Below are 72089 nucleotides of genomic sequence, written 5' to 3'. Positions count from 1 at the left end.
CTCCTTCCATCAGGCTCCACGGCAGAGGCCGCCCGTATAATCTACCCCCCTAATGCCCAGACCATCATCGTCACCAAGGGGCAGAGCCTGATCCTGGAATGCGTTGCCAGCGGGATGCCGCCCCCCAGGATTACGTGGGCCAAGGATGGCGCGGAGGTTTCGGGGCACAATAAAACCCGCTTCCTGCTCAGTAACCTGCTGATAGACGCCACCAGCGAGGAAGACTCCGGCACCTACACCTGCACCGCCGGCAACGGTATCGGCGAGGGAGGCTCCACTTTTATATTTTACAACGTGCAAGTGTTCGGTGAGTGCCAGGGGGCAGACCCATCTCTTGTTGCCCATCTGGTGTCCCTGCAGCATTTCCATTGGCTGGATGGGCTGTCAGTCTATAAGTAGCGGGTCACTGACATTTTGCTTTTCTCTCCCATCAGAGCCACCAGAGGTCAGTATGGAGCTGTCTCAGCCAATAGTCACCTGGGGTCAGAGTGCAAAGTTCACGTGTGAGATCAAGGGTAACCCCCAGCCCTCGGTGATATGGCTGAGAAACGCCACCCCCCTGATCCCCAGCGCCAAACACAAAATGTCTCGGAAAGTTCTGCGTGTGATTAATGTGGGGCCGGAGGATGGGGGCGTCTACCAGTGTATGGCCGAGAATGAGGTGGGCAGTGCCCAGGCCTTGGCCCTCCTCATAACCACTAGGGCAGGTATGTACCCAGGGTATCACTCATGTATTATATAGGGATAATGTACCCCCTACTGTAAATGATAAGGATATTAGCAGTCACTGAGGGGTTCTGTGCCCCCCATATAAAGGCACAAGGCTGCAGGCTGAGTTATACAGGGAACTCTGAGTATCACTCATGTATTATAAGGGATAATGTACCCCCTACTGTAAATGATAAGGATATTAGCAGTCACTGAGGGGTTCTGTGCCCCCCATATAAAGGCACAAGGCTGCAGGCTGAGTTATACAGGGAACTCTGAGTATCACTCATGTATTATAAGGGATAATGTACCCCCTACTGTAAATGATAAGGATATTAGCAGTCACTGAGGGGTTCTGTGCCCCCCATATAAAGGCACAAGGCTGCAGGCTGAGTTATACAGGGAACTCTGAGTATCACTCATGTATTATAAGGAATAATGTACCCCCTACTGTAAATGATAAGGATATTAGCAGTCACTGAGGGGCTCTGTGCCCCCCATATAAAGGCACAAGGCTGCAGGCTGAGTTATACAGGGAACTCTGAGTATCACTCATGTATTATAAGGGATACTGTACCCCCTACTGTAAATGATAAGGATATTAGCAGTCACTGAGGGGTTCTGTGCCCCCCATATAAAGGCACAAGGCTGCAGGCTGAGTTATACAGGGAACTCTGAGTATCACTCATGTATTATAAGGGATACTGTACCCCCTACTGTAAATGATAAGGATATTAGCAGTCACTGAGGGGTTCTGTGCCCCCCATATAAAGGCACAAGGCTGCAGGCTGAGTTATACAGGGAACTCTGAGTATCACTCATGTATTATAAGGGATACTGTACCCCCTACTGTAAATGATAAGGATATTAGCAGTCACTGAGGGGTTCTGTGCCCCCCATATAAAGGCACAAGGCTGCAGGCTGAGTTATACAGGAAACTCTGAGTATCACTCATGTATTATAAGGGATAATGTACCCCCTACTGTAAATGATAAGGATATTAGCAGTCACTGAGGGGTTCTGTGCCCCCCATATAAAGGCACAAGGGTCCAATTCCAGGTTCTGATTCTGTTCTGACCCCCAGGGAGCTTTCTAAATCCGGAGAAGGACGCCCCAACATCATCCCCATTGGCTGAGGACAGGCAGCTGCTGCTGAAGGCCCAGTACAAGCCGCGGCCCCCGACTCCCCTGCTGCCGGCCCAGTGCCCCAACAGCAAAGAAACTGCGCTCCCCCCCGAGGCCCCCGTTATACTGAGCTCCCCCCGTACCTCTAAGACGGATTTCTACGAGTTGGTCTGGAGGCCCAGAAATGTGGGCGGAGCCCCAGTCTTGTTCTACATCATCAAACATCGCAAGGTGCTTATATTATTATTTTGTTTTTTATATATTTTTGCATTAATTATAGCCCACTGCTTAAATTAGACTCCCGGCCCCTCCCCCTGTAAGCTTCCATTAGTCTTCTAGTCCCTCCCACTGCTTAAATTAGACTCCCTGCCCCTCCCCCTGTAAGCTTCCATTAGTGTTTTAGTCCCTCCCACTGCTTAAATTAGACTCCCTGCCCCTCCCCCTGTAAGCTTCCATTAGTGTTTTAGTCCCTCCCACTGCTTAAATTAGACTCCTGGCCCCTCCCCCTGTAAGCTTCCATTAGTGTTTTAGTCCCTCCCACTGCTTAAATTAGACTCCTGGCCCCTCCCCCTGTAAGCTTCCATTAGTGTTTTAGTCCCCCCCACTGCTTAAATTAGACTCCTGGCCCCTCCCCCTGTAAGCTTCCATTAGTGTTTTAGTCCCTCCCACTGCTTAAATTAGACTCCCGGCCCCTCCCCCTGTAAGCTTCCATTAGTGTTTTAGTCCCTCCCACTGCTTAAATTAGACTCCCTGCCCCTCCCCCTGTAAGCTTCCATTAGTGTTCTAGTCCCTCCCACTATTAAATTACAGACTCCTGGCCCCTCCCCCTGTAAGCTTCCATTAGTGTTTTAGTCCCCCCCACTGCTTAAATTAGACTCCCTGCCCCTCCCCCTGTAAGCTTCCATTAGTGTTCTAGTCCCTCCCACTGCTTAAATATTGACTCTCTGCCCCTCCCCCTGTAAGCTTCCATTAGTGTTCTAGTCCCTCCCACTGCTTAAATTAGACTCCCTGCCCCTCCCCCTGTACGCTTCCATTAGTGTTCTAGTCCCGCCCACTGCTTAAATACTGACTCCCTGCCCCTCCCCCTGTAAGCTTCCATTAGTGTTCTAGTCCCTCCCACTGTTAAATTTCAGACTCCCCTCCCTCTGTAAGCTTCCACTAGAAAGTTCTAGTCCCACCCATGCCTTGAGTCACAGGCCCCCTGCCCCTCCCCCTGTAATCTACCATTAGTATTCTAGTCCCTCCCACTACTTAAATTACAGGCTCCCTGCCCCTCCCCCTGTAAGCTTCCATTAGTATCCTAGTCCCTCCCACTACTTAAATTACAGACTCCCGGCCCCTCCTCCTGTAAGCTTCCATTAGAAAGTTCTAGTCCCACCCACGGCTTGAGTCACAGACTTCTGCTCCTCCCCCCATAATCTGTCCTCAGGAATGAGCCAGTCCAGACCCACCGGGCCGAGTATCTGCCTCCGACCCCCCAGTAGAACCTGTTACAGGTTCAGTGTTTGGGGGATAGAATATTTTGCCCTAGCCCCAGCAGCCCTTCTAATTGCCCCCCTCTCCCGCCCCTTCAGCAGGTAGCCAATTCCTCGGATGAGTGGACCGTTTCTCGTGTTCCGGGGCCACAGCACCGCCTGACCCTGACCAAACTGGACCCCGGCAGCCTGTATGAAGTGGAGATGGCGGCCTACAACTGCGCGGGGGAGGGCCAAACCGCCATGGTAACCTTCCGCACGGGGCGCCGCCCTAAACCCGACATAGTAGCCAGCAAAGAGATTCAGATCCAGAAGGACGACCCCGGGACCAGCACGCAGAGCAGCAACCAATCGGATAACAATCGCCTTTCCCGTAAGCACTTGTGCCACTCCCCCTAACCGCACTGAATTAAAGGGTAACTTCAAGTAAAATACAGCAAGTGATTGGTGCAATGGGACTTTGCTTCCCCCTACTGGTGCAATTATATAAATAGCATATCAGTATCCACCCATTATATGGGGGCCTATTTATTCTAAAGGCCCATACGTCTCTCCCGCAGCCCCAGAAGCCCCCGACCGCCCCACCATCTCAATGGCTTCCGAGACGTCCGTGTACGTGACCTGGATCCCGCGAGGAAACGGCGGATTCCCCATCCAGTCCTTCCGGGTGGAGTACAAAAAGCTGAAGCAGCCGGGGGACTGGATTTTGGCGACTAGGGACATCCCCCCCTCCCGCCTGTCCGTGGAGATAACGGAATTGGAGAAAGGTAAAGAGCGGCTTCGAGAGGGAAAGATTCCATTTATTCCATAGGCAATATGTCTATTTACAAACGGCAGCCAATCAGGTGTCTTGCTTTCAAACAGAAACCTGCTGATTGGTTGCTGTGAGTAACTACACCTGGACCTGGACCCATTGGGTCAAATCTGGTCATTCCATATGTCCCAAAGGCTTGACGGGATCTCGAGTGTATGGGCAGTTACTGGGCCTGATTGGCCAACTGGTTTCATTTAATACTTTGACGCTCATAACCAGTTTATGTTTTTCCCGCTAGGCACCTCCTACAAATTCCGCGTGCGGGCCCTGAACATCCTGGGCGAGAGTCAGCCCAGCGCAGCCTCCAAGCCGTACGTGGTATCGGGCTACAGTAACCGCGTGTACGAGCGCCCGGTGACGGGACCCTACATCACGTTTACGGAAGCCATCAACGAGACCACCATTATGCTCAAGTGGATGGTAAGGGGGCAACAGGCAAATGTTACAGGACGGGGGGGGGGGGTATATGAGAATATTATTGCCAGGGGCTCAGGGGGCCACCAGCAGAAATCTTAGGGCCCCATAACACGTAATGTTTAGCTCTTTCTCCATGACCAGCCTTACAGGGGCAGAATTGATGGCTCGATGGTCTGTTTGCTCGCTGGATTGGACTAACCGGCCCTATGGGGGGGGGGGGTAACTGTCTGATCCTGGCACTTAATCCCCTCTCTACATATTCCTCCCTTTGCAGTACACCCCAGCCAGCAATAACAACACCCCCATCCATGGCTTCTACATCTACTACCGGCCCACCGACAGCGACAACGACAGCGATTACAAGAAGGACGTGGTGGAAGGTGAGTGGGGGCCGAGTCCCTTTGTGGTACATAAATATAAATATATCTGAGCGCCCAGAGCATTCCATCCGTTATTTATACATATGGACGAGAGCCGCCATATTGTTTCCTGGAGCAGTAGGATAGGGAAGGGGAGGAGGAACCTGCCGATCCAGTTACTCTAATCTCTAAAGTGGATTTTCCTTCTTCCAGGCGACCGCTACTGGCACTCGATCAGCCACCTCCAGCCCGAAACCTCCTACGACATCAAAATGCAGTGTTTTAACGAGGGCGGGGAGAGCGAATACAGCAACGTTATGATCTGCGAGACTAAAGGTGAGGCCCTCGGGGTATGGAGTCCATGGTTAAGTCGACTTTACATGATCAAAATAGGTACCGACCAACTGCAAATCGTCTGCATTGTAATGAAAAGAGGGTTAGCTTCCCCTTTAAAGCACTGTTGACTTCCCAGATTTTCCCCTGGAACAGCAGCTGATTTGGGGCTTTTGTTCTGTATTCGCCCCAACCAATCATGTGACCAGTTTTGAAAAGCAAAACCTTAATCCTCTGGACCCAACTTGTTTTGTCTCTTGTAGCTCGGAAGTCTCCCCGCTCCCAGACACCCGCGGTGCCCTCACCCCAGCCTTCTCACAGCAGCGGGAAAGGCGCCGTCGGAACGGCTACTGTGGCGCGTTCTAGTGATGTTCCGTACATGATCGTCGGGGTTCTTGGCTCCATTGTTCTTATACTCGTGGCCTTCATCCCTGTGTGTTTGTGGAGAGCCTGGTCCAAGCAGAGTAAGTACCAAGTCTCTCAATGTAGCTGTTCAGGCCAGAATGTAGAAGAGCAGTTGGGGGCGGGGCTGTTCAACAATTTATATTTTATTTTCACTCTGGTCTTCGAACGGAGTTGAACCCAGGAACCACCACACTAGGGTCATGGGTTTGATTCCAGAGGAAGTCAAGGAACCTCTTTTTTGGACTCAGGTTCCCTAACAGTCATTTCTCCCAACAGAACAAACCACGGATATCGCGTTCCCCAGCGCCGGCATCCTGACCTCCTCCTGCCAGTACACCATGGTGCCCCTGAGGGGGGTCTCTACCATCAGTAACTTCCCCTATGCTAATGGCAGTGTTGTGAATGGCACTTGTCCGTCTGCAAACCCCAATGGGACGAAGCCAAGAGAGTATGACCCAGAGACGGAGCATCAGGTACGGAACGTTGTTACTGTGGCACAGTTGGACCATAATTGGGGTGATGCCACAGATTCAAGATGGCTCCCTTTAAAGAGACAATATTAATTAACTGTGGCCTTATTTTACTTATTTTTACTAAGTGGCACCATGTTGCTGGGTGTGGGTGAGGCATTTGGAAAGTCATGTGTTCTCCTCTCTGATAACAGCCCATGATTGGCTCTTCACTCAACACCCTTCTGCTCATACTTTGTAGAATTATTGCCAGCAAACTATAGTGAAGGCCAGGCCTCGGGTTTCCTTGTGATTAAAGGCATGGGGCTCGGTCACCAAGTTGACTTAAGTTTTAATTTTTTTGCTCAAAATCAGGATGAAGCTAACAGTTTGCTGGAGGAGATGATTCCTGGGCACAAGGACCTAACAGAATGTCCCAAGCCTGGGGGGTAAGTCCTAGTGAGCTAATGAGGTCACTCATTTTGCCCGGCTGTCCTTATGTACTTAATAAACAGACCACACCCACTTGCAACACATCAGTCTGTCTGAATGTGTCTCATGGAATAAGTTCATGGATGAAGGGAAACCCCCCTAGATATGAGGAACATCCCTAGATATGAGGAACATCCCTAGATATGAGGCACATCCCTAGATATGAGGCACATCCCAAGATATGAGGCACATCCCAAGATATGAGGAACATCTCTAGATATGAGGCACATCCCTAGATATGAGGCACATCCCTAGATATGAGGAACATCTCTAGATATGAGGCACGTCCCTAGATATGAGGCACGTCCCTAGATATGAGGAACATCTCTAGATATGAGGCACGTCCCTAGATATGAGGCACATCCCTAGATATGAGGAACATCTCTAGATATGAGGCACGTCCCTAGATATGAGGCACATCTCTAGATATGAGGCACATCCCTAGATATGAGGAACATCTCTAGATATGAGGCACATCCCTAGATATGAGGAACATCTCTAGATATGAGGCACATCCCTAGATATGAGGCACATCCCTAGATATGAGGCACGTCCCTAGATATGAGGAACATCTCTAGATATGAGGCACGTCCCTAGATATGAGGCACATCCCTAGATATGAGGCACGTCCCTAGATATGAGGCACGTCCCTAGATATGAGGAATATCTCTAGATATGAGGCACATCCCTAGATATGAGGAACATCTCTAGATATGAGGCACGTCCCTAGAAATGAGGAACATCTCTAGATATGAGGCACGTCCCTAGATATGAGGCACATCCCTAGATATGAGGCACATCCCTAGATATGAGGAACGTCCCTAGATATGAGGCACATCCCAAGATATGAGGCACATCCCAAGATATGAGGCACATCCCAAGATATGAGGAACGTCCCTAGATATGAGGCACATCCCTAGATATGAGGCACATCCCAAGATATGAGGCACATCCCAAGATATGAGGAACGTCCCTAGATATGAGGCACATCCCTAGATATGAGGCACATCCCTAGATATGAGGCACATCCCAAGATATGAGGCACATCCCTAGATATGAGGCACATCCCTAGATATGAGGCACATCCCTAGATATGAGGCACATCCCAAGATATGAGGCACATCCCTAGATATGAGGCACATCCCTAGATATGAGGCACATCCCTAGATATGAGGCACATCCCAAGATATGAGGCACATCCCTAGATATGTGGCACATCCCTAGATATGAGGCACCAAGCAATGTACCATTCATCTTTTTTATACTTTTAAGCCTTTCTGATAAAATGTTTTCCCAATTGCAGGTTGTGCCACCCACCCGGCGAGGGCATCACAGTGGACCGGCCAAGTGAGATTGATACATGTGAAATAAAGGAACTTCCTCCTGATGGGCTTCAATTGGAGGATGAGAACTTGGTTGGGCACTCCCTATCAAAAAGCAACAAGGAGTGCCCCATCCTCTCGCTGCCCATAGAGCCAGGTGTGTGCCAAGGTATGAGGTTAATATGTTCTCACTCTAATGTGCCCATTGTAAACCTGCTGGTACCAAAAGCTACTAGCACTTAGTCTACAGCACTTTGTACTTGGCATACTTGACTTGCCTATTTACTGGAGTTAGGCTGGACTCCCTAAAACATAGGCCTTAGAGTAGTGGATGTTGGACTTTTTAAGGTCAAGCCACCCCTTGGAGGTCCGTTCTTGTTCCAGGCCCCTACTTAGCTCATACCAAGGTTAGAGATCTAGAAAAACATTGGATGATCAGTAAATTAACCATAGTTCCAAGAATATGTAGCATAGTGTGCATCATAGATCTCTCCTAAACTGGCCATCAAGCTGGGCTTTCAGGTGTATCGAAAAGAACAAATAAGCTTTCTCCTAACATCTCACCATAACTGGCCTTTACACTGGACTTTCAGGTGTATTGATAAAAGCATATAGGTTTTCTCCCAACACCTCCCCATAAATGGCCTTCAAGCTGGGCTTTCAGGTGTACTGAGAAGAACAAATAGGCTTCCTCCAAGCATCTCTCCATAAATGGCCTTCAAGCTAGGCTTTCAGGTGTGTTGAGAAGAGTAAATAGGTTTTCTCCCAACATCTCCCCATGAATGGCCTTCAAGCTGGGCTTTCAGGTGTGTTGAGAAGAACAAATAGACTTTCTCTCGACATCTCACCATAAATGGCCTTCAAGCTTGGCTTTCAGGTGTGTTGAGAAGAACAAATAGGCTTTCTCTTGACATTTCACCATAAATGGCTTTCAAGATGGCCTTACAGGTGTGTTGAGAAGAACAAATAGGTTTTCTCCTAACATCTCACCATAACTGGTCTTTGAGAAAAGTAAATAGGTTTTCTCCCAACATCTCACCATAAATGGCCTTCAAGCTGGGCTTTCAGGTGTACTGAGAAGAACAGGCTATCTCCCAACATCTCCCCATCAATGGCCTTTAAGCTGGGCTTTCAGGTGTATTGAGAAGGACAAATAGGCTAAGTCTTAACATCTCCCCATCAATGGCCTTCAAGCTGGGCTTTCAGGTGTACTAAGAAGAACAAATAGGCTTTCTCCCAACATCTCACCATAAATGGCCTTCAAGCTGGGCTTTCAGGTGTATTGAGAAGAGCAAATAGGCTTTCTCCCAACATCTCACCATAAATGGCCTTCAAGCTGGGCTTTCAGGTGTATTGAGAAGAGCAAATAGGCTTTCTCCCAACATCTCACCATGAATGGCCTTCAAGCTGGGCTTTCAGGTGTATCAAGAAGGACAACTTTCTCCTAACATCTCACCATAGCTGGGCTTTGGACTGAGCCAACTGGCAGTCCTCCAACCACTGCCTCCTCACCCCAATTTAAAACCACCTCTCGTTTTAGAAAGCTTCTATGGAAAAAGCTACTTATTAGAAATATTTATTGGTTGATCGAGGAGCCTTAGTATTTATTTATTATCCCGGAGTGAGGGGGGGCGGGGGGTCATAGGAATTAAATATAAGGTCGTATTGTGATGTGTTTTGTAACAAACTCGCTTGTTGCAGGTTGTATATGTGCCTTGCCACCGGTGGAAAACGCAGAGGATCCAGTCCGCCCAACATTGAGTGAAGGATCCAATGAAATCCCAGTTTGGACCTGTAATGTAGAAGGGAACAGTTGGGAGAGCAGCGCTAATCAGCCTCACACACGCTCGGAAGGAGCCGCCACTTAACAGATGACAGACTGTAAGAAAGGACTGGGGATGGTCTTGTTGCAATACATATCAGCACTGAGTATCTCTACTAAACCTTGTGCAGATACACAGGCTGAAGATTCTAGAAGAAGTCCATTTATTCCAGCACCGGCTTCCCTGCACAGCGGCTCTTGCAACACGGTCACGTTTTAGGGTCCCGGACCACCCTGCGTTTGAAAGGAGTTTATTTTTCTATGACAGCGATATTTATATATTTATGCACTTGTACATAAAGTTTATTTTCTTTATCATGAAATATATATATATATATATATAGAAATATGGAACACAAAAGGGACCAAACTATTCTTTGGCGTTGGCACGGCAACGGAACAAGAGCTTTGGATTGGCTGCCATCATACTGGGGGGGGGGCTATAGCGGAATGGGGCGCAGGAAGGAGACTGGAGGAATCTTCTGATTTGTTGCGTAAATTTTGGATCCAGAAACGGTTCCGGCTTCTATTCTCGTCAGGCGCGGGATGTTCCCACGCGGGTTGCATGTTTGGCCCCAGCTAAATATATATGCGCCATAAACACAATATGCGATGCGGCTGCAATGACTTCTATGTGTAACTGAATAGGAACCGTACGGCTTGTAATAAATACGTAAATAGTGATTATTGGCCCCCGAGCCGCTCATTTCATTGGGACTGACGCTCAGTGTTTCCCACCCCGGGACCCTCCAGCTGTAGGGTTAATGGGGGCTGCTGAACTGGTGCTACACGTGACTGCACCCCCAGTATGGCTATTATGACATGTGACTGGACCCCCTGTATGGCTAGTAGGACATGTGACCGGACCCCCTGTATGGCTGGTAGGACGTGACTGTATCCCTAGTATGGCTGGTAGGACGTGACCGTACCCCTAGTATGGCTGGTTGGACATGACTGTATCCCTAGTATGGCTGGTTGGACATGACTGTATCCCTAGTATGGCTGGTTGGACGTGACTGTACCCCTAGTATGGCTGGTAGGACATGACTGTATCCCTAGTATGGCTGGTTGGACATGACTGTATCCCTAGTATGGCTGGTTGGACGTGACTGTACCCCTAGTATGGCTGGTAGGACATGACTGTACCCCCTGTATGGCTGGTAGGACGTGACTGTATCCCTAGTATGGCTGGTTGGACATGACTGTATCCCTAGTATGGCTGGTAGGACATGACCGTACCCCTAGTATGGCTGGTAGGACGTGACTGTATCCCTAGTATGGCTGGTAGGACATGACTGTACCCCTAGTATGGCTGGTAGGACATGACCGTACCCCTAGTATGGCTGGTTGGACATGACTGTATCCCTAGTATGGCTGGTTGGACGTGACTGTACCCCTAGTATGGCTGGTAGGACATGACTGTACCCCTAGTATGGCTGGTTGGACGTGACCGTACCCCTAGTATGGCTGGTAGGACATGACCGTACCCCTAGTATGGCTGGTTGGACATGACTGTATCCCTAGTATGGCTGGTTGGACGTGACTGTACCCCTAGTATGGCTGGTAGGACGTGACTGTACCCCTAGTATGGCTGGTAGGACATGACCGTACCCCTAGTATGGCTGGTTGGACATGACTGTATCCCTAGTATGGCTGGTTGGACGTGACTGTACCCCTAGTATGGCTGGTTGGACGTGACTGTACCCCTAGTATGGCTGGTAGGACATGACCGTACCCCTAGTATGGCTGGTTGGACATGACTGTATCCCTAGTATGGCTGGTTGGACGTGACTGTACCCCTAGTATGGCTGGTAGGACATGACTGTACCCCCTGTATGGCTGGTAGGACGTGACTGTATCCCTAGTATGGCTGGTTGGACATGACTGTATCCCTAGTATGGCTGGTTGGACGTGACCGTACCCCTAGTATGGCTGGTAGGACGTGACCGTACCCCTAGTATGGCTGGTAGGACGTGACCGTACCCCTAGTATGGCTGGTAGGACGTGACCGTACCCCTAGTATGGCTGGTAGGACGTGACCGTACCCCTAGTATGGCTGGTAGGACGTGACTGTACCCCTAGTATGGATGGTACAACATCACTTCTCACAAGGAGCAGGGACAGCCTTCCCCCTTGGTTGCTATTAGGTAACTAACCTAGCAACCAGGCAGCAGAATGGAAGATGAATAGGCGTGGGCCTGAAGAGAAAGGTAAGCACTAAAGAACCCACATAATCGGCCCTTTGCTATTTCCTTTTGTCATCTCTGGAATAAAACTTCTACCTACCTTGTTACTCACCCCGTATGTATTGGGGGTGCTGCAGGGGGGTGGGGTGCTGCAGGGGGGTGAGGGTGCTGCAGGTGAATGGGGGTGCTGCAGGTGGATGAGGGTGCTGCAGGTGGATGAGGGTGCTGCAGGTGGATGAGGGTGCTGCAGGTTGATGAGGGTGCTGCAGGGGGGTGGGGGTGCTGCAGGTGGATGAGGGTGCTGCAGGTGGATGAGGGTGCTGCAGGGGGGTGGGGGTGCTGCAGGGGGATAGGGGTGCTGCAGGTGGGTGGGAGTGCTGCAGGGGGGTGGGACTGTTGCACGGGGGTGGGGGTGCTGCAGGTGGATGAGGGTGCTGCAGGGGGGTGGGGGTGCTGCAGGTGGATGAGGGTGCTGCAGTGGGGTGGGGGTGCTGCAGGGGGGTGGGGGTGCTGCAGGTGGATGAGGGTGCTGCAGGGGGGTGGGAGTGCTGCAGGGGGGTGGGGGTCCTGCAGGTGGATGAGGGTGCTGCAGGGGGGTGGGGGTGCTGCAGGGGGGTGGGGGTGCTGCAGGTGGGTGCAGGCTGCTGCAGGTGGGTGCAGGGTGCTGCAGGTGGATGGGGGTGCTGCAGGTGGATGGGGGTGCTGCAGGTGGGTGCAGGCTGCTGCAGGTGGGTGCAGGGTGCTGCAGGTGGATGGGGGTGCTGCAGGTGGATGGGGGTGCTGCAGGGGGGTGGGGGTGCTGCAGGTGGGTGCAGGCTGCTGCAGGTGGGTGCAGGGTGCTGCAGGTGGATGGGGGGTGCTGCAGGTGGATGGGGGTGCTGCAGGTGGGTGGGGGGTGCTGCAGGTGGATGGGGGTGCTGCAGGTGGGTGGGGGGTGCTGCAGGTGGGTGGGGGGTGCTGCAGGTGGATAAGGGTGCTGTTGGTGTTGTGGGGCTGATGCAGTTGCTCGCAGACACATTAAGGAAAGTTAAAGGGGATGTTCACCTCTACGTTAACTTCTATTATGATGTACAAAATGATATCCTGGGACAATTTGCACTTGGTCTTTATTTTTTTTTGTAGTGTTTTTTTTTTTATCATTTTAGTTTTTGTTCAGCAGCTCGGCAGGTTGGAGTTTCAGCAGCTATCTGGTTGCTAGGGTTCAAATTACCTTAGCAACTAGGGAGTGGTTTGGATGAGAGACAGGTATATGAATAGGGGAGGGGCTGAATAGAAAGATAAGGAATAAAAAGTAACAATAACAATAAAACTGGAGTCTCACAGAGCAATAGGGTTTGGCTGCCGGGGTCAGTGACCCCCATTTGATAGTTAGAAAGAGGCAGAAGAAGAAGGGAAATAATTCAAAAACTATAAAAGATAAAAAATACAGTTGAAAAGATGCTTAGAATTGGCAATTCTATAACATATAAAAGCTAACTTTAACCCTTTTTTAACCCCCTAAAAGAGAATGAAAGAGTCACATGACGCAGACCCGCACACACACACTATATACTGTATATATATACTGTGAGAGAGGCGATGGAAAAGATCGTTATTTGGTGTCTTTCCACCAGGGAATCAGTGTCCGAACCCACCGGCTCGAATAGAGGGGGGAGGTATGTGCCAAAAAGGCTTGTCTTGGTGAGACTTGTCTGTTGGATGGCAGGTATATATGGCAGGTATATATGGCAGGTATATATGGCAGGTATATATGGCAGGTATATATGGCAGGTATATAGCACCCAGGCTCAGGTACGGGCTCCTTTAAATCTCCAGGGCAGGAGAGGCTGGGACCCTGCAGTATGGCTAGAGAATGCTGGAGCCAATAAGGGAATGCTGGAGCCAATAAGGGAATGCTGGAGCCAATAAGGGAATGCTGGAGCCAATAAGGGAATGCTGGAGCCAATAAGGGAATGCTGGAGCCAATAAGGGAATGCTGGAGCCAATAAGGGAATGCTGGAGCCAATAAGGGAATGCTGGAGCCAATAAGGGAATGCTGGAGCCAATTAGGGAATGCTGGAGCCAATAAGGGAATGCTGGAGCCAATAAGGGAATGCTGGAGCCAATAAGGGAATGCTGGAGCCAATAAGGAATGCTGGAGCCAATTAGGGAATGCTGGAGCCAATAAGGGAATGCTGGAGCCAATTAGGGAATGCTGGAGCCAATAAGGGAATGCTGGAGCCAATAAGGGAATGCTGGAGCCAATAAGGGAATGCTGGAGCCAATTAGGGAATTGCTGGAGCCAATAAGGGAATGCTGGAGCCAATTAGGGAATGCTGGAGCCAATAAGGGAATGCTGGAGCCAATAGGGAATGCTGGAGCCAATTAGGGAATGCTGGAGCCAATAAGGGAATGCTGAGCCAATTAGGGAATGCTGGAGCCAATAAGGGAATGCTGGAGCCAATTAGGGAATGCTGGAGCCAATAAGGGAATGCTGGAGCCAATAAGGGAATGCTGGAGCCAATTAGGGAATGCTGGAGCCAATAAGGGAATGCTGGAGCCAATTAGGGAATGCTGGAGCCAATAAGGGAATGCTGGAGCCAATTAGGGAATGCTGGAGCCAATTAGGCAACACCTGAAGCATTTAAGGTGAGCCTGGGTGTGCAGCAAAGAGGTCAGTTTGTGAGAGACTTGGAGGTTGGTCCTTGTCGGAGTGAAGGTCACTCACAGAGCAGGGCACAGGGCAGGGCACAGAGCAGGGCACAGGGCAGGGCACAGGGCAGGGCACAGAGCAGGGCACAGAGCAGGGCACAGGGCAGGGCACAGAGCAGGGCACAGGGCAGGGCACAGAGCAGGGCACAGGGCAGGGCACAGAGCAGGGCACAGGGCAGGGCACAGGGCAGGGCACAGAGCAGGGCACAGGGCAGGGCACAGGGCAGGGCACAGAGCAGGGCACAGGGCAGGGCACTGGGCAGGGCACAGGGCAGGGCACGGCACAGAGCAGGGCACAGAGCAGGGCACAGGGCAGGGCACAGGGCAGGGCACAGAGCAGGGCACAGGGCAGGGCACAGGGCAGGGCACAGGGCAGGAGGGCTGCCTGTGTTGGGAACCCCCAGAGGAGCAGTGGGAGTACCCAAGGCTGAGACAAGGCCAAGTACAACAGTACCCGAGGCTGAGACATGGCCAAGTACAACAGTACCCAAGGCTGAGACAAGGCCAAGCCCAACAGTACCCAAGGCTGAGACAAGGCCAAGTACAACAGTACCCAAGGCTGAGACAAGGCCAAGGCCAACAGTACCCAAGGCTGAGACAAGGCCAAGGCCCACAGTACCCAAGGCTGAGACAAGGCCAAGTACAACAGTACCCAAGGCTGAGACATGGCCAAGTACAACAGTACCCAAGGCTGAGACAAGGCCAAGTACAACAGTACCCAAGGCTGAGACATGGCCAAGCCCAACAGTACCCAAGGCTGAGACAAGGCCAAGCCCAACAGTACCCAAGGCTGAGACAAGGCCAAGTACAACAGTACCCAAGGCTGAGACAAGGCCAAGGCCCACAGTACCCAAGGCTGAGACATGGCCAAGTACAACAGTACCCAAGGCTGAGACATGGCCAAGCCCAACAGTACCCAAGGCTGAGACAAGGCCAAGCCCAACAGTACCCAAGGCTGAGACAAGGCCAAGTACAACAGTACCCAAGGCTGAGACAAGGCCAAGGCCCACAGTACCCAAGGCTGAGACAAGGCCAAGGCCAACAGTACCCAAGGCTGAGACAAGGCCAAGGCCCACAGTACCCAAGGCTGAGACATGGCCAAGGCCCACAGTACACAAATGGTGGAGTTTACCTGGATATTGTTGGGGTTTGAGGAGGATGAGGGTATGGGCACCGGCTGGTTGCTGGCGGATATGGTCTGAATCTCCCATTTGTACAATGAAAATGAGGAAAGGTGCAGTTCAGCACCCACTGGATGGCTGCCAGTTGTACAACCCATATATATATATTTGGGGTACTGATGCCCCTCATTAACCCCTCCAGGTCTCTGCTTACCTGTCCCGCTGCATTGCTCTGATTGGCTTGTGGGCAGCACCCCCTTGCATGGTGCATGGATAATGAGGCAACGGTCGCATGTTTCAGTGCTCACCCCCGGGGGGCCCCAGCTGGGCTCCTACTCACTATTCTGGCCCAGGTTTGTTCCATTACAGGGCTCCTTGGAGCAAAACACACAATATTTTCTCATTAAATCAAACACTAATAAAATATATAAACTTTTATTGAATCTCACAGAGCGGCTTAAGGTGGAAGGTGGGGGTCTTTGCCAGCACATTGCAGGAATTTTCCATGCTCCCCCCCACCCTCAGTTTAATGTGTCACTCTGATATATAAGGGGCACTGTAATATTTTCCCTGATGGAAATGCTGCGCAGGAATGGTTTCTTGGTGCAGGAATTGCCCTGTGAGACCGGCCCTGGGCCTTGCGGGGCTGTATGGAAATACTGTGGCAGCAGCCGCCCCTGGTTTGGGGTTGGATTCACTGAAAAGGGGCAAAAAGTGCTGGGCTCCCTTCCATATGAGCCTACAGTGGTACAAAGGAGCTCATCATTGTATGCCCATTGCCGTGCCCAAGTGATAGTGCCCATTGCCGTGCCCAAGTGATAGTGCCCATTGCCGTGCCCAAGTGATAGTGCCCATTGCCCAAGTGATAGTGCCCATTGTCGTGCCCAAGTGATAGTGCCCATTGCCGTGCCCAAGTGATAGTGCCCATTGCCCAAGTGATAGTGCCCATTGCCCAAGTGATAGTGCCCATTGCCGTGCCCAAGTGATAGTGCCCATTGCCGTGCCCAAGTGATAGTGCCCATTGCCGTGCCCAAGTGATAGTGCCCATTGCCGTGCCCAAGTGATAGTGCCCATTGCCGTGCCCAAGTAATAGTGCCCATTGCCGTGCCCAAGTGATAGTGCCCATTGCCATGCCCAAGTGATAGTGCCCATTGCCCAAGTGATAGTGCCCATTGTCGTGCCCAAGTGAAAGTGCCCATTGCCCAAGTGAAAGTGCCTACCAGTCCTTATAGGGGTGGTTTGTCTTAACTATTAATATGTTACAGCAGTGCTGTCAAACTTCTACGGTGCCGAGGGCCGGAATTTCTCTAGCATACATGGTGGAGGGCCGCTAATGGAAGCCAGTTTTGACCACTCCCCTTTTTGAAACCACACCCACTTCAAACCACACCTATTTTATCACAATGGTGGTAGCACAGCAAAATCCCAAATGCTTGGTCCTTACTGTGGGGATATCAACCATCATTCATATGTGAAAGAATTATGTCATATTAAGATATACCCTTAAATTCCATATGCCTCCTCCTCCCCTGTGGATAGCAGAGCAACCCCCAGTACATAATTACACACCTTTGGGACCATTTAAAGGACAACTAAAGCCTAAAAAAGAATATGGCTAGAAATGTTTAGCTGTGTGTTTGAGCCCCTGTACCAGCCCAAAGTCACCAAAGCTCTATAGAAATAAAGCCCCATGCCCCTGAAGATGCCCCCAGTAGCTCTCCATCTTTTGCCCAACTACTGCACATGCTCAGTCTGCTCTTGGCTGATGTCACTGAGCTTAGGGAGCGACTCACAATATTCTCCTTCCCCCTGCCTGCTTGGTCTGGTCACTATTAAACATGCATACTAGCCAACCAATCACAGGCCTGTCTGGCTGCTCTCTAAAAAACTGAAGTCCTTCTGAGCTTGGGTGTGACTTTTCTTTCCCCCTTGTAATGATCCCAAATACTGAGCTGTGTAACAAATATAAGTTACAGAGGTTGGAAACAGAGGCAGAAGCTGTGACAAAAGTTCCAGTCACTTTGCTGTTACAAACAGCCCCTCTGGGAATAAACTGCCCCATTGGGAAGGTTTCTCTGTATGTAACACAGTGACTGTATCTGCCCCTTACACAATGGGATCATTTGTAGGTTCCACCCAGTTCTCTATGGGGGTTGAAGAAAAACTTATACACGCAGGAGCATTGGCCAATGAGAATGCTGATTCCCAGCACTGTGTCAGGCCCCTTGCTGGTACCTTACATATAGAGATAATGATGGCATTTTCCCGTCATTATATGGCACAGGAATCAGACATGGGGATAAAGGGACAGACTTGTTCAGTGCTGGGAAACTGTGCTTATTGCTCCCAACTCCAATTGCAGGAACAGAGAACAGGGAGCCGGATTTACTCACACCAGCTGGGATTCTCATTGGGGGAATACTGTGCATAGTAATGCAGCCGCTGGCTTTGTGCTGTTGTTTTGATAATTTACTACGTTCCCTAAGCTCCGCCTCCCAACAGCCGCCCAGAGCCCACTGAGCATGTGCAGGAGCCAGATCTTATAGAAGATGGTATAACAAAGTAACAAGATGGCGGCCCCCTGTGGGCAACTTTGAAAGCATAAATCATTACTGTAATTAGGCTTCTCACCCCCTGGGCTTGGGCAGTAAGTTCATAATGTTTATATTTATGTTCAGTATATAAAATACAGCATTTCTATTGATTTTCTATTTTAGGGTTTAGTTCTCCTTTAATGGCTATTTCCAACTGCTAACAAACTCCCACAACAAACCCCTGCCAGGTTCACCTCCCACAGGCAGCATAAGGCAGGCAGAGTATGGCACACACAGGCAGGGTAGGACAGGCAGAGTATGGCACACACAGGCAGCACTCTGCCTGCCCTATGCTGCCTGTGTGTACCATACTCTGCCTGTCCTACCCTGCCTGTGTGTGCCATACTCTGCCTTCCCTATGCTGCCTCTGTGTGTGCCATACTCTGCCTGCCCTACCCTGACTGTGTGTGCCATACCCTCCCTGACCTATGCTGCCTGTGTGTGCCATACTCTGCCTGCCCTATGCTGGCTGTGTGTGCCATACTCTGCCTGCACTACCCTTCCTGTGTGTGCCATACCCTCCCTGACCTATGCTGCCTGTGTGTGCCATACTCTACCTGACCTATGCTGCCTGTGTGTGCCATACTCTACCTGCCCTATGCTGCCTGTGTGTGCCATACTATACCTGCCCTATGCTGGCTGTATGTGCCATACTCTACCTGCCCTATGCTGGCTGTATGTGCCATACTCTACCTGCCCTATGCTGCCTGTGTGTGCCATACTCTACCTGCCCTATGCTGCCTGTGTGTGCCATACTCTACCTGCCCTATGCTGCCTGTGTGTGCCATACTCTGCCTGACCTATGCTGGCTGTATGTGCCATACTCTACCTGCCCTATGCTGCCTGTGTGTGCCATACTCTACCTGCCCTATGCTGCCTGTGTGTGCCATACTCTACCTGCCCTATGCTGGCTGTATGTGCCATACTCTACCTGCCCTATGCTGGCTGTATGTGCCATACTCTACCTGCCCTATGCTGCCTGTGTGTGCCATACTCTACCTGCCCTATGCTGCCTGTGTGTGCCATACTCTACCTGCCCTATGCTGCCTGTGTGTGCCATACTCTACCTGCCCTATGCTGCCTGTGTGTGCCATACTCTACCTGCCCTATGCTGCCTGTGTGTGCCATACTCTACCTGCCCTATGCTGCCTGTGTGTGCCATACTCTGCCTGACCTATGCTGGCTGTATGTGCCATACTCTACCTGCCCTATGCTGGCTGTATGTGCCATACCCTCCCTGACCTATGCTGGCTGTATGTGCCATACTCTGCCTGCCCTGTGCTGCCTGTGTGTGCCATACCCTCCCTGCCCTATGCTGGCTGTATGTGCCATACTCTGCCTGCCCTGTGCTGCCTGTGTGTGCCATACTCTGCCTGCCCTATGCTGCCTGTGTGTGCCATACTCTGCCTGTGTGTGCCATACTCTGCCTGCCCTATGCTGGCTGTATGTGCCATACTCTGCCTGCTCTACCCTGCCTGTGTGTGCCATACCCTCCCTGCCCTATGCTGGCTGTATGTGCCATACCCTCCCTGCCCTATGCTGCCTGTGTGTGCCATACTCTACCTGCCCTATGCTGCCTGTGTGTGCCATACTCTACCTGCCCTATGCTGCCTGTGTGTGCCATACTCTGCCTGACCTATGCTGGCTGTATGTGCCATACTCTACCTGCCCTATGCTGCCTGTGTGTGCCATACTCTACCTGCCCTATGCTGCCTGTGTGTGCCATACTCTACCTGCCCTATGCTGCCTGTGTGTGCCATACTCTGCCTGCCCTATGCTGGCTGTATGTGCCATACCCTCCCTGACCTATGCTGGCTGTATGTGCCATACTCTGCCTGCCCTGTGCTGCCTGTGTGTGCCATACCCTCCCTGCCCTATGCTGGCTGTATGTGCCATACTCTGCCTGCCCTGTGCTGCCTGTATGTGCCATACTCTGCCTGCCCTGTGCTGCCTGTGTGTGCCATACCCTCCCTGACCTATGCTGGCTGTATGTGCCATACTCTGCCTGCCCTGTGCTGCCTGTGTGTGCCATACTCTGCCTGCCCTATGCTGCCTGTGTGTGCCATACTCTGCCTGTGTGTGCCATACTCTGCCTGCCCTATGCTGGCTGTATGTGCCATACTCTGCCTGCTCTACCCTGCCTGTGTGTGCCATACCCTCCCTGCCCTATGCTGGCTGTATGTGCCATACCCTCCCTGCCCTATGCTGGCTGTATGTGCCATACTCTACCTGCCCTATGCTGCCTGTGTGTGCCATACTCTGCCTACAGTACCTATGCCTGAGGTATGAACAGGGGAACAATGTGGGTGATTACAGTCTGAGCCTGAGGTGGGAACACTGCAGGGGGGAACAATGCAGAGATTAAAAGGCAGAACAACACAGGGGATTACATATTTAAACAATACAGGGGGGTTACAGCCTGAATCTGAGGTGAGAACCATGCAGGGGGGCAGTAAATCTCAGTACTGATACCATTTAATGCTTACTCAAAGGTAAGCCATCAAAGCAGCCAGACAGGTGGGGGGCCACACAGAGGGGGGTCGCGGCCCGCGGGCCGCCAGTTGGACAGCACTGTGTTATAGAATACCCTACTCTTAGAAACTTTGCAATTGGTCTTCATTAATTATTTTTTATAGTTTTTGAAATCTTTTTTACATCTTTCCAGCTTTCATATGGGGGGTCACTGACCCCGGCAGCCAAACCCTATTGCTCTGCGCATTTACAGTTTTATTGTTATTGTTACTTTTTATTCCTTATCTTTCTATTCCGGTCCCCTCCTGATCCTATCCCAGTCTCTCATTCAAACCGCTGCATGGTTGCTAAGGTAAACAAGACCCTAACAACCAGATAGCGGCTTAATTTCCAAACTGGAGAGCTGCTGAACAAAAAGCTGAATAACTGAAAAGCTGCAAATAATAAAAAATGAAGACCAATTGCAAATTGTCTCTTAATATCATTGCCTACATCATACTGTAAGTTAACCCTTTATGTACCTATCTCGTTCAGACTCTCTGAAGCCTGCGGTACTTTCCGGGCCCAGGTGCGTCTGTATGGGGCTATAACATGTGTATTCTGCACACAAACATTCACTCAGGGGAAGATTAATCTCCGGGGAAGATTTCCCAAGCGGAGCTAAGTGGCCGGGGGGGGGGGGGGGGGAATATTGGATATAATGAGGCTCTTTACATTGCCCATATTTCATACTCTCGGCACATTTCATATATACAAAGCCGTGCATCTGCGCTGCCTCTCCATATCCATTTATACATAGCAGCCAAATGTTTATACAAGGGGGGGGGGATCTATTTCTGTTCAGCGCTCCCTCGCCCCCCCATACTAAAGGCCGGACACACAAAGGTTACATGGAAAGCCCCTACAATGGGGCCCGAGTATCTACATAAGGGAAAGTGGGCTTTTAAGGGCAACTCTTAGGGCTATAAATATACCCCACTGCTCTCCAGCTCCCCCACCAGATTAAAGCCCTTTTAGGGGTATTTAGGGCCTTCTTTTTTTTTAAATGCCTTCTGATAGCTGCAATGATTTCTATCTCCAGTAGAGGGCGCCAGGTAATGGTGTTTTTTATAATAGGAAGTTCAGACAAACTGCCCCCGCCTGCCCTGGCTGTACTGCCCACTCACAGGATATAGGGCAGATACAGAGCTTTATATAAATACTGACATTGCTGATTAAAGAAAATACAATTGTTGCTGCCGGGGGGGCCAGACGCCATGACCACTGGGGGCCCAGGTTATACAGAAGGTCACAGTGGGACACTGACTGATAAGCAGTTTTACTGTGTTTAGGAATATTTTCATTGGGGGGTCCCAGTAAGTTCTATTAACCCCATTGCCCTCAGCCAACCAGTGATTGAGACTTCCCTGCTGGTCTATGGAGTGTAAATAGGCTCCTCCCTCCCACACAATGGCAATGCTTTCTGGGGAAGTAAATGCTGAATTTCCCCTCCCAGTCAGAGAGCACAACAGGGCGTCTTGTTTATTCTAAACCCAGAAGGAAATAAACACAGTGACACGAAGTAGGGAAGGGACCGGCTGTATCTGTATCGGCTGTTTCCTTTATAAACATACAAACAAGAGAGGGGGAATGAGTGATTCATTGGTGGGGAGGAAAGGGGATCTCACCATCAGCATAGGAAGGGGTTCCTTACTGTAAGGGCAGTCAGGTTATGGGGTTCCCTACCAAGAGAGGGGGAATGAGTGATACATTGGGGGTGGGGAGGAAAGGGGATCTCACCATCAGCATAGGAAGGGGTTCCTTACTGTAAGGGCAGTCAGGTTATGGGATTCCCTACCAAGAGAGGGGGAATGAGTGATACATTGGTGGGGAGGAAAGGGGATCTCACCATCAGCATAGGAAGGGGTTCCTTACTGTAAGGGCAGTCAGGTTATGGGGTTCCCTACCCAGAGAGGGGGAATGAGTGATACATTGGGGGTGGGGAGGAAAGGGGATCTCACCATCAGCATAGGAAGGGGTTCCTTACTGTAAGGGCAGTCAGGTTATGGGATTCCCTACCCAGAGAGGGGGAATGAGTGATACATTGGTGGGGAGGAAAGGGGATCTCACCATCAGCATAGGAAGGGGTTCCTTACTGTAAGGGCAGTCAGGTTATGGGATTCCCTACCCAGAGAGGGGGAATGAGTGATACATTGGGGTGGGGAGGAAAGGGGATCTCACCATCAGCATAGGAAGGGGTTCCTTACTGTAAGGGCAGTCAGGTTATGGGGTTCCCTACCCAGAGAGGGGGAATGAGTGATACATTGGTGGGAGGAAAGGGGATCTCACCATCAGCATAGGAAGGGGTTCCTTACTGTAAGGGCAGTCAGGTTATGGGATTCCCTACCCAGAGAGGGGGAATGAGTGATACATTGGGGTGGGGAGGAAAGGGGATCTCACCATCAGCATAGGAAGGGGTTCCTTACTGTAAGGGCAGTCAGGTTATGGGGTTCCCTACCCAGAGAGGGGGAATGAGTGATACATTGTGGGGGTGGGGAGGAAAGGGGATCTCACCATCAGCATAGGAAGGGGTTCCTTACTGTAAGGGCAGTCAGGTTATGGGGTTCCCTACCCAGAGAGGGGGAATGAGTGATACATTGTGGGGGTGGGGAGGAAAGGGGATCTCACCATCAGAGAAGGGTACGGGATGTGCATGACACACAGGTGCCAAGTAGCCGAGATACTGGAATTCCCAGGCTCAGCCCTATAGGAATGTTAGAAAGCTTTTGCTGCCCCCTAGTGGGGATACAGTGATGCTGCAGGCAGACAGCGGGATATTCTGGGAAGACTTAGTGGGATGCAGAAGAGGAGACTGGGAGATTTGGGCCCTTGTTTGCTGGGGTGGGACACAGTGACCCCCCCACACAATTTACAGGATCGTGGACCCCACTACCCCCTATGGACACATCAGTCACGGGAGCAGCCATCCAAAGGGGATTTTTACCGCCCCCCCCCCCCACAGCTATTTGGTAATTCTGCTATCATTAGCCAAGACCAAGCGTGGGCACAAATTAACCCCCGTTTCCCCTTATCTGTAGATTCTTTGGAAAGAAGCCGACCCGCCCATGCCATTGCCAGTTCCCCTCATGGGATTTCCTGTGAAAACCACATTTCTGTATTTCCAGCCGTAGCCGCAGCTCTGTGCCCGGCCCCACTGTCGGCCGTGTGTTGGCCGGGGGATCTACAGCAATTCAACCGCATCTGCTGCCAGAATGATACAAGCCGGACAGGCGACAAAGTCTATTTTTATATGTGGGTAACCAACGGGGGTGTGTAATGCCACCCTGACAGTGTGTGTGTAATGGGGTGAAACTGGCGCCCGTGGCAGTGCCCACAGAAATCTAATCTGCACCCTATGCCCTTACCCAACGGTAACATGCATCTAAATTAATTACAGGTATAGGGCCCATTATCCAGAATGCTCGGGACCAAGGGTATTCCAGATAAGGGGTCTTTCCGTAATTTGGATCTCTGTACCTTAAGTCTCCTAAAAAAATCAATAAATTATTAAATAAACCCAATAGGGCTGTTCTGCCCCAATAAGGGGTAATTATATCTTAGTTGGGATCAAGTACAGGTACTGTTTTATTATTACAGAGAAAAGGGAATCATTTAACCATGAAATAAACCCAATAGGGCTGTTCTGCCCCAATAAGGGGTAATTATATCTTAGTTGGGATCAAGTACAGGTACTGTTTTATTATTACAGAGAAAAGGGAATCATTTAACCATTAAATAAACCCAATAGGGCTGTTCTGCCCCAATAAGGGGTAATTATATCTTAGTTGGGATCAAGTACAGGTACTGTTTTATTATTACAGAGAAAAGGGAATCATTTAACCATTAAATAAACCCAATAGGGCTGTTCTGCCCCAATAAGGGGTAATTATATCTTAGTTGGGATCAAGTACAGGTACTGTTTTATTATTACAGAGAAAAGGGAATCATTTAACCATTAAATAAACCCAATAGGGCTGTTCTGCCCCAATAAGGGGTAATTATATCTTAGTTGGGATCAAGTACAGGTACTGTTTTATTATTACAGAGAAAAGGGAAATCCGTTTTAAAATTCTGAATTATTTGATTAAAATGGAGTCTATGGGAGACAGGCTTTCCGTAATTTGGAGCTTTCTGGGAGGGGAACGGTAATAAAGACCCAAATAGAATGGATATTTCTCTGATGAGGATTAGCTCACAAGGGGTTAATAACGGCTCTTGTCTGGCCAATCGATGGATGAGCTCTTGGGGGGGGGTATTAATTAATTATGACCCCCACTAAGTTTGCCCAGGTGCAGTAACCCATAGGAACCAGTCAGTGGGTAGAAATTATGGGTCACCTGTTTAAAAGCAAACATCTTATTGGCTGCAATCTGCTACTGGGCGTAGTCCCTTTTATTACATATGGGGGTAAATATTTTATTCCCTACTGGGGTATAAAGGGCTTTACACCCCAATAGAACTAAAGGCATGTAGAGTGTAAGCTCTTTGGGGCAGGGCTCCCTTCCCCTCTTGTATCGGTTACTGATTGCTTTATATGTTACTCCTTGTAGAGTGTAAGCTCTTTGGGGCAGGGCTCCCTTCCCCTCTTGTATCGGTTACTGATTGCTTTATATGTTACTCCTTGTAGAGTGTAAGCTCTTTTGGGCAGGGCTCCCTTCCCCTCCTGTATCGGTTACTGATTGCTTTATATGTTACTCCTTGTAGAGTGTAAGCTCTTTGGGGCAGGGCTCCCTTCCCCTCTTGTATCGGTTACTGATTGCTTTATATGTTACTCCTTGTAGAGTGTAAGCTCTTTTGGGCAGGGCTCCCTTCCCCTCCTGTATCGGTTATTGATTGCTTTATATGTTACTCCTTGTAGAGTGTAAGCTCTTTTGGGCAGGGCTCCCTTCCCCTCCTGTATCGGTTACTGATTGCTTTATATGTTACTCCTTGTAGAGTGTAAGCTCTTTTGGGCAGGGCTCCCTTCCCCTCCTGTATCGGTTACTGATTGCTTTATATGTTACTCCTTGTAGAGTGTAAGCTCTTTGGGGCAGGGCTCCCTTCCCCTCTTGTATCGGTTACTGATTGCTTTATATGTTACTCCTTGTAGAGTGTAAGCTCTTTGGGGCAGGGCTCCCTTCCCCTCCTGTATCGGTTACTGATTGCTTTATATGTTACTCCTTGTAGAGTGTAAGCTCTTTTGGGCAGGGCTCCCTTCCCCTCTTGTATCGGTTACTGATTGCTTTATATGTTACTCCTTGTAGAGTGTAAGCTCTTTTGGGCAGGGCTCTCTTCCCCTCCTGTATCGGTTACTGATTGCTTTATATGTTACTCCTTGTAGAGTGTAAGCTCTTTTGGGCAGGGCTCTCTTCCCCTCCTGTATCGGTTACTGATTGCTTTATATGTTACTCCTTGTAGAGTGTAAGCTCTTTTGGGCAGGGCTCCCTTCCCCTCCTGTATTGGTTACTGATTGCTTTATATGTTACTCCTTGTAGAGTGTAAGCTCTTTTGGGCAGGGCTCCCTTCCCCTCCTGTATCGGTTACTGATTGCTTTATATGTTACTCCTTGTAGAGTGTAAGCTCTTTTGGGCAGGGCTCCCTTCCCCTCTTGTATCGGTTATTGATTGCTTTGTTACTCAGCGCTGCGGGGTATGTTGGCGCTTTATAAATAAATGTTGATAATAATAATAAACTGGCAAGTATGGAGGAGCCTGGGGCACATACAAAGGGAATAACATGTAAGGGATCAATGTACCGGGTCTGACTGACAGAATGGATCTGGGCCACAGTAATACCCCCCATGGGGCCCCTGGGGAGCCAGGCTTTTGTCCTATTGGGCAGAACATTAGGGTGCCACTGTGTGTAAATGTAGATGCATTGTGCATCACTTCTGTAAATATTGGTTTTTCAGGAAATTTCACATGATGGGAGACTGAGACAGTATTTGTGCTACAGACTGGGGGTCGTTATCACTGTCTCAGCTCAGAGCCCCCCGGGACAGAGGTTGTTGGGGGCTTAGGGGAGTCATGAGTCAGAACAAGTGTCCCTTGGCTGATGGGGAGGTTGGTAGTTGGGCCGGTCGGACTAAGCGGGGCCCCGGGAGGCAGAAAGGAAGTTCTCATTTATGCAATAGAATTGGGTTCTGGGCCTGAGAGACGGAAAGAGAAACTCCCACAGAGCTGAGACAGTCGAGGTGCATAAAAGCAGCGAGAGAGCGTTCAGCGCAGTCACTTCCTCTCACTCCTACAGGTAGTGGCCCCGCCGGTGGGGCCCGGACATGAGAAACCATGCAGCTGGGGCCCCCCGGTCTGCTCTGCACCCTCCTGCATCTGCTACTTCTCTCAGGTAGGGGGGCAACTGCTGTGTGGGGGGGGGCAGCTTGGGGGGCAAAGGAGGCAGAACAGGACTGGGCTTTATGTGCAAATGACCCATCATTCATGTGTGTAATAATGCTTTGTAGCAGGGATACTCAGCCTTCACCCCCAGCTAATTGCATGCCAGGAGAAAAACAGCTGGTCCATCTGTGTCACCCACCTTGGGGCTCATAAACTCATAAAATCATAGCTGGCACCTCTGCTGGGAGTCTGTTCCCTGTATCTACCCCTTCTTGTGTAAAGTAGCACTTCCTTATGTTCCCTTTCAGCCTCCCCCCCATCCCTTTACTGTGTTAGTCCCACTGGCCCTGCTGGGAGGCTGTTCCCTGTACCTACCCCCCTTTCTGTACAGTAGCACCTCCTTATGTTCCCTTTCAGCCCCCCCCCCCATCCCTTTACTGTATTAGTCCCACCGGCCCTGCTGGGAGGCAGTTCCCTGTACCTACCCCCCTTTCTGTAAAGTAGCACTTCCTTATGTTCCCTTTCAGCCCCCCCCCCCCCTATTCCTTTACTGTATTAGTCCCACCGGCCCTGCTGGGAGGCAGTTCCCTGTACCTACCCCCCTTTCTGTAAAGTAGCACTTCCTTATGTTCCCTTTCTGCCCCCCCCATCCCTTTACTGTATTAGTCCCACCGGCCCTGCTGGGAGGCTGCTCCCTGTACCCACCCCAGATTTCCAGCATATTTACAGGTTCTTGCAATATGATTTACCAATGCCGACACAAATTATATTCCACGTTGGTAAATCAAGTGCGCATTGCTATCATCGCTGTGGCCCCCTAATTGCAGCATTTCCAGAAATTACTGAATGAACGGAAGCAATGGAGGCAACCTGCGCCAGGTCCAAGTGAGGTTAAGACTTTAGATTGAATTCTGGGAAGAGGGACACAGTCTATTTAGTATAATGTCAGGCCGTGTAGGTGCAATGCATTATGGGAGCTCAGTGGTTCTGCAAAGTACAGAGCTCATTGCACCTCTGCTCCCTGCATTCTGAGCCTCAACGATATAAACAGCTTTGGCACCGGCGCTGGGTGTGAGACATTATGGGTGCCAGACCCTTGTGCTCAGCACGTTAAGGCACCCAGACTTTGGGGGACACTGTTACACAGCAAATAATTCCCTCTGCCATTTAACCTTTTATTCTTCAACCAACAAATGTATTTGTAGCTGTAATATTGGTGTGTAGGCGCCATCTCAGTGCCTTGTGCCTGAGTCTGAGCTTTCAGCCAGCGCTACTCATTAGAACTGCTTTCAGCTAACCTATTGTTTCTCCTACTCCCATGTAACTGGAGGAGTCCCAAGCCGGACTTGGATTTCTTACTATTGAGTGCTATTCTGATACCTACTGGGAGCTGCTATCTTGCTCCCTTCCCATTGTTCTGCTGATCGGCTGCTGGGGGTGAGGGGGGGGGGATATCACTCCAACTTGCAGCGCAGCAGTAAAGTGTGCCTGAGTCTGAGCTTTCAGCCAGCGCTACACATTAGAACTGCTTTCAGCTAACCTATTGTTTCTCCTACTCCCATGTAACTGGAGGAGTCCCAAGCCGGACTTGGATTTCTTACTATTGAGTGCTATTCTGATACCTACTGGGAGCTGCTATCTTGCTCCCTTCCCATTGTTCTGCTGATCGGCTGCTGGGGGTGAGGGGGGGGGGATATCATTCCAACTTGCAGCGCAGCAGTAAAGTGTGCCTGAGTCTGAGCTTTCAGCCAGCACTACACATTAGAACTGCTTTCAGCTAACCTATTGTTTCTCCTACTCCCATGTAACTGGAGGAGTCCCAAGCCGGACTTGGATTTCTTACTATTGAGTGCTATTCTGATACCTACTGGGAGCTGCTATCTTGCTCCCTTCCCATTGTTCTGCTGATTGGCTGCTGGGGGTGAGGGGGGGGGGAGGGGATATCACTCCAACTTGCAGCGCAGCAGTAAAGTGTGAGTGAAGTTTATCAGAGCACAGGTCACATGGCTGTGGCACCCTGGGAAATGAAGAATATGGCTAGCCCCATGGGAAAAACAGATTACAATGCAGGATTCTGCTGGAGAAGCTCTATTAACTGATGGGTTCAGCGCTGCAGAATATGTTGGCGCTTTATAATTAAATGTTAATAATAACTAATAATAATAATAATAATAATAATAATAATGGGTTTGTAACAAACAGGTTTCCCATGACAGGATCCCTGTAACCAGGAGTTCAGCAAATGATTTCTGTATCAATTACATTTACAAATCACTACAAATGTTTATTAAATTCATATTGGAAAGTTACTTAGAATGATCTTGTCTCTGCTGCGGCGGCTGCACCAAGGGAACCCACCAAGTCCCAGCCTGACTCCTCTGTTTGTATATCTTCCCACTGATTGGCAGCTTCATTCCTGTTTGCCAGTTCTGCATCTAAACGATCTCAACCAGTTTCTCAATATAATAATTTATTAATTAGGATTATTAAAAGGGCCGGTGGGAAGGTACATTGGGCATTACTGTATCCGTTAGGGATTCATATCACCTCCGGCACCTCTGGCTCAGGGGATGGGATTTCCCAGCATGCCTAGTTGGTATCAATAGAAGCCATAATTATATATATCATTATAAAACAGTACCCCTGCCCAGCTGGTGTGTTAATGCCAGCCTTTGTTCCAAGATTAGTATTAAAGGGGATATAAACCCAGCCATGATGCTGCCCCACGGCGCCCCCTAGTTTTGCTATAGAAGTTGCCAAAAATATAATTATAAATGCAAGAAAATTTTCCAATTAGAAATGTAAATACAGCCCTGATGTTGCTGGACTACAGCTCCCAGCATGCTTTGCCCTTCATTATATGTTACATTATTCTGGGATTTGTAGTCCAGTACCAGCTGAGTAATGTTTGGTTGAGCCGCGCTGTACTGCAGGGTTTGTATCCCCTTTAAAGTCACGAGGTGACTAAGCCTCGCCTTGTCCTTTAATGTGGCAGAGATCTATCCTATTAAAGACTGGTAAAGTGAATATAATATCAGGACTGGGCAGTGAGATGGCACAGCGTCAGTAGTGGAGCAGACTGTATTGGGTAAGAGGGTGCTGGCTGGGTAGGTGCCAGTGCATGAGAGCACCCGTAGGTGGGTGGCACTACTGGCAGGAAGAGGCGCAATGAGAGCAGATCTCGGGCTGCAGGCAGAACATTGCGGTTGCTGCGTGTGTGACTGGCACCTTCTCATGCAGGTGAATTGGTACAAAGCCAAAAGCAAATGGCACGAGAGGTATAAATATAAAGTGTGAGCGGCGCCCGACTGGTCTGTGCCCGGCATTATGGCCCCGTGTTATTATTTTAGTTTTCTGCCCAAACACAAAATCTGTTTATCCTCCTCTCAATACCTGTGTGCCTGTCCCTTACACAATGGGGATACAACTGTAACACAATAGGGAATATCCTGTATATACAGTACCTACATACGGCCATATATACAGCACCTACATACGGCCATATACACAGCACCTACATACAGCCATATATACAGCACCTACGTACGGCCATATATACAGCACCTACATACAGCCATATATACAGCACCTACGTACGGCCATATATACAGCACCTACATACGGCCATATATACAGCACCTACATACGGCCATATATACAGCACCTACATACAGCCATATATACAGCACCTACATACGGCCATATATACAGCACCTACGTACGGCCATATATACAGCACCTACATACAGCCATATATACAGCACCTACATACGGCCATATATACAGCACCTACATACAGCCATATATACAGCACCTACATACGGCCATATATACAGCACCTACATACGGCCATATATACAGCACCTACATACAGCCATATATACAGCACCTACATACAGCCATATATACAGCACCTACATACAGCCATATATACAGCACCTACATACGGCCATATATACAGCACCTACATACGGCCATATATACAGCACCTACATACGGCCATATATACAGCACCTACATACGGCCATATATACAGCACCTACATACAGCCATATATACAGCACCTACGTACGGCCATATATACAGCACCTACATACAGCCATATATACAGCACCTACATACGGCCATATATACAGCACCTACGTACGGCCATATATACAGCACCTACATACAGCCATATATACAGCACCTACATACGGCCATATATACAGCACCTACATACAGCCATATATACAGCACCTACATACGGCCATATATACAGCACCTACATACGGCCATATATACAGCACCTACATACAGCCATATATACAGCACCTACATACGGCCATATATACAGCACCTACGTACGGCCATATATACAGCACCTACATACAGCCATATATACAGCACCTACATACGGCCATATATACAGCACCTACATACAGCCATATATACAGCACCTACATACAGCCATATATACAGCACCTACATACGGCCATATACACAGCACCTACATACGGCCATATATACAGCACCTACATACAGCCATATATACAGCACCTACATACGGCCATATACACAGCACCTACATACGGCCATATATACAGCACCTACATACGGCCATATACACAGCACCTACATACAGCCATATATACAGCACCTACATACGGCCATATATACAGCACCTACGTACGGCCATATACACAGCACCTACATACAGCCATATATACAGCACCTACTTACGGCCATATATACAGCACCTACGTACGGCCATATATACAGCACCTACGTACGGCCATATACACAGCACCTACGTACGCCCATATACACAGTACCTACGTACGGCCATATATACAGCACCTACATACAGCCATATATACAGCACCTACATACGGCCATATATACAGTACCTACGTACGGCCATATATACAGCACCTACATACAGCCATATATACAGCACCTACGTACGGCCATATATACAGCACCTACGTACGGCCATATACACAGCACCTACGTACGCCCATATACACAGTACCTACGTACGGCCATATATACAGCACCTACATACAGCCATATATACAGCACCTACATACGGCCATATATACAGTACCTACGTACGGCCATATATACAGCACCTACATACAGCCATATATACAGCACCTACGTACGGCCATATATACAGCACCTACGTACGGCCATATATACAGTACCTACATACAGCCATATATACAGTACCTACGTACGGCCATATATACAGCACCTACATACGGCCATACATACAGTACCTACATACGGCCATATATACAGTACCTACATACGGCCATATATACAGTACCTACATACGGCCATATATACAGTACCTACATACGGCCATATATACAGTACCTACATACGGCCATATATACAGTACCTACATACGGCCATATATACAGTACCTACATACGGCCATATATACAGTACCTACATACGGCCATATATACAGTACCTACATACGGCCATATATACAGCACCTACGTACGGCCATATACACAGCACCTACATACGGCCATATACACAGCACCTACATACGGCCATATACACAGCACCTACATACGGCCATACATACAGTAAATACAGCTGGAGGTGCCTTACTTTGCTTGTGGAATTGTGGCCCTAAGAACACTTGGCCAGGATAATGGTTTCCTACCAATAACTGGGATAATGGCATAGGGGATAAAATACATAATCCCCCCCAGTGGGTTCCATATTTGTGTTAAAGGGAAAAATCCCTCCCTAATGATTTAGTTGGGTATATGTAGGAAAGTACAGACACTGAAGCAAATGCTTATTAGCATTCAGAAAGGGTTAAATTGGCAGGTCAAAAAAAAATTTTTGTTGCGATTTTTAACCCCTTCCGATCCTAATTAACACATGTTTGATTTGGTTCGGGATTCGGTCGAATCCTTCAGTGTGGGTTCGGGGGTTCGGTGCATCCCTAGTATTCTTAAAGCAATATTGCCCAATAAAACTTCCCCCCAAATCCCCCAATGAGAATCCCAGCTGATGTGAGTAAATCCGGCTCCCTGTTCTCTGTTCCTGCAATTGGAGTTGGGAGCAATAAGCACAGTTTCCCAGCACTGAACAAGTCTGTCCCTTTATCCCCATGTCTGATTCCTGTGCCATATAATGACGGGAAAATGCCATCATTATCTCTATATGTAAGGTAATATCAAAATGGCTGATATAGTGCTGGGAATCACTTTTATTTAGAAGGACACGGGTTTTGGCACAAAACTTTATTTTCTACCGAATAAAACCAATTATTAATAATAAAAATCCAAGAAAGAAAGGGTTAAAATTTATTTACAAGCCTTAATACCTTCCAATAGTTCTACTGGGCTTTTGCTAACATACCCCGAGTGATAACTGCCAGCTCTCTCTCTACTGAGACTAGTGACTGTCAAAGAGGGACTCAACATGGTGCACAAAATGGTTTTATATGGTCTTTTTATATGTCAAACTGGGAAACAATACAAGATTTGTTGGATGATGATGAACTGTTTTAAAAATGCCATATGGAAAACCAGAAATATACTTTTTAAAAGAGATTGTATTGAGGTGAAAAATCGTATAAAAATTGCTTTTAGCGAAATGTATATTTATTTTTTAAGAGACAAGAAAAATGTTGGATGTGAAAAAGCAAAGTCCGATTGGGCTTATACCCACTGGAATGAAATCCTGATGGAATCTTATTATCTTGTGATTGTATGTAATCTCTCTCACATCTGTATTTGATGGATTTGATGATGTTCCTCCTTATTTTAACGATGAGGTTCTTTTATCTTGTTTCAATAAACTATTGTTGGAACCTTATTTCAACCAGATGATGGTGAGTAACTGCCAGCTAATAAATGGCAGAGGGTAGCAAATGATCAACTATCTCTGATTTGGCTAAATGGGAACAAGGTTATTTTACTCACCTTGGATTCGGCCCTCTCCCCACACTGTGAAGCTAAAACACAATAATCTTTTCATACTTATACCGGATGGATATCCCCTGTGTAACAGCTTTATCTGAGTAGAACTGCTACACGTTCTGGGAACTGACTTACCTTATTGGGGATCACTTTTCCCCCTATACGGTGATACCAACAGACTAAATACACCAGGGGTGTCAAACTTAATCACAAAAGGGGCCAAAATCTAAAACACAGGCTGAGTCGCAAAGGCTATTTTCGCGCGGTATTAGACTCAACGCACGCTAATCAACGCAGCATGCTACTTGTCAGCCATACACACCATTACGTTCTTAAAACTACTTTTTATGAAAATGCCCATTTCCCTGCAAACTGGCAGCTGCATCACTCTGGGGCCAACACAGACTGAATAAATAACACTGCAAAGTCCTTATTGTGTTGCCAAAAGCTCATGAACTGTACTTTTCTATAATTACCGCCTGCGCCAGGTAGGGGTTAATTGTCACACAGACTAATGTGATATTTAGTGCGTCTAAGTGTTTGTGAATCATGCGTTAGTGTTATTTGTGCGCGCTATTTAACGCACGCGATATGCAACTTAACGCAAGCGAATCACACTTTTTTTTGCGTCAATTTTAAGGCAAAAAAACCGATAACACTTATCGCACTTTAGTGAATCAACCCCATGGTATGTTAGCAAAAGCCCAGTAGAACTATTGGAAGGGATTAAGGCTTGTAAATACATTTTAACCGTTTCTTTTTCTTTCTTTATTCTTGGATTTTTATTATTAATAATTGGTTTGATTCGGTAGAAAATAAAGTTTTGCTTTTATCTTAATTCTAAAGGTCCCCATACACCTTTAGATCCACTACCTTGGCAATGTCGCCAAATGAGCGGATCTTCTCCTGATATTCCCACCTACAGGCAGGTGATACCGGATGAATTTTTTGGCCCTGGGGTCAAACGATCAAATTATAACGCTGGGTATAGGCAAAGTCAGCCGGGGACCCATCAACGAGCCAGTGCGGTCCCCGATCCGACTAGATTTTCTAACCTGCTTGATCGAGATCTGGTCGATTTCAGGGCAGATATGGGTCGGGTAGGCCCGTCGGTAGTGCCCATACACAGGCCGATTAGCTGCCGAATCTGTCTAAGGGACCCATATCGGCAGCTAGAATCGGCCCGTGTATGGCAGGTGCGCCAAAACCCTGTGTCCTTCTAAATAAAAGTCCTACTCACAAATGACACAATGTGCACCTGTGATGAGACCATAGTGCGAGGTTTCCTTATACATTACAGGGCTGGGAATCAGCATTCTCATTGGTCAGTTCTTCTGCATTTATAATAAAGTTTTTCTGTAAATTTCTCATTGGAAAATTTTCTTGCATTTATAATTATGTTTTTGGCAACTTTTATAACAAACCTAGGGGGCGCCGTGGGGCATGGCTGGGTTTATATCCCCTTTAAAATGAATTCAGAGCAGTTTGTTCTCAATCAATTTAAATGACACTGGTCACATAGGAAAGTGCATTTTGGTTTAATTCAGTAACAGATAATATGAAAATACTGAATCCTCGTGTCTCTGCGCCCCACGCTGTCCCTATGTATCATTTGTGCCCAGGCAGAACCTTCCGGCCCACTCACTAGCACTCACACTCCGGGGCAGGAGCTGCCATTGCCCCCCCATGTAATTACTCGTGAGAGGGGATTGTGGGAAGTTACTTTATTTAGCAGCCGGTTCCCCTTTTTCTATTTTAGCTGCGAAAATCTCACTCACAGTCTCTGTATCTTCTCCCATGTACAGACCTGAGGCGCCTATTCCTCTTAATGTGGCCCCCACGTTCCCCCCATTCCCCACAATGAACCCATTCTCTCCCCCCCCCCAATATCTGTATCTATACAGCCCCTATCTGTACATTCTACCCCAGTACCGCTCTATGTACCCCCACTTTCTATATCTATACAGCCCCTATCTGTACATTCTACCCCAGTACTGCTCTATGTACCCCCACTTTCTGTATCTATACAGCCCCTATCTGTACATTCTACCCCAGTACCGCTCTATGTACCCCCACTTTCTGTATCTATACAGCCCCTATCTGTACATTCTACCCCAGTACCGCTCTATGTACCCCCACTTTCTGTATCTATACAGCCCCTATCTGTACATTCTACCCCAGTACCGCTCTATGTACCCCCACTTTCTATATCTATACAGCCCCATCTGTACATTCTACCCCAGTACCGCTCTATGTACCCCCACTTTCTGTATCTATACAGCCCCTATCTGTACATTCTACCCCAGTACCGCTCTATGTACCCCCACTTTCTGTATCTATACAGCCCCTATCTGTACATTCTACCCCAGTACCGCTCTATGTACCCCCACTTTCTGTATCTATACAGCCCCTATCTGTACATTCTACCCCAGTACCGCTCTATGTACCCCCACTTTCTATATCTATACAGCCCCTATCTGTACATTCTACCCCAGTACCGCTCTATGTACCCCCACTTTCTATATCTATACAGCCCCTATCTGTACATTCTACCCCAGTACCGCTCTATGTACCCCCACTTTCTATATCTATACAGCCCCTATCTGTACAATCTACCCCAGTACCGCTCTCTGTACCCCCACTTTCTGTATCTATACAGCCCCTATCTGTACATTCTACCCCAGTACCGCTCTATGTACCCCCACTTTCTATATCTATACAGCCCCTATCTGTACATTCTACCCCAGTACCGCTCTATGTACCCCCACTTTCTGTATCTATACAGCCCCATCTGTACATTCTACCCCAGTACTGCTCTATGTACCCCACTTTCTATATCTATACAGCCCCTATCTGTACATTCTACCCAGTACCGCTCTATGTACCCCCACTTTCTGTATCTATACAGCCCCTATCTGTACATTCTACCCCAGTACCGCTCTATGTACCCCCACTTTCTGTATCTATACAGCCCCATCTGTACATTCTACCCCAGTACTGCTCTATGTACCCCACTTTCTATATCTATACAGCCCCTATCTGTACATTCTACCCCAGTACCGCTCTATGTACCCCCACTTTCTGTATCTATACAGCCCCTATCTGTACATTCTACCCCAGTACCGCTCTATGTACCCCCACTTTCTGTATCTATACAGCCCCATCTGTACATTCTACCCCAGTACCGCTCTATGTACCCCCACTTTCTGTATCTATACAGCCCCATCTGTACATTCTACCCCAGTACCGCTCTATGTACCCCCACTTTCTGTATCTATACAGCCCCATCTGTACATTCTACCCCAGTACCGCTCTATGTACCCCCACTTTCTGTATCTATACAGCCCCTATCTGTACATTCTACCCCAGTACCGCTCTATGTACCCCCACTTTCTGTATCTATACAGCCCCTATCTGTACATTCTACCCCAGTACCGCTCTATGTACCCCCCACTTTCTGTATCTATACAGCCCCTATCTGTACATTCTACCCCAGTACCGCTCTATGTACCCCCACTTTCTATATCTATACAGCCCCATCTGTACATTCTACCCCAGTACCGCTCTATGTACCCCCACTTTCTGTATCTATACAGCCCCTATCTGTACATTCTACCCCAGCACCGCTCTATGTACCCCCACTTTCTATATCTATACAGCCCCTATCTGTACATTCTACCCCAGTACCGCTCTATGTACCCCCACTTTCTGTATCTATACAGCCCCTATCTGTACATTCTACCCCAGTACCGCTCTATGTACCCCCACTTTCTGTATCCATACAGCCCCTATCTGTACATTCTACCCCAGTACCGCTCTATGTACCCCCACTTTCTGTATCTATACACAAGAAACTCAAGTCTCAGTTTTCAGACTTTTACACTATATATAGGATCACTATACAGTATATAAATATATAAGGGGAAGGGGCAGTGTAAGGGGGGGGTAGGATCACTATATATGTATGTGGGTCACTGTATGTGGGTATAACAGGGACCCGCCCGGTGCCAGTGAGGTGCCAGTAAGCGGAGCTAATGGGCAGAGCCTGTATGTGGGTATAACAGGGACCCACCCGGTGCCAGTGAGGTGCCAGTAAGCGGAGCTAATGGGCAGAGCCTGTATGTGGGTATAACAGGGACCCACCCGGTGCCAGTGAGGTGCCAGTAAGCGAAGCTAATGGGCAGAGCCTGTATGTGGGTATAACAGGGACCCACCCAGTGCCAGTGAGGTGCCAGCAAGCGGAGCTAATGGGCAGAGCCTGTATGTGGGTATGACAGGGACCCACCCAGTGCCAGTGAGGTGCCAGCAAGCAGAGCTAATGGGCAGAGCCTGTATGTGGGTATGACAGGGACCCACCCAGTGCCAGTGAGGTGCCAGCAAGCGGAGCTAATGGGCAGAGCCTGTATGTGGGTATGACAGGGACCCACCCGGTGCCAGTGAGGCGACAGGGACCCACCCGGTGCCAGTGAGGTGCCAGTAAGCGGAGCTAATGGGCAGAGCCTGTATGTGGGTATAACAGGGACCCACCCGGTGCCAGTGAGGTGCCAGTAAGCGGAGCTAATGGGCAGAGCCTGTATGTGGGTATAACAGGGACCCACCCGGTGCCAGTGAGGTGCCAGTAAGGGGAGCTAATGGGCAGAGCCTGTATGTGGGTATAACAGGGACCCGCCCGGTGCCAGTGAGGCGCCAGTAAGCGGAGCTAATGGGCAGAGCCAGTATGTGGGTATAACAGGGACCCACCCGGTGCCAGTGAGGTGCCAGTAAGCAAACTAAAGCTTAACTAAAGAAGTAGGACAGAATGTTTTGGGCTTCTGTACCAGCCCAATAATACACTTAACTACTATGACAGCCCTGAAACCAGTGCAACTAGCATCACAATGTAATAATCAGCCCTGTAGCATTAGTTTGTATGACAGGCCAGCCTCATTTTCTGCTTGGTAATTTGCTACGACCCCTAAGCTCAGCTGCTTAGAGCCCACTGAGCATGTGCAGTGCCACTGACAATTTCCAAGATGGGGAGCTCTGTGACAGCCCTGGATCATTGCTGCTATTTTAGGGTTTAGGTCTCCTTTAACTTATCCTGTCCCACCTTCACAGTGGTGCTACTGATTGTCACTACATCAGGCTACCTGTATTGCCACAGGGTCAGCGCTGGATTTCCTATCCGGGCACCCCGAGCCCGCCCCATTCACCACCCCCCTTATCTGCCCCACGAGCGTGCGCATTCGATCAGGCATTTCAACTCGCATACGGAGCAGTGGAGAGATGTCCCCATGACAGAGAGCGTCATAGAAAGGGTTAGGGATATTTGCAACCCCAATGATTCTCCAGGGGGAGGAATTTAGACTGTAGGCAGGGACCCCCACATTGTTTCCCTGATCCTTACTGAATGGTTCAGCTTAGTGAGCGGTGGGATGTCTGTGATGCCGCGGGCCTGCAGGTCCTGATCGCTGACTATTGTCCCTGTTGGGAGTCCCTAAGCTTTTCCATTATTTGCTGGGGGGTTCTGTTGCTATTTGTTGGGGGCAGTGATGCTGGGCATTACTTTGCTATTTAATGTAAGGCTGATAATGAGCATTATTGTGTAACTTCATTCTGGGGGTCAGTACCATTTGATGCCGGACATTAATAAGGGTGGGACTGGGGAGCGTAGGGCCCACCAGGGCTGCCATTGCAGGGGCCCTGCACCCCCCCCAAGGGACCCTCGCTATGGTTCCCCCCCCCCCCCGTCATTCTTGGCACAATGAACATTGCATCTCTGCCATATGAGTGCACTAGCTGTTGCGCTGTTAATGCCCTTTGTCTGAATGCCCTTGGGCACTTGCCTTTATCAGGGGTTAAACACAGGGCTCCCTGGGCACATTGCAAGTATAGGCACTTGTAAGTATGGGGTGTAAAGGCAGATGCCCATATCCCACCATTCATTCCACCCCTTCCTGGCTGGCTGCCATTAGCACCCAAATCAAATATCAGTAATATCAGTAATATCAGTAATATCAGTAATATCAGTAATATCACATTTGAACTTCTTGTTGCTCTTTGCACCACTTTAATAACTAAACACTATTATGTTTCTTCCTATTCAGGTTACGGCCGGGGGTCGCACTTTGTTCCTGGGGAGACGGTGACACTGAACTGCTCAGAGAGAATCCCTATAGGTCCCATAAGGCAGATTACCTGGAGCAAAGAGAACGGATCCCACAAACTGAGTTTCATGTTCCTGAACCAGTCTGCAAACAGCACTGTCTGGCGTGGGTCCAGTGATGCCAGCCTACTGACCCATTATGTATATAGTAACTTTACCGACCCCAGAATATTGTTCCTAAGCCCAGAGATGCCACTGACCCTACAGATCCGCAGCGCTCAGCCCTCCGACTCCGGCAATTACACCTGTGAAGTCATCAGCAGCAGAGGAGGGGTTAATTCTACATGTTGGGAAGTGCAAGTATCAGAAAGCTGGAGCAAAGGTACAGTGAGTGGCACTCAACGTGTGCCCAGGTAGTATGACCGACATGTGCCCAAATGGGCATGAAATTGTGGAATTTGCTTTATGATATGTGTTGCAAGGCTGCAACTTCTGACTTTTATATTTACATAGTTAAACTGTATTTGTGCATCAGTGGGGCAATCTAGGGTTTCTGTCACTTATTTACATTTTAGCTGTGAGTGAATATTCCTTTATTTCTGCTGATAATCCTCACCTTTAGTTTTTAAACTGGTTGTTTGGACCTATGAAATCTTACTTCCACCTTAAAGGGACCCTGCCCTGATATTTATGGGGAACTTTTTATCTCTAAATGACACTGTTACACAGCAAATAATTCCCTCTGCCATTTAACCTTTTATTCTTCAACCAACAAATGTATTTGTAGCTGTAATATTGGTGTGTAGGCGCCATCTCAGTGCCTTGTGCCTGAGTCTGAGCTTTCAGCCAGCGCTACCCATTAGAACTGCTTTCAGCTAACCTATTGTTTCTCCTACTCCCATGTAACTGGAGGAGTCCCAAGCCAGACTTGGATTTCTTACTATTGAGTGCTATTCTGATACCTACTGGGAGCTGCTATCTTGCTCCCTTCCCATTGTTCTGCTGATCGGCTGCTGGGGGTGAGGGGGGGGGGTATCACTCCAACTTGCAGCGCAGCAGTAAAGTGTGCCTGAGTCTGAGCTTTCAGCCAGCGCTACACATTAGAACTGCTTTCAGCTAACCTATTGTTTCTCCTACTCCCATGTAACTGGAGGAGTCCCAAGCCAGACTTGGATTTCTTACTATTGAGTGCTATTCTGATACCTACTGGGAGCTGCTATCTTGCTCCCTTCCCATTGTTCTGCTGATCGGCTGCTGGGGGTGAGGGGGGGGGGTATCACTCCAACTTGCAGCGCAGCAGTAAAGTGTGCCTGAGTCTGAGCTTTCAGCCAGCGCTACCCATTAGAACTGCTTTCAGCTAACCTATTGTTTCTCCTACTCCCATGTAACTGGAGGAGTCCCAAGCTGGACTTGGATTTCTTACTATTGAGTGCTATTCTGATACCTACTGGGAGCTGCTATCTTGCTCCCTTCCCATTGTTCTGCTGATTGGCTGCTGGGGGTGAGGGGGGGGATATCACTCCAACTTGCAGCGCAGTAGTAAAGTGTGCCTGAGTCTGAGCTTTCAGCCAGCGCTACACATTAGAACTGCTTTCAGCTAACCTATTGTTTCTCCTACTCCCATGTAACTGGAGGAGTCCCAAGCCGGACTTGGATTTCTTACTATTGAGTGCTATTCTGATACCTAGTCACAGCCCGCATGGTACCCGGCATCATCTTTAAAACTATAACAAAGGATTTCATATTCTGGTTATATTTCATGATCTGTTATATAAATGCTATTTATTATATAATAATATGTTGTAACATTTATTGTACAATGCAGGGCTCCAGGTGTGGGGGCTCTGGCATTTCAGGTACAGAGAGGCCCAAACAGCCCCCACAGGCCCAGTACATAGTGCAGTGTGTGTGGCTTCTTACGGTAGAATGCCAGTCTGGGCCAGCAGAGCAGCCACCAAAACCCTCATTTATCCCACCAAGTGCCCCAAACCTTTTTTTAAAAAATCTCATAAAGCAAAACAAAAATATCTGTGTCAGGATTACAGGAAACCTATTGTATTGCTGAATGTATCTACCTGAGAAAGTAACAGTGAGTAGCTCCCTAGCTCCACTATCTGCCCAAGCCAGGGGGTCACTGACCCTCATTACTCCCAGCTGTCCCAGTTTTAGCAGGACAGTCCCTGTTTCAACAGCTCAGCCTGCAGTCCTGGAATCTCGCTGAAAAGTCCCTCATTTCCCTTTGATCTCCTGCACTCATAGGCGGATTTTCCATAAGGCTAGGGGAGGCTAAGCCTCCCCAAACCTGCTTGGCACATTAAAAAAAACAAAACAAAAAAAAAAACCTTACTGCACTGTCCTGGAAAGCTGTTCTTGCAAGCCCGTTTTGCTGTGCTCCGATTGGATCTTTCTTCTTGTGGATTCTCCATTCAGAGCACAGCTTTCTTGACAGACAGTAAAATTGACCAATCAGAGCACAGATGCACACAGGGATCGGGAGATTTTGCAAAAAGAATCTGCAGAAGAATCTGCAGCTGTAACTTTACCTAAGAACCAACTCTCAACTTTTGCTGCAGATTTCATCCCACAGGTACTATACCCAGGCACTATACCCAGGTACTATACCCAGGTACTATACACAGGTACTATACACAGGTACTATACCCAGGCACTATACACAGGTACTATACCCAGGCACTATACACAGGTACTATACACAGGCACTATACACAGGTACTATACACAGGTACTATACCCAGGTACTATACCCAGGTACTATACACAGGTACTATACACAGGTACTATACCCAGGCACTATACACAGGTACTATACCCAGGCACTATACACAGGTACTATACACAGGTACTATACCCAGGTACTATACCCAGGTACTATACACAGGTACTATACACAGGTACTATACCCAGGCACTATACCCAGGTACTATACACAGGCACTATACCCAGGTACTATACCCAGGTACTATACCCAGGTACTATACACAGGTACTATACACAGGTACTATACCCAGGCACTATACCCAGGTACTATACACAGGTACTATACCCAGGCACTATACCCAGGTACTATACACAGGCACTATACACAGGCACTATGCAGTTCTAAAGAATCACTAGCTGACATTAAATTGTTTTTTGCCTGACCTGACATCTATAATAATTTATAATCTATCCCCTACCCTAACAGATGGAGGGTAAGTTAACTTTTTCCCTCTGAAAAAGCTCATTGTGTGTTTATATATGTGTTGTTGTTTTTTGCACTTACTATTTTTTTTTTTTGTCATTGTTTTGTTCATTTATAGTAAGTTACAGTGGGGCCAATGCTGTGTATCAGTGCCAGTGTTATAGTGCCAGTGCCTGAATATCTGCCCTCTGTACCCACTGCCTTTCTTGCTATAAAACTAACATAAACACATCTAAAGGAGTGGTTTACTTTTAAGTTAACCTTTTGTATGTTATGAAATGGCCTATTCCTAGCAACTTTGCAATTGGTCTTCCTAATTAATTTTTTTGAATAATTTGCCTCTGTTCTGCCTCTTTCCAGATTTCAAATGGGGGCCAAAAATATTGCTCTGTGAGGCTACAATTTTATTATTATTATTATAATTTTGTATTACTTATTTTTCCAAATAGGCCCCTTAACTATTCATATTCCCATCTCTTGTTTAAACCACTACCTGGTTGCTAGGGTAAATAAGACCCTAGCAACCAGATAGCTGCTGAAATACCAAATGGAGAGCTGCTGAACAAAAAGCTAAATAACTGAAAAACCATTAAAAATAAAAGTGAATTTGAATGCGAACTAGCCCTTGAAGCTAACTGATCACAAACACAAATGTTTGCAGATCCCCTCACAGAAGTGCACGTATGAATACTTTTACATCCTAAACATTTTAGGGTAAAAAAAAGCACCCCCCGCACTTTTGTACAGTATCCCTGGAAGTCATCTTTAGCCTCCCCAAACAAAAAAGTCACCCTCCGCCTATGCCTGCACTGAACGCTAAAAAGATACAATGTTTCTCAAACTTAATTACATAAGTAGCTTTTGGCAGAGAGCCCAGAAATCTTAACAAGCTACACCCACACTGAGATACAATTGTAACTAATAAGCTAAACAGGTCTCTTGGGGGAACTGAGACTCACAGCTTCGCACCTATTTAGCAAAATTGTAATAACACATAAAATGACATAAAATCCCCAGAAATGTGTCCAAACTAGTGCGTTTAGGGGGTGTGATCTCAAAAATATGCGTGCTCAAAAAAATGTTACTATTTTTTTGTCCCTCTTTACATTTTTCAAATGTTGGGGGGGGGGGGGGGTATGGACCCTGTGTAAGATCCTGTCTATAGTGCAATGATGTCACATTAAGAACTGGGGGAGCACAGATATCGGTATGTGTGTAGTGATTCAATTGGCTGAAGTGATTCAGCCAATCAGATCAATGACAAGCGAGGGAACCAGAAAGGAAGGGGCAGGGGGGGCAGTAGCGAGTGTGCCTGCGTCTCCCATGTGATGTCACTACTGGATTATTTAAGGTGTATGGGGGTCCCCTGGCTGGCCAACAGCAGGGGCAAAAAGATCTATTTAACACTTCCCTTCCTGGTAGCTATATAGAAAAATGTTTGTTTTTTGTCAAATAATTCACATTGCAAATATTATTTTAATGGCTAAAAGTATTTATTTTATGAATTTGCCCCCAGGCATAACAGATAGTTCTACCGTATACATATCACTGGGCTGTGCCGCTTGCTGCGCGGCTGTGCTGCTCATTCTGCTGTGGCTTTTCTGCTGGAAGAGACGCCGCTCCTACAAGTAAGTGCAAACACACAGCCTTTATATATTTTTGGTGAAACACAATAGGGTTAAAAAAACTAAACTGCCTCCCCTAACATCTTTTAATTGGCTCAGTAAATACAGGGGCTTGTCCCCATTTTGCAGCTTTTAACTGCTTATTGACTGAATAGAATCACTAACCTCAGCCCCAGGGCCCATTATCCCCTTTACTGGGAAACCCAACAGCCCCAGGGCCCATTATCCCCTTTACTGGGAAACCCAACAGCCCCAGGGCCCATTATCCCCTTTACTGGGAAACCCAACAGCCCCTGGGCCCATTATAACCTTTAATGGAAACCCAACAGCCCCAGGGCCCATTATCCTATTTACTGGGAAACCCAACAGCCCCAGGGCCCATTATCCCCTTTACTGGGAAACCCAACAGCCCCAGGGCCCATTATCCCCTTTACTGGGAAACCCAACAGCCCCAGGGCCCATTATCCCCTTTACTGGGAAACCCAACAGCCCCAGGGCCCATTATCCCCTTACTGGGAAACCCAACAGCCCCAGGGCCCATTATCCCCTTTACTGGGAAACCCAACAGCCCCAGGGCCCATTATCCCCTTTACTGGGAAACCCAACAGCCCCAGGGCCCATTATCCCCTTTACTGGGAACCCAACAGCCCCAGGGCCCATTATCCCCTTTACTGGGAAACCCAACAGCCCCGGGGCCCATTATCCCCTTTACTGGGAAACCCAACAGCCCCGGGGCCCATTATCCCCTTTACTGGGAAACCCAACAGCCCGGGGCCCATTATCCCCTTTACTGGGAAACCCAACAGCCCCAGGGCCCATTATCCCCTTTACTGGGAACCCAACAGCCCCAGGGCCCATTATCCCCTTTACTGGGAAACCCAACAGCCCCAGGGCCCATTATCCCCTTTACTGGGAAACCCAACAGCCCCAGGGCCCATTATCCCCTTTACTGGGAAACCCAACAGCCCCTGGGCCCATTATAACCTTTAATGGAAACCCAACAGCCCCAGGGCCCATTATCCCCAGGGCCCATTATCCCCTTTACTGGGAAACCCAACAGCCCCAGGGCCCATTATCCCCTTTACTGGGAAACCCAACAGCCCCAGGGCCCATTATCCCCTTTACTGGGAAACCCAACAGCCCCAGGGCCCATTATCCCCTTTACTGGGAAACCCAACAGCCCCAGGGCCCATTATCCCCTTTACTGGGAAACCCAACAGCCCCAGGGCCATTATCCCCTTTACTGGGAAACCCAACAGCCCCAGGGCCCATTATCCCCTTTACTGGGAACCCAACAGCCCCAGGGCCCATTATCCCCTTTACTGGGAAACCCAACAGCCCCAGGGCCCATTATCCCCTTTACTGGGAAACCCAACAGCCCCAGGGCCCATTATCCTCTTTACTGGGAAACCCAACAGCCCCAGGGCCCATTATCCCCTTTACTGGGAAACCCAACAGCCCCGGGGCCCATTATCCCCTTTACTGGGAAACCCAACAGCCCCGGGGCCCATTATCCCCTTTACTGGGAAACCCAACAGCCCCGGGGCCCATTATCCTCTTTACTGGGAAACCCAACAGCCCCGGGGCCCATTATCCCCTTTACTGGGAAACCCAACAGCCCCTGTTGAGAGACATGGGAGGAAGAAATCACTGGCCCGAAGCAACAGGATTATTGGCCAGTAAATGCCTGGTAGTTACTCAGGGTCAGACCGGGGGGTGCAGGGCCCACCGGGGCTCCCCCCCACATGGTCCCCCACCCAAACGTCCTCCCCTGAGCTTGCGTAAATTTACCGCATCAGGGAGGAACAGTCGGGCAGGGGGAGCACTGGCAAGGGTTGGGTCTGGGCTGCCAGGGCCCATTGGGATTTTTCCTGGTGGGTCCCAGTGGCCCAGTCCGACCCTGTAGTTACTGCCCTTCCCACTGCAGCCCGGGGAGAGGAGATACAGGAAGAAATTGATACATAAATGTTATATTTATTTTGTAATTTCTCATGATTTATTTGCAGTGAGACCCCCAGGGCGATTCCACAGAGCTTTCCAGAACCTGTTGAAAATCCAGTGGTGAGAACTGATCCCTTTACTACTCTCCCCCCTGCCCCCCCCAACAATGTATTATAGGAAAGGCCACCATCATATTAGGGATAATAGTGGGTACAGCTTTCAGTTTGCCCAGCACCCCAAACCATTCTGCCCCAATACACCTGTAACTGGGAGGCAAAAAGCCCCAAGGGACCCCCCAAACCTTGGGGATAATGATCTGTATCTCACACATATATTGATATTCTACATCAGTCAGGGACCCCACTGGCCCCCCCATACTCCTGCACCCCCAAACCTTGGGGATAATGATCTGTATCTCACACATATATTGATATTGTACATCAGTCAGGGACCCCACTGGCCCCCCTATACTCCTGCACCCCCAAACCTTGGGGATAATGATCTGTATCTCACACATATATTGTACATCAGTCAGGGACCCCACTGGCCCCCCTATACTCCTGCACCCCCAAACCTTGGGGATAATGATCTGTATCTCACACATATATTGATACTGTACATCAGTCAGGGACCCCACTGGCCCCCCTATACTCCTGCACCCCCAAACCTTGGGGATAATGATCTGTATCTCACACATATATTGATATTGTACATCAGTCAGGGACCCCACTGGCCCCCTATACTCCTGCACCCCCAAACCTTGGGGATAATGATCTGTATCTCACACATATATTGATACTGTACATTAGTCTGGAACCCCACATCTGGCTGCCCATCTGTAGTGTATAAGGGGTGTAGACCTTAAATGTAAGATTATGTAACAGCAAGGAAGAAACGCCTTTTAAGAATATCTATTTGTTCCCTTAGATTGTCTATGAGAACCCAGAAGAATGTTATTACAACAGATTTAATTCACTTTATGATGGGCTTCCCAGCTCCAGATGACGACCCAATGAAGACCTGCAAATAATCTCATGTTCATAGTCTCATGGGACGGAAGAAATGAGCCTCTAGTCCTGTCTCTGACCATAGTGCAAGGTATCAACAATATCCAACCGCTGGAAGGAAATACTGTAAACAGGTCAAGTGTTGAGGGACCAATTTCCAGGACCATTTCATTGGGTCACATGAAGTTCTTTAGATATGGAGCCCATACCTTCACAGCGGCCGTAATGCAATCTCCTGTACAGGGTGAGGCACCATCTTGCCATTTAGGAAACAGACAATAATCATGCTGATTGGTCAGTGTGGGGTTTCTCTCTGATTGGCTGTTATACCCATCCATGATATACATAAGCTTTTATCAATGCTTTCCCAGACCAGCTGCTACTTGGCAACACAGATGGTGGGTGGCATATAGATTGTCAACTGAATTCCTTAGTTCCAAAGAATTTGTAATCCGTACAAACATGATGATTCGGCAGTTACATGCGCTCCGACGGGGCAACAATCCAGTGCACTTTATAACTGATTTATCATATTCTACAAACCGGATTCCAAAAAAGTTGGGACACTAAACAAATTGTGAATAAAAACTGAACGCAATGATGTGGAGGCGCCAACTTCTAATATTTTATACAGAATAGAACATAAATCACGGAACAAAAGTTTAAACTGAGAAAATGTACCATTTTAAGGGAAAAATATGTTGATTCAGAATTTCATGGTGTCAACAAATCCCAAAAAAGTTGGGACAAGGCCATTTTCCCCACTGTGTGGCATCTCCCCTTCTTCTTACAACTCTCACTGTGTGGCATCTCCCCTTCTTCTTACAACTCTCACTGTGTGGCATCTCCCCTTCTTCTTACAACACTCAACAGATGTCTGGGGAGCGAGGAGAGCAGTTTCTCAAGTTTAGGGATAGGAATGCTCTCCCATTCTTGTCTAATACAGGCCTCTAACTATCCCATCGTCTTGGGCCTTCTTTGTGGCACCTTCCTCTTTATGATGCGCCAAATGTTCTCTATAGGGGAAAGATCTGGGCTGCAGACTGGCCATTTCAGTACCCGGATCCTTCTCCTACGCAGCCATGATGTTGGGATTGATGCAGAATGTGGTCTGGCATTATCTTGTTGAAAAATGCAGGCTCTTCCCTGAAAGAGATGACGTCCGGATGGGAGCATATGTTGTTCTAGAACCTGAATATATTTTTCTGCATTGATGCTGCCTTTCCAGACATGCAAGCTGCCCATGCCACACGCACTCATGCAACCCCATACCATCAGAGATGCAGGCTTCTGAACTGAGTGTTGATAACAACTTGGGTTGTCCTTGTCCTCTTTGGTCCGGATGACATGGCGTCCCAGATTTCCAAAAAGAACTTCGAATCGTGACTCGTCTGACCACAGAACAGTCTTCCATTTTGCCACACTCCATTTTAAATGATCCCTGGCCCAGTGAAACCGCCTGAGCTTGTGGATCTTGCTTAGAAATGGCTTCTTCTTTGCACTGTAGAGTTTCAGCTGGCAACGGCGGATGGCACGGTGGGTTCACTGACAATGGTTTCTGGAAGTATTCCTGAGCCCATTCTGTGATTTCCTTTACAGTAGCATTCCTGTTTGTGGTGCAGTGTCGGGGCCCGGAGATCACGGGGATCCAGTTTGGTTTTACGGCCTTGACCCTTACGCACAGAGATTGTTCCAGATTCTCTGAATCTTCGGATGATGTCATGCACAGTTGATGATGATAGATGCAAAATCTTTGCAATTTTTCGCTGGGTAACACCTTTTTGATATTGCTCCACTATCTTTCTGCGCAACATTGTGGGAATTGGTGATCCTCTCCCCATCTTGGCTTCTGAGAGACACTGCCACTCTGAGAAGCTCTTTTTATACCCAATCATGTTGCCAATTGACCTAATTAGTGTTATTTGGTCTTCCAGCTCTTCGTTATGCTCAAATTTACTTTTTCCAGGTTCTTATAGCTACTTGTCCCAACTTTTTTGGGATTTGTTGACACCATGAAATTCTGAATCAACATATTTTTCCCTTAAAATGGTACATTTTCTCAGTTTAAACTTTTGTTCCGTGATTTATGTTCTATTCTGAATAAAATATTAGAAGTTGGCGCCTCCACATCATTGCATTCAGTTTTTATTCACAATTTGTTTAGTGTCCCAACTTTTTTGGAATCCGGTTTGTAAATAAAAATAGAGAAATTAGGAATAGTGGCACCTCAGTAAGTGGCAGCGCCAGGAAACCCGTTTCTACTAGCGATGTACTGGTCGACTAAACCTCGACCCACAACCCGACCCTAACCTGCCCCCTACCAGCAAGAACCCAGCTAGTCCCCTATTTATAGACACGCCCTCCAATGATGTCACAGGGAGAGTAGGCAGAAATGCTCAATCCAAACCCACCCCCTTCCAGCCTGAACCCTACCCTAGTACCCTCTATTTATAGACCCGCCCACCAATGATGTAACAACAGGGGTGGGAGCCCATAAATCAGAGAGAGGAACCAGGAAACCAGCGACCCACAAATGTTGCACAGAGGTCGGCTCAAACCAGCACAACCCGCCAGTATTGGGCCGACCCGCACATCTCTAGTTTCTACCTCAGGTGGCACACATGTACTTTGTGGAACTTTGTTGTGCTTGCAGGGCAGAGCCACAGCTACATCCCATCTCCTCCCTCATTACTGGGATTTAATTGGGTGCAGACTGTTTGGTGCCGGACATGTGACTAAATGTTACACCTTTATACTATACTGGCTGCCCAAAACCACCCTCAGACTAACAATGTCGCCAACAAAGGCAAAATATAGTTGATAAGGGAATTTTGGTGTTTGTAACCTTCATTTCATGTAAAATTATTTCAAATAAAAAAAGTGTGATTTGTTTTGTCCATTTTGCCCTTTGTGTCACTCACACGTGGATCACATGACACTGTTTGTAGTTGTGGAACTACACGAGGCATCGGTAGTGTTAGTGAATGGGCTAAATCAGACTATACAACTTTGTTGACCACATCTTGGCTTCTAATGGCTGATTAGTAGTTAGAGGGCCGGGGCTGGTCCGGTACCACAAGTTATGGATTCCCAGCAGAAGGAAGGTGCAGCAGAGCATTCAATTCATTTTTTATTTTTAGCAGTTTAGAGATATTGGGTGTTTAGACTGCCTATACTGCCTATAGCAGACTTTTGGCTCAACTGAGACAGCGAAACTGTCTGTGCACTTCCTGGTTCCTGTTAACCCTCAGGTTACTGACTCTTACTTGAGCCAACAGCTTGGTATTGGCAGTATAAAATGTTGATTCTTTGACCTTCAAAAAGAGCCATTGAGGTAAAAGCCTGGCATTAGCAGTGTAAAACTGCTCTCAGAAACCACAAAAAAACAGAAAATTTAAGGTGCTCAGAGGGACTACCTATTAAGGAGCCCTTGTATCTGAAGCCTGATATTGACTTTACTGTAAGATTGTGAGCCCCTGGGGTAAGGCCGGTACAGTCCTGTTTTTAGATGAGAAGAACCATAAGCCGGGGGCACACTAAGGGGCATATTTAGCAAATTGTGAGGTCAAGGAAAAAAACACAGTTCTGAGACAATTCCCACTGACTTCTATAGAATCTAGGCGTATCCCAGCTTTTACTTGCCGGGTTTTTCTTGGTGACTTTTTACATTTTTTTTAATAAACTAAAATACATTTGCGTATATTCACATTTGTGTTTTTGCACCTTGTTTTTTTCTCATATTGATGTTTGATAAATATTCCACTAAGTGGTTTTTCTGTTTGTGTGGCGACACCAGTGGAGGAAAAAACAAGTGTGAAAATACACATTTCTTTGCAGGCAGAGAAACCCCCCCCGGGCAGATTTACTAAAACCTAAAACATTTCTCTCTTTTTTTAATTTTAAAATAAATAAACTCATTTCACGAATGTTTTAAACTGTTTTTTACTAAAAAAAAAAGTCTGATCTGAAAAAGTCACATCTGGAAAAAGTTGCAAAAATCCAAACTTGAGACATTTTTGCAACAAAAACTCTACTTTTTCGAATTTTCACACAAAAAAAAAACAGCATTAAAACTCTTAAGTTTTGAAGCAAAAGCAGAATCCTGCAAGGGAGGGAAGGGACGTCTGCCACTTACTTCTACGTGATCTCGGCAAGTTTTAGCTGCTGAATCGTTGGATGTGGATTTTCAGCCATTTTTATGCATAGTGGGTTTTTTTTCCCGCAACTTTTAGCTCTAAAAAATTGGAAAAAAAATCTGAGTGTTAGTAAATGGCCTTAAGAGAGAGTAATCAATAGCAGAGTGTAGGTTTATGTCTTACATGCATAAATAAAATAGAATTTTGGGGGTGATGCTACCCCTGTTGGTTTGTGGGAGCTGCTAGTGGGGGAGCGCTGAGCCGTCAGTGGGGGCTGCGTGACTCTACAATACAATTCGCTGAACTGACTGTGGTTATAAATGACATTTTTCACTAATAAGAATTGCCGACACCTTCCCCCAACCCCTCGCTCTTCTAACCACTCTCTTCATACATTTTGTTGGTTTCGGCTGTGTGTGTGAGACTGGACGCCACTCAGATTACCCACAATGCAGCCCTGCATGTCAGTCTAGGCACCTGCACCCACCCCGCAACTCCCACACCCTTTGTTCTGTTCGCAGCCCAAGAGGGTGCTGATGCTACTCACAATTATTGTGAACCAAAAGTTCATGAATTTGTATTTTGTTTCGACAAATTTTTATTTTTGATTGCAGAATATCTTTCATAAACGCAAAATCGGCTTCTTTTTCGGTACAAAATGAATTCTGCAAATACAAAATCCTATTGTAGCTAAAAATACATTCTCTTACTTGAGAGACTTCATTGCAATATTGTCACTCGACCATCATGGAAATAGCCAAAAAGGTGAACTAAATCTGGGCCAATCACAAATAAAGCAAACACTTTCTTACATTACTACAGCAACAACCAATCAGATGATAGCTTTCACTGATATAGAGACTAAAGAAAACAAAATGGTTGCACCAATGTTTGTACATTTGCCCCAAAGAGAAGTGAAAAAGAGTAAAAATGATGAAGGGAATAAATAGGAGAGTTTCCTGCTTAAATACACTGAGGTAACCAGGAAGTACTTACAGCATGTGAGTGGGGGGTGAGTGTCCTGTGAGGTAACCAGGAAGTACTTACAGCAAGTGAGTGGGGGGTGAGTGTCCTGTGAGGTAACCAGGAAGTACTTACAGCAAGTGAGTGGGGGGTGAGTGTCCTGTGAGGTAACCAGGAAGTACTTACAGCAAGTGAGTGGGGGGTGAGTGTCCTGTGAGGTAACCAGGAAGTACTTACAGCAAGTGAGTGGGGGGTGAGTGTCCTGTGAGGTAACCAGGAAGTACTTACAGCAAGTGAGTGGGGGGGGTGAGTGTCCCTGTGAGGTAACCAGGAAGTACTTACAGCAAGTGAGTGGGGGGTGAGTGTCCTGTGAGGTAACCAGGAAGTACTTACAGCAAGTGAGTGGGGGGGTGAGTGTCCTGTGAGGTAACCAGGAAGTACTTACAGCAAGTGAGTGGGGGGTGAGTGTCCTGTGAGGTAACCAGGAAGTACTTACAGCAAGTGAGTGGGGGTGAGTGTTCCTGTGAGGTAACCAGGAAGTACTTACAGCAAGTGAGTGGGGGTGAGTGTCCTGTGAGGTAATCAGGAAGTACTTACAGCAAGTGAGTGGGGGGTGAGTGTCCTGTGAGGTAATCAGGAAGTACTTACAGCAAGTGAGTGGGGGTGAGTGTCCTGTGAGGTAATCAGGAAGTACTTACAGCAAGTGAGTGGGGGGTGAGTGTCCTGTGAGGTAACCAGGAAGTACTTACAGCAAGTGAGTGGGGGGCGAGTGTCCTGTGAGGTAACCAGGAAGTACTTACAGCAAGTGAGTGGGGGGGCGAGTGTCCTGTGAGGTAACCAGGAAGTACTTACAGCAAGTGAGTGGGGGTGAGTGTCCTGTGAGGTAACCAGGAAGTACTTACAGCAAGTGAGTGGGGGGTGAGTGTCCTGTGAGGTAACCAGGAAGTACTTACAGCAAGTGAGTGGGGGGTGAGTGTCCTGTGAGGTAACCAGGAAGTACTTACAGCAAGTGAGTGGGGGTGAGTGTCCTGTGAGGTAACCAGGAAGTACTTACAGCAAGTGAGTGGGGGGTGAGTGTCCTGTGAGGTAACCAGGAAGTACTTACAGCAAGTGAGTGGGGGGTGAGTGTCCTGTGAGGTAACAGGAAGTACTTACAGCAAGTGAGTGGGGGGGTGAGTGTCCTGTGAGGTAACCAGGAAGTACTTACAGCAAGTGAGTGGGGGGTGAGTGTCCTGTGAGGTAACCAGGAAGTACTTACAGCAAGTGAGTGGGGGGTGAGTGTCCTGTGAGGTAACCAGGAAGTACCTTACAGCAAGTGAGTGGGGGGTGAGTGTCCTGTGAGGTAACCAGGAAGTACTTACAGCAAGTGAGTGGGGGGGTGAGTGTCTGTGAGGTAACCAGGAAGTACTTACAGCAAGTGAGTGGGGGGGCGAGTGTCCTGTGAGGTAACCAGGAGTACTTACAGCAAGTGAGTGGGGGGGCGAGTGTCCTGTGAGGTAACCAGGAAGTACTTACAGCAAGTGAGTGGGGGGTGAGTGTCCTGTGAGGTAACCAGGAAGTACTTACAGCAAGTGAGTGGGGGGTGAGTGTCCTGTGAGGTTACCAGGAAGTACTTACAGCAAGTGAGTGGGGGGTGAGTGTCCTGTGAGGTAACCAGGAAGTACTTACAGCAAGTGAGTGGGGGGTGAGTGTCCTGTGAGGTAACCAGGAAGTACTTACAGCAAGTGAGTGGGGGGCGAGTGTCCTGTGAGGTAACCAGGAAGTACTTACAGCAAGTGAGTGGGGGGCGAGTGTCCTGTGAGGTAACCAGGAAGTACTTACAGCAAGTGAGTGGGGGGCGAGTGTCCTGTGAGGTAACCAGGAAGTACTTACAGCAAGTGAGTGGGGGGCGAGTGTCCTGTGAGGTAACCAGGAAGTACTTACAGCAAGTGAGTGGGGGGGCGAGTGTCCTGTGAGGTAACCAGGAAGTACTTACAGCAAGTGAGTGGGGGGGCGAGTGTCCTGTGAGGTAACCAGGAAGTACTTACAGCAAGTGAGTGGGGGGCGAGTGTCCTGTGAGGTAACCAGGAGGTACTTACAGCAAGTGAGTGGGGGGCGAGTGTCCTGTGAGGTAACCAGGAAGTACTTACAGCAAGTGAGTGGGGGGCGAGTGTCCTGTGAGGTAACCAGGAAGTACTTACAGCAAGTGAGTGGGGGGTGAGTGTCCTGTGAGGTAACCAGGAAGTACTTACAGCAAGTGAGTGGGGGGTGAGTGTCCTGTGAGGTAACCAGGAAGTACTTACAGCAAGTGAGTGGGGGGCGAGTGTCCTGTGAGGTAACCAGGAAGTACTTACAGCAAGTGAGTGGGGGGCGAGTGTCCTGTGAGGTAACCAGGAAGTACTTACAGCAAGTGAGTGGGGGGCGAGTGTCCTGTGAGGTAACCAGGAAGTACTTACAGCAAGTGAGTGGGGGGCGAGTGTCCTGTGAGGTAACCAGGAAGTACTTACAGCAAGTGAGTGGGGGGCGAGTGTCCTGTGAGGTAACCAGGAAGTACTTACAGCAAGTGAGTGGGGGGCGAGTGTCCTGTGAGGTAACCAGGAAGTACTTACAGCAAGTGAGTGGGGGGCGAGTGTCCTGTGAGGTAACCAGGAAGTACTTACAGCAAGTGAGTGGGGGGCGAGTGTCCTGTGAGGTAATCAGGAAGTACTTACAGCAAGTGAGTGGGGGGCGAGTGTCCTGTGAGGTAACCAGGAAGTACTTACAGCAAGTGAGTGGGGGGCGAGTGTCCTGTGAGGTAACCAGGAAGTACTTACAGCAAGTGAGTGGGGGGCGAGTGTCCTGTGAGGTAACCAGGAAGTACTTACAGCAAGTGAGTGGGGGGTGAGTGTCCTGTGAGGTAACCAGGAAGTACTTACAGCAAGTGAGTGGGGGGTGAGTGTCCTGTGAGGTAACCAGGAAGTACTTACAGCAAGTGAGTGGGGGGTGAGTGTCCTGTGAGGTAACCAGGAAGTACTTACAGCAAGTGAGTGGGGGGTGAGTGTCCTGTGAGGTAACCAGGAAGTACTTACAGCAAGTGAGTGGGGGTGAGTGTCCTGTGAGGTAACCAGGAAGTACTTACAGCAAGTGAGTGGGGGTGAGTGTCCTGTGAGGTAACCAGGAAGTACTTACAGCAAGTGAGTGGGGGGTGAGTGTCCTGTGAGGTAACCAGGAAGTACTTACAGCAAGTGAGTGGGGGGTGAGTGTCCTGTGAGGTAACCAGGAAGTACTTACAGCAAGTGAGTGGGGGGTGAGTGTCCTGTGAGGGTTCAGTTGGGTTTTGTTACACGTGTCCCTGAATTTTCAAGTGATCCGCTCAATATAATAATAATATTTACACCAGTCCCGGGGGGGTTCCTATGTCATTTTATGGGGCTTCCGCCAGTCATCAGTCTGTGTGGGCAGCATATTGTTACTACTATTAACCCTCCGTACTCTGGTGCCGGCTCCCATGTTTCTAATCTGTTTTTCTCTGTTCCTTTTTAGTTTTGTTGATTTTGTCCCTCTCCTGTTTATGGAACATTCCCACCAGTAGAACATTCTGCATTAGTGCTGTTTCCCACTCAGCTGGTGAGTGCCCAGGTGAGGCACAATAAATACTGGGATAAGTATGAATGGGCCCAATCTCCTGTCTCTTTTCTCACATCCCTTATATGGCTACTGTACAGGCCCAGACTGGCAATCTGCTGATTCTGGCAAATGCCTGAGGGGGTGCTGTAAGGTGCCATAGACAGTCACTATTTATTGGGCTGGTGGGAGGGACTGTTTGGGCCTCTGGGTACTTGAAAGCTATGAGCAAACTTAGAGGGCTGTTCCTGCTGAATTGTGCTTAGTACAGGGGAATCCCTATGTGCCATAGTTTTATGGTATCTCTCTGTACAGGCTATGGGCAAACTTAGGGGGCTGTTCCTGCTGAATTGTGCTTAGTACAGGGGAATCCCTATGTGCCATAGTTTTATGGTATCTCTCTGTACAGGCTATGGGCAAACTTAGGGGGCTGTTCCTGCTGAATTGTGCTTAGTACAGGGGAATCCCTATGTGCCATAGTTTTATGGGATCTCTCTGTACAGGCTATGGGCAAACTTAGGGGGCTGTTTCTGCTGAATTGTGCTTAGTACAGGGGAATCCCTATGTGCCATAGTTTTATGGGATCTCTCTGTACAGGCTATGAGCAAACTTAGAGGGCTGTTCCTGCTGAATTGTGCTTAGTACAGGCGAATCCCTATGTGCCATAGTTTGATGGTATCTCTCTGTACAGGCTATGGGCAAACTTAGGGGGCTGTTTCTGCTGAATTGTGCTTAGTACAGGGGAATCCCTATGTGCCATAGTTTTATGGGATCTCTCTGTACAGGCTATGAGCAAACTTAGAGGGCTGTTCCTGCCTGAATTGTGCTTAGTACAGGCGAATCCCTATGTGCCATAGTTTTATGGTATCTCTCTGTACAGGCTATGGGCAAACTTAGGGGGCTGTTCCTGCTGAATTGTGCTTAGTACAGGGGAATCCCTATGTGCCATAGTTTTATGGTATCTCTCTGTACAGACTATGAGCAAACTTAGGGGGCTGTTCCTGCTGAATTGTGCTTAGTACAGGGGAATCCCTATGTGCCATAGTTTTATGGTATCTCTCTGTACAGGCTATGAGCAAAGTTAGAGGGCTGTTCCTGCTGAATTGTGCTTAGTACAGGGGAATCCCTATGTGCCATAGTTTTATGGTATCTCTCTGTACAGGGCTATGGGCAAACTTAGGGGGCTGTTCCTGCTGAATTGTGCTTAGTACAGGGGAATCCCTATGTGCCATAGTTTTATGGTATCTCTCTGTACAGGCTATGAGCAAAGTTAGAGGGCTGTTCCTGCTGAATTGTGCTTAGTACAGGGGAATCCCTATGTGCCATAGTTTTATGGTATCTCTCTGTACAGGCTATGGGCAAACTTAGGGGGCTGTTCCTGCTGAATTGTGCTTAGTACAGGGGAATCCCTATGTGCCATAGTTTTATGGTATCTCTCTGTACAGGCTATGAGCAAACTTAGGGGGCTGTTCCTGCTGAATTGTGCTTAGTACAGGGGAATCCCTATGTGCCATAGTTTTATGGTATCTCTCTGTACAGGCTATGGGCAAACTTAGGGGGCTGTTCCTGCTGAATTGCGACTATAAATGCTGGTGCAGAAGGGAAACATATATAATAGTATAAAATAACTGATGAAGGTGCAGTAACATGCCTCGGGAATAGGGAAGTACAATATGAAACACTCTCTGAACTGTTTTCCGAACAAAAAAAAAAAAAAAAAAGCAGATTTATCATCTATGTAACCACTGTAACCGCACACAGCTATACTTATCTGTAGCCCAGACTGATGTAAATGATTAAATATCACATAGAAAACTGCCCCAAGAGGCCACAGATGGTACATCACTGTAGATAGAAGGTCACATTCTCTTCACCAGAACCTGTTGCTCCTCCCTAATCAGTCTTTTAGCTGAGCGACATGCACTGGCCAATGTGGTGTATTGGGTTGCCCGGGCTGCTGCAGGGGTGTGGAAAGGTCCCGGAACTAGGGGTAGGTGAAAGAAGAGGTACCTGCCTGGCGCCCCCCCAGAAGTGCCCTAGGCCGAATAGATTTGACTAAATACCTCCCAACATTTGAAAAATGCAAAGAGGGACAAAAAGAAATTAAAGAAAAATACATTTTTTGACCACGCCCATATTTGCAGCCACTCCCCCTAAATACCATTCCCACTTCACAAAATTAGGCAGTTTGAACACATTTCTGGGGGCTTTGGGGTCTTGTTTTATGTGTTTTGCTAAAAAGGTGAAGTTGCCCTTTCAGCTGTGAGTCTCACTTTCCCTAAAGCTGGCCATACACGTGGCCATACACGTGACCATCGGTCGCACGAAACATCGTAAGATCCGCCACACACCATTCAGGGCTGAATCGGCAGGTAAGGAGAAACAATAGGATTTCTACCTCCTTCTGCCGATTCAGATCTGAAGGGAGAATTTTGGTCAGGCGCCTTCTATGGCGCCCGATCAAAATTTTCCAACTGGTCCGATCGGCGAGTCGTCCGATATCAGCAGCTTCCTGCGATATCAGTCGACTCGCCGACATACCATACACGCACCGATTATCGTACGAAACGAGGTTTTGTATGATAATATCGGTGCGTGTATGGCCACCTTAAGAGACCTGTTTAGCTTATTAGTTACAATTGTATCTCAGTGCAGGGGGGGCTTGTTAACTTTCTGGACTCTGCCAAAAGCTACTTTTTACATTAAGTTTGAGAAATATTGTATCTTTTTTAGCGTTTGGTGCAGGTTCAGAGCAGGAAATCAAAGGGAAATGAGGGACTTTTCAGAAAGAATCCGGTACTGCGGCCTGAGCTGTCAAAATCAGGACTGTCCCGCGAAAATGGGCCCAGTTGGGAGGTAAGGGAACTGATTCCAAATCCTGCTGGAAAAGGCCGAATCTTGGCTAAATCCCAAACTGAATTCAGGATTCGGTGCATCTCTGGCTTCCATCCCTTCAATAAAAAGTAACAATAACAATAAAAATGGAGCCTCACAGAGCAATAGGGTTTGGCTGCCGGGGTCAGTGACCCCCATTTGAAAGCTGCAAAGAGTTAGAAGGCAAATAATGAAAAAACTATAAAAATAAATAATAAAGACCAATTGGAAAGTTGCTAGTACATTCTCTAACTAAAAGTTATTTGAAAGGTAACCCACCCCTTTAACTCCCCGGGCCCCTCGGCCCAGCTATGGCTGAAGGTTCCTTCATGCTGAGACTCTCAGAGGAAACCGGTTTCATTTACCTTCATGTGGTTTCACAGATTTTATCTGCATCACAACGTGACCCTCTCGCTCCTCTCGCTCCTCTCGCTCCTCTCGCTCCTCTCGCTCCTCTCGCTACATTGTAACTGAACCCGGAAGGAAGCAACGTGTCATAAAAGGACCAGTCACATAGATACAATGGGTTGAAAAAAGACCAGAGTCCATCAAGTTCAACCCTTCCATGTAACCAGCACCCACACCCTATACTGACCCATACTGACCTACCTATCCACTCACATACAGACCCATACTGACCTACCTATCCACTCACATACAGACCCACACTGACCTATCCACTCACATACAGACCCATACTGACCTATCTATCCACTCACATACAGGCCCACACTGACCTATCCACTCACATACAGACCCACACTGACCTATCCACTCACATACAGACCCACACTGACCTATCCACTCACATACAGACCCACACTGACCTATCCACTCACATACAGACCCACACTGACCTATCCACTCACATACAGACCCATACTGACCTATCCACTCACATACAGACCCACACTGACCTATCCACTCACATACAGACCCACACTGACCTATCCACTCACATACAGACCCACACTGACCTATCCACTCACATACAGACCCATACTGACCTATCTATCCACTCACATACAGACCCACACTGACCTATCTATCCACTCACATACAGACCCACACTGACCTATCCACTCACATACAGACCCATACTGACCTATCTATCCACTCACATACAGACCCATACTGACCTATCCACTCACATACAGACCCATACTGACCTATCTATCCACTCACATACAGACCCACACTGACCTATCCACTCACATACAGACCCACACTGACCTATCCACTCACATACAGACCCATACTGACCTATCCACTCACATACAGACCCACACTGACCTATCCACTCACATACAGACCCCACACTGACCTATCCACTCACATACAGACCCACACTGACCTATCCACTCACATACAGACCCACACTGACCTATCCACTCACATACAGACCCACACTGACCTATCCACTCACATACAGACCCACACTGACCTATCCACTCACATACAGACCCACACTGACCTATCCACTCACATACAGACCCCACACTGACCTATCCACTCACATACAGAACCCACACTGACCTATCTATCCACTCACATACAGACCCACACTGACCTATCCACTCACATACAGACCCACACTGACCTATCCACTCACATACAGACCCACACTGACCTATCCACTCACATACAGACCCACACTGACCTATCCACTCACATACAGACCCACACTGACCTATCCACTCACATACAGACCCACACTGACCTATCCACTCAACATACAGACCCACACGACCTATCCACTCACATACAGACCCACACTGACCTATCCACTCACATACAGACCCACACTGACCTATCCACTCACATACAGACCCACACTGACCTATCCACTCACATACAGACCCACACTGACCTATCCACTCACATACAGACCCATACTGACCTATCTATCCACTCACATACAGACCCACACTGACCTATCTATCCACTCACATACAGACCCACACTGACCTATCCACTCACATACAGGACCCATACTGACCTATCTATCCACTCACATACAGACCCATACTGACCTATCCACTCACATACAGACCCAATACTGAACCTATCTATCCACTCACATACAGGACCCACACTGACCTATCCACTCACATACAGACCCACACTGACCTATCCACTCACATACAGACCCATACTGACCTATCCACTCACATAACAGACCCACACTGACCTATCCACTCACATACAGACCCACACTGACCTATCCACTCACATACAGACCCACACTGACCTATCCACTCACATACAGACCCACACTGACCTATCTATCCACTCACATACAGACCCACACTGACCTATCCACTCACATACAGACCCACACTGACCTATCTATCCACTCACATACAGACCCACACTGACCTATCTATCCACTCACATACAGACCCATACTGACCTATCCACTCACATACAGACCCACACTGACCTATCCACTCACATACAGACCCACACTGACCTATCCACTCACATACAGACCCACACTGACCTACCTATCCACTCACATACAGACCCACACTGACCTATCCACTCACATACAGACCCACACTGACCTATCTATCCACTCACATACAGACCCACACTGACCTATCTATCCACTCACATACAGACCCATACTGACCTATCTATCCACTCACATACAGACCCACACTGACCTATCTATCCACTCACATACAGACCCACACTGACCTATCCACTCACATACAGACCCACACTGACCTATCCACTCACATACAGACCCACACTGACCTATCCACTCACATACAGACCCACACTGACCTATCCACTCACATACAGACCCACACTGACCTACCTATCCACTCACATACAGACCCACACTGACCTATCTATCCACTCACATACAGACCCATACTGACCTATCTATCCACTCACATACAGACCCACACTGACCTATCCACTCACATACAGACCCACACTGACCTATCCACTCACATACAGACCCACACTGACCTATCCACTCACATACAGACCCACACTGACCTATCCACTCACATACAGACCCACACTGACCTATCCACTCACATACAGACCCACACTGACCTATCCACTCACATACAGACCCACACTGACCTATCCACTCACATACAGACCCACACTGACCTATCCACTCACATACAGACCCACACTGACCTATCCACTCACATACAGACCCATACTGACCTATCTATCCACTCACATACAGACCCATACTGACCTATCTATCCACTCACATACAGACCCACACTGACCTATCTATCCACTCACATACAGACCCATACTGACCTATCTATCCACTCACATACAGACCCACACTGACCTATCTATCCACTCACATACAGACCCACACTGACCTATCTATCCACTCACATACAGACCCATACTGACCTATCCACTCACATACAGACCCATACTGACCTATCCACTCACATACAGACCCATACTGACCTATCTATCCACTCACATACAGACCCACACTGACCTATCTATCCACTCACATACAGACCCACACTGACCTATCCACTCACATACAGACCCACACTGACCTATCTATCCACTCACATACAGACCCACACTGACCTATCTATCCACTCACATACAGACCCACACTGACCTATCTATCCACTCACATACAGACCCACACTGACCTATCTATCCACTCACATACAGACCCACACTGACCTATCTATCCACTCACATACAGACCCACACTGACCTATCTATCCACTCACATACAGACCCACACTGACCTATCTATCCACTCACATACAGACCCACACTGACCTATCTATCCACTCACATACAGACCCACACTGACCTATCCACTCACATACAGACCCACACTGACCTATCTATCCACTCACATACAGACCCACACTGACCTATCTATCCACTCACATACAGACCCACACTGACCTATCCACTCACATACAGACCCACACTGACCCATCTATCCACTCACATACAGACCCACACTGACCTATCTATCCACTCACATACAGACCCACACTGACCTATCCACTCACATACAGACCCACACTGACCTATCCACTCACATACAGACCCACACTGACCTATCCACTCACATACAGACCCACACTGACCTATCCACTCACATACAGACCCATACTGACCTATCCACTCACATACAGACCCACACTGACCTATCCACTCACATACAGACCCACACTGACCTATCCACTCACATACAGACCCACACTGACCTATCCACTCACATACAGACCCACACTGACCTATCCACTCACATACAGACCCACACTGACCTATCCACTCACATACAGACCCACACTGACCTATCTATCCACTCACATACAGACCCACACTGACCTATCTATCCACTCACATACAGACCCACACTGACCTATCTATCCACTCACATACAGACCCACACTGACCTATCTATCCACTCACATACAGACCCACACTGACCTATCCACTCACATACAGACCCACACTGACCATCTATCCACTCACATACAGACCCACACTGACCCATCTATCCACTCACATACAGACCCACACTGACCTATCCACTCACATACAGACCCATACTGACCTATCTATCCACTCACATACAGACCCACACTGACCTATCTATCCACTCACATACAGACCCACACTGACCTATCCACTCACATACAGACCCACACTGACCTATCCACTCACATACAGACCCACACTGACCTATCCACTCACATACAGACCCACACTGACCTATCCACTCACATACAGACCCACACTGACCTATCCACTCACATACAGACCCACACTGACCTATCCACTCACATACAGACCCACACTGACCTATCCACTCACATACAGACCCACACTGACCTATCCACTCACATACAGACCCACACTGACCATCTATCCACTCACATACAGACCCACACTGACCTATCTATCCACTCACATACAGACCCATACTGACCTATCTATCCACTCACATACAGACCCATACTGACCTATCCACTCACATACAGACCCACACTGACCTATCTATCCACTCACATACAGACCCACACTGACCTATCCACTCACATACAGACCCACACTGACCTATCCACTCACATACAGACCCACACTGACCTATCTATCCACTCACATACAGACCCACACTGACCTATCTATCCACTCACATACAGACCCACACTGACCTATCCACTCACATACAGACCCACACTGACCTATCCACTCACATACAGACCCACACTGACCTATCTATCCACTCACATACAGACCCACACTGACCTACCTATCCACTCACATACAGACCCACACTGACCTACCTATCCACTCACATACAGACCCACACTGACCTATCTATCCACTCACATACAGACCCACACTGACCTACCTATCCACTCACATACAGACCCACACTGACCTATCCACTCACATACAGACCCACACTGACCTATCCACTCACATACAGACCCACACTGACCTATCCACTCACATACAGACCCACACTGACCTATCCACTCACATACAGACCCACACTGACCTATCCACTCACATACAGACCCACACTGACCTATCCACTCACATACAGACCCACACTGACCTATCCACTCACATACAGACCCACACTGACCTATCCACTCACATACAGACCCACACTGACCTATCTATCCACTCACATACAGACCCACACTGACCTATCCACTCACATACAGACCCACACTGACCTATCCACTCACATACAGACCCACACTGACCTATCTATCCACTCACATACAGACCCACACTGACCTATCCACTCACATACAGACCCACACTGACCTATCTATCCACTCACATACAGACCCACACTGACCTATCTATCCACTCACATACAGACCCACACTGACCTATCCACTCACATACAGACCCACACTGACCTATCTATCCACTCACATACAGACCCACACTGACCTATCCACTCACATACAGACCCACACTGACCTATCTATCCACTCACATACAGACCCACACTGACCTATCCACTCACATACAGACCCACACTGACCTATCTATCCACTCACATACAGACCCACACTGACCCATCTATCCACTCACATACAGACCCACACTGACCTATCCACTCACATACAGACCCACACTGACCTATCCACTCACATACAGACCCACACTGACCTATCCACTCACATACAGACCCACACTGACCTATCCACTCACATACAGACCCACACTGACCTATCCACTCACATACAGACCCACACTGACCTATCCACTCACATACAGACCCACACTGACCTATCCACTCACATACAGACCCACACTGACCTATCCACTCACATACAGACCCACACTGACCTATCCACTCACATACAGACCCACACTGACCTATCCACTCACATACAGACCCACACTGACCTATCCACTCACATACAGACCCACACTGACCTATCCACTCACATACAGACCCACACTGACCTATCCACTCACATACAGACCCACACTGACCTATCCACTCACATACAGACCCACACTGACCTATCTATCCACTCACATACAGACCCACACTGACCTATCCACTCACATACAGACCCATACTGACCTATCTATCCACTCACATACAGACCCACACTGACCTATCCACTCACATACAGACCCACACTGACCTATCCACTCACATACAGACCCACACTGACCTATCCACTCACATACAGACCCACACTGACCTATCCACTCACATACAGACCCACACTGACCTATCCACTCACATACAGACCCACACTGACCTATCCACTCACATACAGACCCACACTGACCTATCTATCCACTCACATACAGACCCACACTGACCTATCCACTCACATACAGACCCACACTGACCTATCCACTCACATACAGACCCACACTGACCTATCTATCCACTCACATACAGACCCACACTGACCTATCCACTCACATACAGACCCACACTGACCTATCCACTCACATACAGACCCACACTGACCTATCTATCCACTCACATACAGACCCACACTGACCTATCTATCCACTCACATACAGACCCACACTGACCTATCTATCCACTCACATACAGACCCACACTGACCTATCCACTCACATACAGACCCACACTGACCTATCTATCCACTCACATACAGACCCACACTGACCTATCCACTCACATACAGACCCACACTGACCTATCCACTCACATACAGACCCACACTGACCTATCTATCCACTCACATACAGACCCACACTGACCTATCCACTCACATACAGACCCACACTGACCTATCCACTCACATACAGACCCACACTGACCTATCTATCCACTCACATACAGACCCACACTGACCTATCCACTCACATACAGACCCACACTGACCTATCCACTCACATACAGACCCACACTGACCTACCTATCCACTCACATACAGACCCACACTGACCTATCTATCCACTCACATACAGACCCACACTGACCTACCTATCCACTCACATACAGACCCACACTGACCTATCTATCCACTCACATACAGACCCACACTGACCTATCTATCCACTCACATACAGACCCACACTGACCTATCCACTCACATACAGACCCATACTGACCTATCCACTCACATACAGACCTATCCACTCACATACAGACCCACACTGACCTACCTATCCACTCACATACAGACCCACACTGACCTATCTATCCACTCACATACAGACCCATACTGACCTATCTATCCACTCACATACAGACCCACACTGACCTATCCACTCACATACAGACCCACACTGACCTATCAATCCACTCACATACAGACCCACACTGACCCATCTATCCACTCACATACAGACCCACACTGACCTATCCACTCACATACAGACCCATACTGACCTATCCACTCACATACAGACCCACACTGACCTATCTATCCACTCACATACAGACCCACACTGACCTATCCACTCACATACAGACCCACACTGACCTATCCACTCACATACAGACCCATACTGACCTATCCACTCACATACAGACCCACACTGACCTATCTATCCACTCACATACAGACCCACACTGACCTATCCACTCACATACAGACCCATACTGACCTATCCACTCACATACAGACCCACACTGACCTATCTATCCACTCACATACAGACCCACACTGACCTATCCACTCACATACAGACCCACACTGACCTATCCACTCACATACAGACCCACACTGACCTATCCACTCACATACAGACCCATACTGACCTATCCACTCACATACAGACCCACACTGACCTATCTATCCACTCACATACAGACCCACACTGACCTATCCACTCACATACAGACCCACACTGACCTATCCACTCACATACAGACCCATACTGACCTATCCACTCACATACAGACCCACACTGACCTATCTATCCACTCACATACAGACCCACACTGACCTATCCACTCACATACAGACCCATACTGACCTATCTATCCACTCACATACAGACCCATACTGACCTATCCACTCACATACAGACCCACACTGACCTATCCACTCACATACAGACCCACACTGACCTATCTATACACTCACATACAGACCCATACTGACCTATCCACTCACATACAGACCCACACTGACCTATCCACTCACATACAGACCCACACTGACCTATCTATCCACTCACATACAGACCCACACTGACCTATCCACTCACATACAGACCCACACTGACCTATCCACTCACATACAGACCCACACTGACCTATCTATCCACTCACATACAGACCCATACTGACCTATCCACTCACATACAGACCCACACTGACCTATCCACTCACATACAGACCCATACTGACCTATCCACTCACATACAGACCCACACTGACCTATCCACTCACATACAGACCCATACTGACCTATCCACTCACATACAGACCCACACTGACCTATCCACTCACATACAGACCCACACTGACCTATCTATCCACTCACATACAGACCCACACTGACCTATCCACTCACATACAGACCCACACTGACCTATCCACTCACATACAGACCCAAACTGACCTATCCACTCACATACAGACCCACACTGACCTATCCACTCACATACAGACCCACACTGACCTATCCACTCACATACAGACCCAAACTGACCTATCCACTCACATACAGACCCACACTGACCTATCCACTCACATACAGACCCAAACTGACCTATCCACTCACATACAGACCCACACTGACCTATCCACTCACATACAGACCCACACTGACCTATCTATCCACTCACATACAGACCCACACTGACCTATCCACTCACATACAGACCCACACTGACCTATCCACTCACATACAGACCCACACTGACCTATCTATCCACTCACATACAGACCCACACTGACCTATCCACTCACATACAGACCCATACTGACTTATCTATCCACTCACATACAGACCCACACTGACCTATCCACTCACACACAGACCCATACTGACCTATCTATCCACTCACATACAGACCCACACTGACCTATCCACTCACATACAGACCCACACTGACCTATCCACTCACATACAGACCCATACTGACCCATCTATCCACTCACATACAGACCCACACTGACCTATCTATCCACTCACATACAGACCCACACTGACCTATCTACACTCACATACAGACCCACACTGACCTATCCACTCACATACAGACCCATACTGACCTATCCACTCACATACAGACCCATACTGACCTATCCACTCACATACAGACCCATACTGACCTATCCACTCACATACAGACCCACACTGACCTATCTATCCACTCACATACAGACCCACACTGACCTATCCACTCACATACAGACCCACACTGACCTATCTATCCACTCACATACAGACCCACACTGACCTATCCACTCACATACAGACCCATACTGACCTATCTATCCACTCACATACAGACCCACACTGACCTATCCACTCACATACAGACCCACACTGACCTATCCACTCACATACAGACCCACACTGACCTATCCACTCACATACAGACCCACACTGACCTATCTATACACTCACATACAGACCCATACTGACCTATCCACTCACATACAGACCCACACTGACCTATCCACTCACATACAGACCCATACTGACCTATCCACTCACATACAGACCCACACTGACCTATCTATCCACTCACATACAGACCCACACTGACCTATCCACTCACATACAGACCCATACTGACCTATCCACTCACATACAGACCCACACTGACCTATCCACTCACATACAGACCCACACTGACCTATCCACTCACATACAGACCCACACTGACCTATCTATCCACTCACATACAGACCCACACTGACCTATCCACTCACATACAGACCCACACTGACCTATCCACTCACATACAGACCCATACTGACCTATCCACTCACATACAGACCCACACTGACCTATCCACTCACATACAGACCCACACTGACCTATCCACTCACATACAGACCCACACTGACCTATCTATCCACTCACATACAGACCCACACTGACCTATCCACTCACATACAGACCCATACTGACCTATCTATCCACTCACATACAGACCCACACTGACCTATCCACTCACATACAGACCCACACTGACCTATCTATCCACTCACATACAGACCCACACTGACCTATCCACTCACATACAGACCCACACTGACCTATCCACTCACATACAGACCCACACTGACCTATCCACTCACATACAGACCCACACTGACCTATCTATCCACTCACATACAGACCCACACTGACCTATCCACTCACATACAGACCCACACTGACCTATCCACTCACATACAGACCCATACTGACCTATCCACTCACATACAGACCCACACTGACCTATCTATCCACTCACATACAGACCCACACTGACCTATCCACTCACATACAGACCCATACTGACCTATCCACTCACATACAGACCCACACTGACCTATCTATCCACTCACATACAGACCCACACTGACCTATCCACTCACATACAGACCCATACTGACCTATCTATCCACTCACATACAGACCCATACTGACCTATCTATCCACTCACATACAGACCCACACTGACCTATCCACTCACATACAGACCCATACTGACCTATCCACTCACATACAGACCCACACTGACCTATCCACTCACATACAGACCCACACTGACCTATCTATCCACTCACATACAGACCCACACTGACCTATCCACTCACATACAGACCCACACTGACTTATCTATCCACTCACATACAGACCCACACTGACCTATCCACTCACATACAGACCCACACTGACCTATCTATCCACTCACATACAGACCCACACTGACCTATCCACTCACATACAGACCCACACTGACCTATCCACTCACATACAGACCCACACTGACCTATCTATCCACTCACATACAGACCCACACTGACCTATCTATCCACTCACATACAGACCCACACTGACCTATCTATCCACTCACATACAGACCCACACTGACCCATCTATCCACTCACATACAGACCCACACTGACCTATCTATCCACTCACATACAGACCCACACTGACCTATCTATCCACTCACATACAGACCCACACTGACCTATCCACTCACATACAGACCCACACTGACCTATCCACTCACATACAGACCCACACTGACCTATCTATCCACTCACATACAGACCCACACTGACCTATCCACTCACATACAGACCCACACTGACCTATCCACTCACATACAGACCCACACTGACCTATCTATCCACTCACATACAGACCCACACTGACCTATCTATCCACTCACATACAGACCCACACTGACCTATCCACTCACATACAGACCCATACTGACCTATCTATCCACTCACATACAGACCCACACTGACCTATCCACTCACATACAGACCCACACTGACCTATCTATCCACTCACATACAGACCCACACTGACCTATCCACTCACATACAGACCCACACTGACCATCTATCCACTCACATACAGACCCACACTGACCTATCTATCCACTCACATACAGACCCACACTGACCTATCTATCCACTCACATACAGACCCACACTGACCTATCCACTCACATACAGACCCACACTGACCTATCCACTCACATACAGACCCATACTGACCTATCCACTCACATACAGACCCACACTGACCTATCCACTCACATACAGACCCACACTGACCTATCTATCCACTCACATACAGACCCACACTGACCTATCCACTCACATACAGACCCATACTGACCTATCCACTCACATACAGACCCACACTGACCTATCTATCCACTCACATACAGACCCACACTGACCTATCCACTCACATACAGACCCACACTGACCTATCCACTCACATACAGACCCATACTGACCTATCCACTCACATACAGACCCACACTGACCTATCTATCCACTCACATACAGACCCACACTGACCTATCTATCCACTCACATACAGACCCACACTGACCTATCTATCCACTCACATACAGACCCACACTGACCTATCTATCCACTCACATACAGACCCACACT

General features: G+C 48.2%; 2 protein-coding genes across 5 annotated transcripts in view; both read left to right on the top strand.

Moving 5' to 3' along the window:
• The window catches only part of boc (BOC cell adhesion associated, oncogene regulated), a 52174-nt gene extending 41769 nt beyond the window's left edge, over nucleotides 1-10405 (top strand). For 2 of the 4 annotated variants that reach the window (NM_001079274.1, XM_031896151.1), the window contains 13 exon segments: nucleotides 14-307; nucleotides 435-707; nucleotides 1793-2064; nucleotides 3408-3681; nucleotides 3869-4075; nucleotides 4361-4542; nucleotides 4814-4919; nucleotides 5112-5234; nucleotides 5495-5695; nucleotides 5913-6109; nucleotides 6461-6534; nucleotides 7881-8068; nucleotides 9601-10405. In NM_001079274.1, the coding sequence (NP_001072742.1) occupies nucleotides 14-307; nucleotides 435-707; nucleotides 1793-2064; nucleotides 3408-3681; nucleotides 3869-4075; nucleotides 4361-4542; nucleotides 4814-4919; nucleotides 5112-5234; nucleotides 5495-5695; nucleotides 5913-6109; nucleotides 6461-6534; nucleotides 7881-8068; nucleotides 9601-9767 (2558 nt within the window). In that variant the 3' untranslated portion in view covers nucleotides 9768-10405. 4 annotated transcript variants of the gene reach the window in all.
• Nucleotides 10406-26772: 16367 nt separating this feature from the next.
• On the top strand, nucleotides 26773-48494 carry LOC101730943. Its single transcript, XM_031896431.1, has 5 exons — nucleotides 26773-27148; nucleotides 40160-40540; nucleotides 44877-44988; nucleotides 46992-47046; nucleotides 47854-48494. The coding sequence occupies exons 1-5, from the start codon at nucleotides 27091-27093 to the stop codon at nucleotides 47929-47931; spliced, it is 684 nt and encodes a 227-aa protein (XP_031752291.1). The 5' UTR covers nucleotides 26773-27090; the 3' UTR covers nucleotides 47932-48494.
• The last annotated feature ends 23595 nt before the right edge of the window (nucleotides 48495-72089 follow it).

The sequence above is a fragment of the Xenopus tropicalis genome, chromosome 2, assembly GCF_000004195.4.
Source record: "Xenopus tropicalis strain Nigerian chromosome 2, UCB_Xtro_10.0, whole genome shotgun sequence".
Taxonomy (NCBI): Eukaryota; Metazoa; Chordata; class Amphibia; order Anura; family Pipidae; genus Xenopus; species Xenopus tropicalis.
The sequence above is the reverse complement of the archived record's forward strand: the minus strand, read 5'-3'. Positions and strand labels throughout refer to the sequence as shown.

Bases quoted from the DNA above. Each gene is read 5' to 3' on its own strand.
- LOC101730943 (XM_031896431.1), top strand. From the start codon at position 27,091: ATGCAGCTGGGGCCCCCCGGTCTGCTCTGCACCCTCCTGCATCTGCTA. The intron at 40,541-44,876 runs GTACAGTGAGTG...ATTTGCCCCCAG, and splicing joins ATCAGAAAGCTGGAGCAAAG to GCATAACAGATAGTTCTACC. The intron at 47,047-47,853 runs GTGAGAACTGAT...TTGTTCCCTTAG, and splicing joins AACCTGTTGAAAATCCAGTG to ATTGTCTATGAGAACCCAGA.